At 38.3% G+C, this 72,089-nt stretch overlaps 2 protein-coding genes and 1 pseudogene across 2 annotated transcripts in view; 1 reads left to right on the top strand and 2 right to left on the bottom strand.

Moving 5' to 3' along the window:
- Positions 1-15,009: 15,009 nt before the first annotated feature.
- On the bottom strand, positions 15,010-17,966 carry LOC119810364 (olfactory receptor 18-like). The gene is made up of 2 exons (XM_038323808.1): positions 17,946-17,966; positions 15,010-15,951 (listed from the first exon to the last, which is right to left on the bottom strand). Exon 2 carries the CDS (start codon positions 15,892-15,894, stop codon positions 15,010-15,012), a length of 885 nt encoding a protein of 294 aa, XP_038179736.1. The 5' UTR covers positions 15,895-15,951; positions 17,946-17,966.
- Positions 17,967-43,126: 25,160 nt separating this feature from the next.
- Positions 43,127-44,066, top strand: LOC119810769 (annotated as a pseudogene).
- A 27,307-nt stretch (positions 44,067-71,373) lies between these two features.
- LOC119809283 (olfactory receptor 867-like) overlaps positions 71,374-72,089 on the bottom strand; it is a 969-nt gene continuing 253 nt past the window's right edge. Inside the window, exon 1 of the mRNA XM_038322139.1 lies at positions 71,374-72,089. This exon is cut by the window's right edge and continues 253 nt beyond it. Within this exon, the coding sequence (XP_038178067.1) occupies positions 71,374-72,089 (716 nt within the window).

Here is a 72,089-nt window from a genome sequence, read left to right as displayed (position 1 = left end):
CATTGCTAACAATGTCCCAAACCCATGTCTGCATAAGTTATAGAGTAGAAAACATACTAGTATTATTTGGTAAATAGATACAGTAATAAACCACTTCCTAAATTCTTTTATACTCACTGATTAGGGCATCTTTCACCTCTTATTATGTCAGCTTCTTTTCTAGAGGTTGACATTAACATGACTGGTCCACATACAGAGAATCAGATATTGTGGAGTGTTCAGCAATTAATGTGACAACCTTAACAAAAAAACTTCATCCCCTAGGTCCAGGAATGATTATTAAGAGGGACTAGAAAAATTGTAAGAAACAGCGATAGTAGATATGTAGTGTGGCAAGGTGGGCTGCATTCCCACACTGTTCCCAGCTGCCTGGCTAGCTTATGCCCCGAAATAACAACACACAAATTGTATACTTTTAAACACTGCCTGGCCCATTAGCTCCAGCCTCTTATTGTCTAAATCTCACATCTTACTTTAACCCATTTCTAATAATCTGTGTAGCACCACAAAGTGGTGTCTTACCGGGAAAGATTCAGCACGTCTGACCTGGTGGCTGGCTTCATGGCGACTGTCTCCCTGAGGAGAGGCACGGCGGTCTGACCAACTTCCCAGCATTCTTTTCTGTCTACTCTTCCCACCAATCAAATAAGCAAGGCAGTTTCTTCATTAACCAATGAAATCAACTCAAACAGAAGATCCTCCCACGTCATTTCCCCTTTTTCTGTTTAAACAAAAAAGAAGGCTTTAACTTTATCTTTTATCATAACTAAGGAAAACTATAATTATCTATTCTTCAACTCCATCAAAGAGAGGAGAGGCAGGGCAATTTGAATGAGCCATCTACCTCACTTCCTTCTTCCTGTTCTGTTTATTCCACCCACCTAAGGGCGGGCCTATTAAATGGGCCAAGGCAGTTTATTAACCAATGAAATCAACAGATAGATATAAGACACACCTACATCATAGATATTTGAAGTGAAACAGTATTTGATGTGTATTACATGAAAATGTTGTATATATGAACCCAGAGCAGGTGTGAATACATGTTCAAACATTTCATAAGATCAAATCAGGCCCCAACATGAAGGGAAGAAGGGCTCATGAAGTTTTATTTCTAGCTGAGAAGCAATTGGCAATTTTCTGTTGGCAGAATGCAAGTATATTTTCCTCAAGGAATTGATTACAGAAAGGATGCACAAGCCCCAATAAATGCCCCTGTATTTATGTACATACAGTGTACTAAGTAGACTCTGGATTTAAAAACAAGGCACATGAATTCAGAAGGGAAAGTTGATGGGAAGATAAGGGGGGAAATCAAGCAGAAGGATTGGAGCATGGATTTGATACCAATATAATATAGACATGTGAAACTCTTTTTTTTCTCATTCAAAGCACTTTTCATTTTTCCCTCATTTTTTATTAAAAATTTCTATCTCCTCCCCTCCTCCTCCCCTCCCTTCCACCTATACCCACACTCCCTCCCTCTCCAGGCCAAAGAGCCATCAGGGTTCCCTTCACTATGTTAAGACCAAGGTCCTCCCAGCTCCCCCTAAGTCCAGGAAGGTGAGCAACCAAACTGACAAGGCTCACAGTGAGCCCGTCCATGCTGTAGAGTCCAAGCCCATCGCCATTGTCCTTGGTTTCTCAGTCCTCCTCCACCATCAGCCACATTCAGAGAGTCCGGTTTGGTTCCCCTGTTCCCATCAGTTCCTCCATTCCCAACTGGACTTGGTGATCTCCCGTTAGTTCTGTCCCATCGTCTCAGTGGGTGACGCACCCCACGTGGTAACTGACTTCCTTGCTCATGATTCTCCCTTCCCTTTTGCTCCTCATCAGGACCTTGGGAGCTCAGTTCCAGTGCTCCAATGTGGGGCTGTGTCATTTTCTCCATCCAATGCAGTTGAGGTTCTAATGGTGATATTGCAAGATATTCATGAGCATGGCAATAGGATCTGGACATTTCTTTTCTGGCTCCCTCTCCTCAGCTGCCCAAGGAACTAGCTGGGGGCATCTTCCTGACACCTGGGAACCCCTCTAGAGTCAAGTCTCTGCCAACCCTAGAATGGCTCCCTTAATTAAGATATATAATTCCCTGTTCCCACATCCACCCTTACTATATCCCAACCATCCCATTCCCACAAGCTCTCCCCATTCTCCACTTCACACTTTTCTCTCCCCATCCTCCAATCACCCATCCCACCCCACCCTCAAGTTCCCAATTTTTTGGATGAAATATGCATTTTATTTTTTCCTCATTTTTTTATTAAAAATTTCTATCTCATCCCCTCCTCCTCTCCCTTCCACCCATACCCCCACTCCCTCCCTCTCCAGGCCAAAGACCCATCAGGGTTCCCTTCACTATGTTAAGACCAAGGTCCTCCCAACTCTTCCTACATCCAGGAAGGTGAGCAACCAAACTGACAGGACTCACAATGAGCCTGTCCATGCTGTAGAGTTCAAGCCCATCGCCATTGTCCTTGGTTTCTTAGTCCTCCTCTATCGTCAGCCACATTCAGAGAGTCTGGTTTGGTCCCCTGCTTCATCAGTCCCATTCCAACTGGACTTGGTGATCTCCCGTTAGTTCTGTCCCACCGTCTCAATGGGTGAACACACCCCTCACGGTCCTGACTTCCTTGCTCATGATCTCCATCTTTTTGCTCCTCATCAGGACCTTGGGAGCTCAATCCAGTGCTCCTATGTGGGGCTCTGTCATTTTCTCCATCCAATGCCAGGTGAAGGTTCTATGGTGATATCCAAAATATTCATGAGTATGGCAATAGGATCTGGACATATCTGCTCCCTCTCCTCAGCTGCCCAAGGAACTAGCTGGGGGCATCTTCCTGGACACCTGGGAACCCCTCTAGAGTCAAGTCTCTGCCAACCCTAGAATGGCTCCCTTAATTAAGAAATATAATTCCTTGTTCCCATATCCACCCTTCCTATATCCCAACCATCCTATTCCACCAAGCTCTCCCGATCCTCCACTTAACACTTTTCTCTCCCCATACCCGATGCCCCCATCCCACCTCACCCCCAAGTTCCCATTTTTTGTCTGGCAATCTTGTCTACTTCCAATATCAAGGAGGATAACTATATGTTTTTCTTTGGATTAACATTCTAACTTAGCTTCTCTAGGATCACGAATTATAGGCTCAATGTCCTTTATTTATGGCTAGAAACCGATTATGAGTGAGTACATCCCATGTTCATCTTTTTGGGCCTGGGTTACCTCACCCAGGATGGTGTTTTCTAGTTCCATTCATTTGCATGCAAAATTCAAGATGTCATTGTTTTTTACCGCTGAGTAGTACTCTAATGTGTATATATTCCACACTTTCTTCATCCATTCTTCCACTGAAGGGCATCTAGGTTGTTTCCAGGATCTGGCTATTACAAATAATGCTGCTATAAACATAGCTGAACAAATGCTTTTGTAATATGATTGGGCATCTCTTGGGTAAATTCCCAAAAGTGGGATTGATGGGTCCTGAGGTAGATTGATCCCGAATTCCCTGAGAAACTGCCACACTGCTTTCCAAAGTGGTTGCACAAGTTTGAATTCCCACCAGCAATGGATGAGTGTACCCCTTACTCCACAACCTCTCCAACAAAGGCTATCATTGGTGTTTTTGATTTTAGCCAATCTGACAGGTGTAAGATGGTATCTCAAAGTTGTTTTGATTTGCATTTCCCTGATAGCTAAGGAGGTTGAGCATGACCTTAAGTGCCTTTTGTCCATTTGAACTTCTTCTGTTGAGAATTCTCTGTTCAGTTTAGTGCCCCATTTATAATTGCGTTAATTAGCATTTTAAAGTCTAGTCTCTTGAGTTCCTTATATATTTTGGAGATCAGACCTTTGTCTGTTGCGGGGTTGGTGAAGATCTTTTCCCAGTCAGTAGGCTGTCTTTTTGTCTTAGTGACAGTGTCCTTTGCTTTACAGAAGCTTCTCAGCTTCAGGAGGTCCCATTAATGTCTGTGCTGCTGGGGCTATACATAGGAAGTGGTCTGCTGTGTACATTTGTTGTAGAGTACTTCCCACTTTTCCCTCTTACAGGTTCAGTGTGTTCAGGTTAATATTGAGGTCTTTAATCCATTTGGACTTGAGTTTTGTGCATGGTGATAGACATGGATCTACTTTCATTCTTCTACAGGTTGACATCCAGTTACGCCAGCACCATTTATTGAAGATGCTTTCTTTCTTCCATTGTGTACTTCTAGCCCCTTTATCAAAAATCAGGTGTTCATAGGCTTGTGGGTTAAGATCCAGGTCTTCTGTTCGATTCCATTGGTCGACTTCTCTATTTTTATTCCAGTACCACGCAGTTTTCAATACTGTAGCTCTGTAATAGAGTTTGAAGTCAGGGATGGTAATGCCTCCAGAAGTACCTTTATTGTATGAGATTGTTTTGGATATCCTGGGTTTCTTGTTCTTCCATATAAAGTTGATTACTGTCCTCTCAAGATCTGTGAAGAATTTTGATGGGATCTTTAAGGGGATTGCATTAAATCTATATATTGCCTTTGCTAGAATTGCCATTTTTACTACGTTGCGTCCCTCATTCCAAGATAAGGGACATCGTTACATTTTCTGGTATCCTCTTCAATTTCTTTCTTCAAAGAATTAAAGTTCTTGTCAAATAGATCCTTCACTTCCTTGGTTAGAGTTACTCCCAGATATTTTATGCTATTTGTGGCTATCGTGAAAGGTGATGCTTCTCTGATTTCCTTCTCTGCTTCCTTATCCTTTGTATTTAGGAGGGCAACTGATTTTTTGGAGTTGTTCTTGTATCCGGCCACATTACGAAAGGAGTTTATCAGCTGTAGGAGTTCTTTGGTGGAGTTTTTGGGGTGGCTTATGTACACTATCATATCATCTGCAAATAACTAAAGTTTAACTTCTTCCTTTCCAATTTGAGTCCCCTTGATCCCCTTATGTTGTCTTATTGCTATTGCTAGAACTTCGAGCACTATATTGAAGAGATAAGGAGAGAGTGAACAGCCTTGTCGTATCCCTGAATTTAGTGGGATGCCCTTGAGTTTCTCTCCGTTTAACTTGATGTTAGCTGTTGGCTTGCTGTAAATAGCTTTTATTATATTTAGGAATGATCCTTGTATCCCTAATCTCTCCAAGACCTTTATCATAAAGGGGTGTTGAATTTTGTCAAATACTTTTTCAGCATCTAATGAGATGATCATATGTTTTTTTCCTTCAGTTTATTTATATGATGGATTACATTGATAGATTTTAATATGTTGAACCAGCCCTGCATCTCTGGGATGAAGCCTACTTGATCATAGTGGATAATTTTTCTAATGTGTTCTTGGATTCTGTTTGCCAGTATTTTATTGAGAATTTTTGCGTCGATGTTCATGAGTGAGATTGGCCTGTAATTCTCTTTCTTGGTTGAGTCTTTGTGTGGTTTAGGTATCAGGGTAATTGTAGCTTCATAAAGGAATTTGGCAATGATTGTTCTGTTTCTATATGATGAAATACATTAAGGAGTATAGGTATTAGGTCTTCTTGGAAGTTCTGGTAGAATTCTGCATTGAAACCATTTGGTCCTGGGCTTTTCTTGATAGGGAGGTGTCTGATTACAGTTTCTATTTCTTTGTGACTAACAGGACTATTTAGATTGTTCACCTGGTCCTGGTTTAACTTTGGTATATGGTACTTATCTTAAAAAGTGTCCATTTCTTTTACATTTTCCAATTTTGTGGCATACAGGCTTTTGTATTAAGATCTAATGATTCTCTGAATTTCCTTTGTGTCTGTGGTTATGTCCCCCTTTTCATTTCTAATCTTATTAATTTGTTTGTTCTCTCACTGCCATTTGATTAGTTTGGCTAGGGGTTTGTCAATCTTGTTGATTTTCTCCAAGAACCAGCTTTTTGCTTCATTGATTCTTTGGATTGTTTTCTGTGTTTCTATTTTGTTGATTTCTGCCCTCAATTTGATTATTTCCAGTCTTCTACTCCTCCTAGGTGAGTCTGCTTCTTTCTTTTCTAGAGCTTTCAGGTGTGTTGTTAAGTCTCCAATGAGTGCTTTCTCTGTTTTCTTTAAGTGGGCACTTAGTGCTATGAACTTCCGTCTTAGCACTGCTTTCATAGTGTCCCATAGGTTTGAGTATGTTGTGTCTTTATTTTCATTAAATTTAAGGAAGACTTTAATTTCTTTCTTTATTTCTTCCTTGACCCAGGTGTGGTTCAGTAGTTGACTGCTCAGTTTCCATGAGTTTGTGGGCTTTCTGGGGGTAACATTGTTGTTGAATTCTATTTTGTTTTTTTTTTATTTTTTTATTTATTTATTTTTTTTCTCATGGTTTATTTTTTTATATTTAAAAATTTCCATCTCCTTCCCTCCTCCTCCCCCCTCCCTCCCCTCCTCCTCCCCCTTCCCTCCCCTCCTTCTCCCCCTTCCCTCCCCTCCCCTCCACGCATACCTCCCCTCCCTCCCTCTCAAGGCCAAGGAGCCATCAGGGTTCCCCACTCTATGCTAAGACCAAGGTCCTCCCAACTCCCCCCAGGTCCAGGAAGGTGATCCACCAAGCTGAGAAGGCTCCCACAGAGCCCGTCCATGAAGAACAATCAGAGCCCAGCGCCATTGTCCTTTGCTTCTCAGTCAGCCTCCGCTGTTGGCCACAGTCAGAGAGATGGGTTTGGTCGCATGATCCATCAGTCCCATTCCAACTGGAGTTGGTGATCTCCCATTAGTTCTGTCCCACCGTTTCCATGAGTGAATGCACCCCTCTCGTTCCTGACTTTCTCCCTCATGTTCTCGCACCTTCTGCTCCTCATTGGGACCTTGGGAGGTCAGTCCAGTGCTCCAATGTGGGGCTCAGTCACCTTCCCCATCTGTCGCCAGCTGGAGGTTCCCTCACGGTCCTGACTTTCTTTCTCATGTTCTCTCTCCTTCTGCTCCTCATCAGGACCTTGGGAGCTCAGTCCAGTGCTCCAAGGTGGGGCTCTGTCAGGGTTGGGCAAGACTGGGCCAAGGGAAGATGGGGAGAGAAAAGTGTGAAGGGGAGAGCGGGGGGAGCTCGGAGGAATGGGGTGCTTGGGATATAGGAAGGGTGGATATGAGAGCAGGGAAGCATATATCTTAATTTAAGGAGCTACCTGAGGGTTGTCAAGAGACTTGACCCTAGAGGGGGTTCCCAGGTTTTCCAGGGAGAACGCCCCCAGTTAGTTCCTTGGGGGCACGCTGAGGCGAGAGGGAGCCTGAAAAGGCCAGTTTCCTATAGCCATACTGAATGATTTCTTGCATATCACCATAGAACCTCCACCTGACGATAGATGTTGTTGAATTCTAGCTTTGATCCATGGTGATCTGATAAGATGCATGTAGTTACTAATATGTTTTTGTAACTGTTGAAGTTTTCTTTGTTACCGAGTATCTGGTCAATTTTTGAAAAGGTTCATGAGCCACAAAGAATAAGGTATATTCTTTCCTATTTGGGTGGAATGTTCTATAGATGTCTGTTAAGTCCATTTGGTTCATTACCTCCATTAAGTCTCTTAATTCTCTGTTATGTTTCTGTCTGATTGACCTGTCCATTGGTGAGAGAGGATTGTTGAAGTCTCCCACTATCAGAGTGTGTGGTTTGATTGCTGCCTTGAGTTCTAGTAATGTTTCTTTTACATAAGTGGGTGCTTTTATATTAGGGGCATAGATACTCAGGATTGAGATTTCATTCTGATGGATTTTTTCTGTAATGAGTATAAAGTGTCCCTTTCCATCTCTTCTGATTGATTTTAGTTTGAAATCAGCTTTGTTAGAAATTAGAATGGCCACACCCACTTGTTTCTTACATCCATTTGCTTGATAAACCTTTTCCCAACTTTTTACTCTGAGTAGATTCCTGTCTTTGTTGAGGTATGTTTCTTGTAAACAGCAGAATGTTGGATCCTGTTTTCGTATCCAATCTCTTAGCCTGTGCCTTTTTATAGGTGAATTTAGTCCATTGATATTAAGTGATATTAATGACCAGTGGTTGTTAACTCCAGTTGTCATTTCTTATTTGGTAGTAGAGATTGTGTGTTTCCTTTCTTTGCGATGTGCTGGTAAAGGGTCGCTAGATGTCTGAGTTATTTTGGGCAGTGCTGGACTCCTTTGTTTGTGATTTTCCTTCTATTACTTTTTGTAAGTCTAGATTTGTGGCTACGTATTGTTTAAATTTGTTTGTATATTAGAATATTTTGTTTTCTCCATTTATAGTGAATGAAAGCCTGGCTGGGTATAGTAATCTGGGCTTGTATCCATGGTCCCTTTGTTTCTGCAAAACATCTATCCAGGACCTTCTGGCTTTCATGGTTTCCATAGAGAAGTCAGGTGTTAGTCTGATAGGTTTACCTTTATAAGTTACTTGACCTTTTTCCTTTGCAGCTCTTAATATTCTTTCTTTATTCTGTATGTTTTGTGTTTTGATTATAATATGGCGAGGGGATGATTTTTTTTGATCCAGTCTATTTGGTGTTCTGTAAGCTTCTTGAACCTTAATAGGAATATCTTTCTTTAGGTTTGGGAAGTTTTCTTCTATAATTTTATTAAATATATTTTCTGGACCATTGAGCTGTATTTCTTCTCCTTCTTCTACGCCTATTATTCTTAGGTTTGGTCTTTTTATTGTGTCCCAGATTTCCTGAATGTTTTGTGATGAGAATTTGTTGGATCTGCTGTTTTCTTTGATCAGTGCGTTTATTCTCTCTATGGTATCTTCAGAATCTGAGATTCTTTCTTCTATCTCTTGTATTCTGTTGCTTATGCTTGTTTCTGTAGTCTCTGTTCGTTACATAGATTTTCCATATTCAGCTGGCCCTCGGTTTGTGTTTTCTTCCTTGCCTCCATTTCAGTTTTCAAGTCTTGCACTGTTTCCATTATCTGTTTGATTGTTTTTTTCTTGGTTTCCTAGAATATCGTTTACCGATTTTCTCAAATCTTTAAACTTTTTGTTATTCTTCTCGTCCATTTCTTTAAGGGAGTTTTCACCTCCTGTTTAAGGGACTCTATTACTTTTATAAAGTCAGTTTTTTCTACTTCTTCTTGATTAGTCTTCAAGTCCTCCTTTTGTAAGTTTGCTGGGTTCTGGTGCTTTCATGTTGTTTTTCAAATTGTTGGAGGAATTCTTACATTGGTGCCTGCCCATTTCTTCCTCTGAATAATCCCCTATGGGTCTTCTTTTAGAAGTTCAATTCTCCTTGCTGGCCAGGCATCTCACAGATTAAATGGCCTACCTTGCTGCAGGCAGGCTATTGAAATAGAGGACCTCCCACCCACCTGGGTGCACTCATTTCCCGGTCCTGGCACCCAAACAGGGTGAGCTGTGGGATTTTGTGGCCCGGAAGACTGGAGGATGAAGCGCGCGGGGGGGGGGGGGGGGGGGGGGGGGGTGTATGGGTGGTTCTGGTTGCAAACTGGGAAGGGACAGGAAGAGAGAGGCAGTATCAGGGGAGAATAACCCCTGCAGGAAGACCAGAAAGTGTAGGGGGCGGTTGGGGAATGTCCATGATCCCTCTCTGGGCGGCTGCTGTGGTTCAGGCACTCACACCCCCAATGAATGAAGGATCTTCTGGTAGACAGTCAGGTGTCCTTGGTGGCCAAGCAGCTAGCTGACAAAGGGCCTACCTTGCTGCAGGCAGGCTATTGAAACAGAGGACCTTCCACCCACCTGGGTGCACTCAATTCCCGGTCCTGGTGCCCAAACAGGCTGAGCTGTGGGATTTTGTCACCCTGAAGATGGGATGATGAAGAGGGGGAAGGGTTCTGGGTGCAAGGTGGGTAGGGACAGGAAGAAAGAGGCAGTATCCTGGGAGAATAACCCCTGCAGGAAGACCAGGAAGTGTGTGGGGGAGAATGGGGAAGGTCAGTGGTCCCTCTCTGGGTGGCTGCCACGCGGTTCAGGCACTCACTTACCCCAATGAATGATGGATCTTCTTGACATGTGAAATTCTTAAAAATGAATTTAAATCTTGAAACATTTCACTATTGTTTTTATTTAAATGCTTCTGTATATATCTTTAATTTTTTAATAATTGTAGGAAAATTTAAAGTTGAAGGTGGAAAGAAAAATGTTTTTTGATGTAAGCAAATGAATCACCAGACATAAAAATCCCAGGTATAGTCAGCCAAAGCAATGCTAAGAAATCAAATATGACGTGAAGTATTAACAGTCTTTAAATTTCAGATAATACTTCAGAGCTGTAGAATTAAGAGCAAGCCAACCATACTGAGACAAAACAGAAACACAGATATGTGAGGTAGAGTAGAGGACAGAATTACAGCTACCCTGTTTTCCTTCAAGATGCCAGAAAACACACATAGGAAGTTAAACAGCATTTCAAATAAATACTGCTGGGGAAACTGGATTTCAAGTGAAGATGAAAAAGGAAAATTAAACAAATCTTCCCAAATCCTCATCCCTTATTCTGTTCAAAGTACAATTCCAAATGGATTAAGGAATTACACATAAAACTGGAAACAATAAAACTACTGCAAGTACAAATTAGTCTTCAAATTATAGGCAGAGGTAGAGATTTTCTAAAGGACTCCAGTAGTGTAGGTATTCTGAAAAATTGACAAATGAAATCTCACAAAACTTCTGGGTACTGAAAACTGTCAAGTGGATTAGTCATCCTCCATAAAGGGAGAAATCTTTATAAGAGTTTCATCCATCAGAGGATTAGTGTTGATAATTTATACAGAGAGCCCAAAAAACAAAACAACAAGAACATAGAAAACAAAGAACTAAACATAAAGAAAATGAACATCTCAGTTAAAAAGCGACATTGAGTGGTGTTGGGTGAAGAGAGAACTCTGCAGTTAATAGCACTTTCTGCTTCTTCAGAGGTCCCAGGTCACTTAACCATTCATAACTCCAGATCAGGGAGTATCTGGTGTCATACTTTGCTGTATAAACACTGGGTATACACACGACACACACATAAACATGTACAAAGCACTCACACATATAAAATAAAATGAGTAAATCTTTTGTTTTTGTTTGTTTTGCTTTGCTTTGTTTTTTTTTTCACGACAGAGTTTCTCTGTAGCTTTGGAGCCTGTCCTGAAACTAGCTCTTATAGACCAGGCTGGCCTCAAACTCATAGAGATCTGCCTGCCTCTGCCTCCTGAGTGCTAGGATTAAAAGCGTGCGCCACCACCGCCCAGCTAAAATGAGTAAATCTTAAAAAGTTAGGAGATTAAAAATGGTTTGTATACTTAACTGAAAATTCTCCTAAGAAGAAATACAAATGATCAGTGAATAATTAATAAGTGCTTGCCACCATAAAATGTAGATTAATATGTTAACATTTTTTGAACCCTAGTCAGAATTATCTTCTTGGGCATACTAACAAAAAAAATTTCTTCTGTGTAGGGGTTATAAGAGGACTCTTAGCAGTTATAGGTCTACTTAATTTGCCTATCTGGTATTGATTTAATTTTAGTAAGTGATATTTATCCAGAAAGTTGTCCATTTCCTTTAAGTCTTTCAATTTTGTGGAGTATAGGTTTTGAAATATGACATAATGAGTCTCTGGATATTATCCATGTCTGTTGTTATTTCTCCCTTTTCATTTCTGATTTTCTTAATTTGGATATATTCTCTCTCTCTGCCTTTTGGTTACTTTGGATAAAGGTTTGGAGGGGACAGGAAGGGAGTGGAGCAGAGAAAATGTATAGCACAATAAAATCAATTAAAAATGTTTAAAAAGCACCCTTATTTCCTGTTGATAGAAATATAAACTACTAGCTGGGTGGCGGTGGCGCACACCTTTAATCCCAGCACTCAGGAGGCAGAGGCAGGCGGATCTCTGTGAGTTCGAGACCAGCCTGGTCTACAAGAGCTAGTTCCAGCACAGGCTCTAGAAACTACAGGGAAACCCTGTCTCGAAAAACAAAAAACAAAAAACAAAAAAGAAAAAAAAAAGAAATGTAAACTACTTGAAAACTGGTCTAGAGGTTTTTAATACAAAAATGGAAAGAAAGCTATTATTTTGCCTAGCTCTGAACTCCTGAATACACACCTTTTGTACCTTATCCTACTACAAAGATGCTTATACAACAATGTTCATTTCTCCTCCACTCACAATAGCTAGGACATGGAAAGGACTTAGAAGCCCACCAGTAGAATAGATTAAAATGTGGTATATATACACAATGGAATAGTAAGTAGTTGTAAAGATTGAAACAATAAAAATTATAGATAAGTGAAAGGGACTGGAAAAAACTGACCCAATCACCTAGGGCCCAGAAAGACAAATAGTGAATGTTCTCTCTCATGTGTAGACGTTAGCTTTTTATCTTTTGTTTTAGTCTGTTTCACATGAAGCATGAGTAGAATCAGGTAAAGTAAAAATGGGCCGTTGGTGAAAGAATGCATTATAGGAGTTTGAATAGGAGGTTATAGGTAAGACAAGAGTAAAAAGAAGGCATGTTTGATGTAATATAGCATGGAAAGTTCTCAGAAGTCAGGAAAGGTGCAAGATAAACCAATGTGGAAACTTACTATCTTGAAGTCCAATAATAATAAATTTATTATTTATGGCTATAGCATGAAACATGATATAAGACAGAGGTATATTAGTGCTTATAGCTATAAGCATGGAAGGTGGAAGGAGAAGATGGGAGTTCAGAGGTAGTGGGTAGAAAGTGTGATGTGGGAGGTCCTTCTGTATATGTGTTGCTTTTATTGATTAATGAATAAAGAAACTTCCTTGGCCTGTTATAGGGTAGAAGAGAGCTAGGTAGGGGAAACTAAACTGAATGCTGGGAGAAAGAAGGCATAGTTAAGAGAAACCATGTAGCTGCTGCTAGGAAGAGATGAGCCAGAACCTTGCTGATAAGCCACAGCTACATGGTTAATGTTGGTAGAACATGAGAGTCTTAATCTCAGGGTCATGGGTTCGAGCCCCACGTTGGGAGCCAAAATGAAGGGGCATGGTCGATCAGCAGTTATGATTAACCAGACTTGCTTTAATATATAATATTCTGCTTTAATAAAGGAAAGAAAAGGGAACTTACAAAAGCCAAGGTTCCAGCAAGGAGTGCAGGAAAACAAAGAGAAGGCGGGTCGAACACCCGCAAGATTTTATAAGTAAATATTAGCCTAAGGGGGACACGCCTTACAAACAAGGTGATTGACTGGGCTTCCCCTTCAACGTGGTGATACACAGATTAATAGAGATGGGTTAAATTAAGATGTAAGAGCTAGCCAATAAGAAGCTAGAGCTAATAGGCCAAGCAGGGATTTAAATAATATAGTCTCTGTGTAATTATCTCAGGAGTCTGGATGGCCAGGAAATGAATAAGCAGCCTCTCCCACTACAAAAGTGAGTTCACAAAGACTAAGGATATATGAAATTGCCCATGGAAACATTGATTAATAGATTAGTTTCAAAATACTTAACTAAAGAAAATTAAAAACAGAAGAACATCACGTGGGTACACAATACTGCTCCAGGAAGTCATGGGATATTAAACAAAAATAGCAGAAGTAGTTGAGAAAAACATCCCTATGAGTTTAATAAGAAATTTTTTATCTTTCTGAAACTTGTAAAACTTACTTAATGTGATTATTTCTAGATGGATTTACTCTTTCTGCAAATGAAACAATTTTGTTAATCATGGCCAAAGAACATTCCATTGTATAAAAAATAATCTCATATTTTCTTTATTTATTCCTCTATGTTTGGAGATGCAGGTGCCTTTGAAACTTAGCTATTGTGAATAAAGTTGAAATAAACATTTACAGGAAATTATTTCTTTGATTTGTTGACTTAGAGTTTTTGTACAAATAAATAGGACTAGAAAAGCTGAGGGTTATAAGGAAGAGCAATATTTAATTGTTCCATATGACTACAATATTACTGCACTAGTTTATATTCCATAAGTATAAATGTTCTCTTTTGTTCATATCTTGGGTATAATTTACTGCTATTTGTTTTCTTAATCACTGCCATTGTTTTTTATTTTTTATTTAAATTTATTTATTTTTAATTAAAAATTTCCACCTCCTCCCTTTCCCCTCCCCCTTCCCTCACTCCCCTCCCACTTCCTCTCCAGTCTGAAGAGCAGTCAAGGTTCCCTGCCCTGTGGGAAGTCCAAGGTCCTCCCCCATCCATCTAGGTCTAGGAAGGTGAGCATCCAAACATACTAGGCTCTCACAAAGCCAGTACCTGCAGTAGGACCAAAACCTAGTGCCATTGTCCTTGGCTTCTCAGTCAGTCCTCCTTGCCTGCCACATTCAGAGAGTCCCATTTGATCACATGCTATATCAGTCCCAGTTTAGCTGGCCTTGGTGAGCTCCCAGTAGATCAGCCCCACTATCTCAGTGGGTAAGCACACCCCTTGTGGTCCTGACTTCCTTGCTCATGTTCTCCCTCCTTCTGCTCCTCATTTGGACCTTGAGAGCTCAGTCCAGTGCTCCAATGTGGTTCTCTGTCTCTAGCTTCATCCATCACCTGATGAAGGTTCTATGGTGATATGCAACATATTCATCAGTATGGTTATAGGATCTGGCCATTTCAGGCTCCCTCTCCTCAGCTGCCCAACAATCTAGCTGGGGACATCTCTATGGACACCTGGGAACACCTCTAGAGTCAAGACTTTTGGCAACCCAGCTGAATATTATTTCTTAATTCATCAGTATTTTAAAACTTTAATATAGCCCTGGATATATTAATTTAAACATATATTTTAAAATATAGTTTACATGGACTTTATAGAGGGGTATATGTTGTGACAATATAATGTTACTTAACTATTTCACTTTAAACCTGGGGTCTTTACTCAGTTGTTGTGGGTCTTTCTGGATATAAATGATTTATTTATGCTTAAGAGAAAACAATTTCTAAGTAGTCTTATTGAATTCAATTAAGGACAAACTGAAAGAATATACATTTATGTATTAGTGGAGTGGAATGAAAGCCATATCACCAAAGAAGTTGTGTTTTTAGGTGTAAATAGTTGGAATAACAACTCATCCTTCAGAAATGATGGAAGGGTTTGTACAATTATATTCTTTTCTGAAACCTCCAGAGGGCACTTTTAATGTCCCTGTTCCTCAGGCTGTAGATGAAAGGATTCAGCATAGGTGTGACCACTGTGTACATCAGTGAAGCCACTGCACAGTTTTTCGGAGAATTTGATACAGTTGAACCAACATATACTCCAACGGATGTTCCATAAAATAAGCAAACAACTGAAAGGTGAGACCCACAGGTGGAGAAGGCTTTATATTTTCCATTTTTTGATGGAACTCTCTGGATGGAAGAAATAATTTTATAGTAAGAGAAAAGAATAACTGAGGTTGGAAATATACCAAAAAAGGCACCAATAAAATGTGTGACTATGATTTTGCTGAACATTTCATAACAGTCAAGATTTAGGAGTTGTGAAGGATCACAAAAATAGTTAGAGATTTGAATATCCTTGAAGTATGTAATTTGTAGCACAACCAAATTGTGCACCTGAGAGTCTAAAAGGCTGGCCAAAACAGATAGCAAAACTAAGAATGTACAGAGGTGAGGGTTCATAATGGTTGTATAATGCAGGGGGTGACAGATAGCCACAAACCTGTCATAGGCCATTGCAGTCAGAAGCATACTATCCATACATGCAAAAATTATGAACATAGACATCTGTGTTAGGCAGCCCACATAGGAGATGGCTCTGCTTTGAGTTTGAATATCCCAAATCATCTTTGGGACTGTGGTGGAGATGAAACAGATGTCAGACCAGGAGAGGTTGGAGAGAAAGAAATACATCGGGTTATGGAGGTGGGAGTCAGATGTGACAGCCAGGATGATGAGGAGGTTCCCAAGCACTGTAACTACATACATTAATAAGAACAATCCAAAGAGGATGGGTTGCAGTTCTGGATCCTCTGAGAGGCTCATGAGATGAAATTGTGAGACAACTGGTGAGTTTTGTGATTCTGTATTGTTTGGACACCTTTGGGTAAACAAAAGTAATTGGAAAACTTACATAAAATAAGGCATGATTACATTATAATCTCAAATATAAAAGAAATAATTTAAAAAGGGGAAAACCCATATATTTTAAATTCAAGTTATTACAAGTAAAATTTTCTCTTGAGGGCCGCCACCTATATCATCCAGACAAGCCCAATAATCTACAACTTTCTGTTTGGGTTTCCAATTTACAAATCTCCTTTCATAAAAATCTATTTTTGAAGAACTAAACTCAACAGGCTTTTAAAACCAAGGAAATTAGAAATCACATGGTAGGTCATGGTAAAATACATCTATCCTTTTTGTTGACACAGAGAAGAAAATAATATTCTTTCAATTTAAAAATTATTCCTATTACAGCAAAATTAATAACAGAATATATCATATATTTTCTAAAAAGCCAAAATTTTCCTTAAGTTAAATTCTTATGAAGACACCAATTACTTAAACTGTATTATTTTGTACATTAACTTTACATGGTCTTTTTAGACAGACAAAGAAATTGTTATAAGGGAATATTTTAAAATCCTGTACTACCTTTAGGAAGAAAACCTAAAAGAAATGAATGTGTAAGTGGAGAGGTCACTTGTTCATTCCAGCCACTCAGAACCAAGATAACCACTGCTTGGCCCATTACCTCTAACTTCTTATTGGCTGACTCTTACATCTTAATTTAACCCATTTCTATTAATCTGTGTATCACCATGAGTTTGTGGCCTATCAGCAAAGTTTCAGCACATCTACCTCTGGCTACAGATCCATGGTGTCTCCCCAGCTCTGCCTTTCTTTCTCCCAGTATTCAGTCCAGTCTTCTCCCTACCTAAGTTCTGCCCTATCATTAGGCCAAGCCAGTTTCTTTATTCATTAACCAAGAAAAGCAACACATAGACAGAAGAACCTCCCACACCATGAACGAATTTCTAGAATCACTGAACTACCAAACTAAACCCAGAATTCAACAAACTAAACATAAACATTGTAAATGAGGAAGAGGAAAGTAGATTTCTTACTAAAAGTGTTCAGGGACAGATCAGTTTACAGCTGAATTCTACCAGAATTTTACAGAAGAGAGAGAAACTTTGTAAATCACTTTCAAAAACAGAGAAAGAAAAACACATCTTAAGTCCTTTAATGAATCAAAGAACATTACAAAATCAAAACAAGGTACAGACAAATCAAAAATGATAACTTCATGTTAACATCCCTGGTCAAGACAGACTCAAAAATGTTCAATGAAGTACTTTCAAATAGAATACAGATATACATAAAAAGAGTTATTTACCATGATATACTTGGTTTTATCCCGAAGATGTAGAAAATTTCAACATATGAATGCAATAAACCACAAAAATTGGCTTAAAAACAAAAATTCCACAATCATCTCAAGTGATGAAGACAAAACCTGTGGCAAAAATCCAACATGCCTTCATCAAAAAAGTCCTAGAGAATGTAGGTCTAGAGGGAACATATGAAAACATAATAGAAATCTATATATGAAAATATGCAGTCTAAATATATATTCATTCAATCATTCTAAATATATAAAAGCATGAAACAATCCCATTGAAGTAAAGAATCAGAAAGGACTGCCAACTAACCCCACTTCTTTTTGATATTGTACTTGAAGTTCTGACTGATACAAAAAGGATACTAAATGGATACAAATAGGAAAACTCAATCTACCCCTATTTGCAGATAATATGATTTTATGTATTAAAAGTCCCAACACCGCTAGCAGAAAACTGCTAGAAAAAAACAAATTCAGTCGTTTGGCAGAATATAAGACAAATTTCCATAAGTCAGTAGCTATTCTATATGCTACACAACTGCCCTTAACTGCTGAGCCATCTCTCCAGCCCCTTACCTCACCTCTAAAGTGGGCATAATAAATCACCTACCTAAAGGACTTTCCACCCTGGAAAACCAGTGCTTCCAAGACCACTCTGTCCATCATGCACTCCACTCAGCACTTAAATGTTTAAGTTGATTCTTTGCTGGGTCAAGATCAAGATCCAAAGTCACTCCTTTGTTTTGTGCCCATGAAAGGCTCAGGTTTATTTCTCAATATATGATGAAATAACCCCCTGATACTGTCAGCCACCAGAGGAGAATACACATCACTGTCCCCCTGTACTTTCAATTTGCAATTTTGATGGCTGGGAGTAATTAGTGACTCTTTTACAACCTTGGAGACAGAATGCCCAGAACTCATAATTACACAAATTGTTACACAATATCACAGCTCCTTAGAGATTCTTAATATTATAAATGAAAAAGAAAGAAAGAAAATATATCTTTAAAATCTTTTAGCTCTTTCTTTACTTAAGGGAAACTCTAGTTACCATTCAATGTATTTATATATTTTTATATATTATTTAAAATATCTATATGTTAGATACCAATAATTCAGATGAGATCAAGTCTTTTCAACATTTGGTATATGGGAGGGTTTGAAGGGAAGAAATAGAAAGGGGAGATGATGTAGTGATTTTCTTCAAAAATAAAAGAAATAGTCCAAAATTTCTGTATGTTTAAAAATAGTTTTATTATTTTCTTTAAGTTGGTATTCAAAGTAAAAAAATTACTATGATGTTTTTCTTTTTTAGATTTTAGATGTTTACTTGATCACAGGAGTGTAAGTTTATTTGGTCACATGAGTGTAAATGTTTATTTGAACACATGAAGCTTTAGAAAGTCCTGGCTGGGGTACTTTCTCTTTTTCCAGTATAAAAGGTCAGTTAATATGAATTGGCAAAACTTTGGTCTAGGCTTTCTTTTATAAATGGTTCTGTATATGTGCTTAGAGTATAGGTCAATCTGAAGAGGCCTTTCAAGGACATTTCCCAATGTTTTCTAAACAGATTAGTAAAGGGAAGAATGAAAACGAATGTGGCTTATATGTTCATTTACTTAATTCTTAATTCTTTATAGATCTAGTTTTCTTCTCCCAAGTATATAAACTATGACTTTCATCTAGGTCTTATGATAGACTCTAGTTTATTGTTTATGCTCTAAGCCATATATTTTTCATCCTGATATAAATATGTCCAAAGTAATCAGCTTGAAATCCCAAATTGTTCTTGGGGTAGGAAATAACTGTGGTCTGCATTTAAAGTTTTCATGAATTTTTTTTGTTTTTTTTCTGTTTTTTGTTTCTAGAAAGGGTTTCTCTTTGTAACAGCCCTAGCTGTCCTGGAACTAGCTCTATAGACCAGGTTGACCTCAAACTTCCAGAGATCCACCCATCTTGCCTTTTGAGTTCTGTGATTAAAGCCATGTGCCACCACTACCTGGAAAATACTTTTTTATTTTTATTTTTAAATTAATTAATTTATTAAAAATCTCTACATCTTCCCCTCCTCCCATTTTCCTCCCTGTCCCCCCTCTCCCCTCCCCCTCCCTCTCCACTCCTAAGAGAAGACAGGGTGCCCTGCCCTGTGGGAAGTCCAAGGCCCTCCCCCATCCATCCAGGTCTAGGAAGGTGTGCATCCAAACAGACTAGGCTCCCAAAAAGCCAGTCCATGCAGTAGAATCAAAACCATGTGCCATTATCATTGACTTCTCAGTCATGCCCATCATTGTCAGCCACATTCAGAGATTCCAGTTTGATCACATGCTCATTTAGTCCCAGTCCAGCTGGCCTTGGTGAGCTCCCATTTGGGTGGCATACGGCATTTGTAGTAAGAATCTAATAGTCTCCCGAATTTCCTATGTGTCCTGGTGTTTATGTCCCTCTTTTTCATTTCTGATCTTGTTTAATTTGCATGTTCTCATCGCTGCTGTTTGATTAATTTGGATAGGGTTTTTTTTCACCTCTTGTTGATTTTCTCCAAGAAACCAAGCTTTTTGTTTCATTGATTCTTGGATTGCTTTCTGTGTTTCTATTTTGTTGATTTCCTTATTTCTGCCCTCAGTTTGATTATTCCAGTCTTCTATTCATCCTGGGTGAGTCTGATCCTTTTTTTTTCTAGAACTTCAGGTATGCTGTTAAGTCTCTAATGTGAACTTTCTTTCTCCATTTTCTTTATGTGGACACTTAACTGCTATAAACTTTCCTCTTAGCACCGCTTTCATTGTGTCCCATAGGTTTGGGTATGATGTCTTTATTTTTGTTGAATTCAAGGAAGACTTTAATTTCTTTCTTTATTCTTCCTTGATACAGGGGGTGTTCAGTAGTTGACTGTTAAGTTTCCATGAAGTTTTGGTAGGCTTTCTGGTTGGGGTGGTATTGTTGAATTCTAAATTTATTCAATGGTGATCTGATAGTATACACATGGTTACTACAATTTATTTGTATCTGTGGATGCTTGCTTTGGTAACCAATTATGTAATCAATTTTTGAGAAGGTTGCCATGAGATGCTGAGAAGGTATATTCTTTCTATTTGGGTGGAATGTTCTATAGATGTCTGTTTAAGTCCATTTGATTCATTCATCTGTTAGTTTCTCTTATTTCTCTGTTAATTTCTGTCTGATTGACCTGTCCATTGGTGAGAGAGGAGTGTTGAGAAATCTCCTACCTTTAGAGTTTGGGGTTGATATATGCTTTTGAGTTCTAGTAATGTTTCTTTTACTTATGTGGGTGCTTTTATATTAAGGGTGTAGATATTTCAGGATTGAGACTTCCTCCTGATGAACTGTTCCTATTATGAATATAAAGTGTTCTCCATCTCTTCTGACTGATTTTAGTTGGAAATAGTTTTGTTATATATTAGTATAGAGGCCACACCCTGTTGTTTTCTTAGGTCCATTTGATTGGGAAAACCTTTCCCCAACCCTTTACACTCCAAGGTAGTTCTCTCTTTGAGGTTGAGGCGTGTTTCTTGTAAACAGCAGAATGTTGGATCCTGTTTTCATATCCATTCTCTTAACTTGTGCCTTTTATAGGTGAATTGGAGTCCAGTGGATATTAAGTGATATTAATGACCAGTGGTTGTTAACTCTGGGTTTTTTTTTTTTGGTGGTAGTGTTTGTTTGTTTCTTTCCCTTCTTTGAGTTGTGCTGGTGGAGGGTTGTCAGATGCTTACGTTATTATTGGTGTTGTTGGCTTCCTTGGTTTGTGGTTGTCCTTCTAGTACTTTTTTTAAGGCTGGGTTTATAGCTACATATTATTTAAATCTGTCTTTGTCCTGGAATATATTGTTTTCTCCATCAATGGGGAATACATGCTTTGGTGGTTATAGTAGTCTGGGCTTGTATCCATGGTCTCTTAGTGTCTGCAGCACATCTATCCAAGACCTTCTCGCTTTCATGGTTTCCACTGAGAAGTCAGGTGTAATTCTAATAGGTTTACCTTCATATGTTACTTGACTTTTTTCCTTTGCAGCTCTTAATATTCTTTCTTTCTTCTGTATGTTTTGTGTTTTGATTATTATATGGCGTGGGGATGCTTTCTTTGATCCAGTCTATTTGGTGTTCTGTAGGCTTCTTGTAGCTTCATAGGAATATCCTTCTTTACGTTGGGAAAGTTTTTCATTCTATAATTTTGTTGAATATATTTCTGGGCCTTTGAGTTGTAACTCTTCTCCTTCTTCTACCCCTATTATTCTTAGGTTGATCTTTTCATGGTGTCCCAGATTTCCTGGATATTTTGTGCTAAGAATTTGTTTGATTTGTTGTTTTCTTTAATCAATGAGTTTATTTCCTCTACAGTATCTTCAGTGTCGGAGATTCTTTCTTCTATCTCTTGTATTCTGTTGGAAATACTTGTCTCTGCAGTTCCTGTTTGTTTACCCAGATTTTCCATATCCAGCTTTCCCTTGGTTTGTGTTTTCTTCATTACCTCCATTTTATTTTTCAAGTCTTGAACTATTTCCCTTACCTGTTTGATTGCTTTTTCTTGGTTTTCTTAGGTATCTTTGAGAGATTTTTTTCATTTCTTCTACCTGTTTGTTTGTCTTCTCCATTTCTTTTAAGGAGTTTTCCCACAACCTGTTCAATGTCCTCTATTATTTTCATAATGTTATGTTTAAAGTCGATTTCTTCTACTTCTGGAATAGGGTGTTCAAGTCTTCTTGTTGTGTGATCCCTGGATTCTGGTGTTGTCATGTTGCTTTTCAGGTTGTTGGAGGAATTCTTGCATTGGCACCTGCCTATCTCTTCCTTCAAATGCAGCCAGGAGAATCTTGGCGTTTTGGTCCAATCTTTCCTGTGACTGACTGTGTACTTGGGGAATTTTCTTGGTCTGGCCTTTCTTTGTGCCCCTTGGCACTGGTAGTGCTGGTGGATATAAGGACCCAACAGATGGAAAGTAGTGCCCTCTGGCTGGATCTCCTTAGTGCAGGAGCAGGATCTGTTCCTGGGCCTAGGACCTCACAGAAAATAGGGCAGGCTTGGGGGAAGTAGGGTCGTGTGGAACAAAGAAGCCCCTGAAGCAGGAGCTGGAAGGGCCCTGTGCTCCCTTCTGGACTGTCCACCCTGAGGGGGAGGCACACACTCACCCCTCTGGATGGATCTCCTCAGCACAGGAACTGGGACTCCTGGTGGGCCAAGGACCCAGCAGACAAGTGGGCAAACTTGTAGGGGGCAGGGTCTTGTGGAACAAAGAAAACCCTGCAGCAGGAGCTGGAGGGGCCCTGCACTCCCTTCGCAGGATCTTCCGGCTGGGCAGGCACACACTCACCGCTCTGGGTGGATTGCCTCAGTGCAGGAGCAGGAACTGTTCCTGGGCCAAGGACCTCGTAGACAATAGGGCAGGCTTGGAGGAGGCAGGATCATGTGAATCAAAGAAGCCCCTGCAGCAGGAGCTGGAGGGGCCCTATGCTCCGTTCCCAAACTCTCTGCCCCAGGCAGGCAGACACTCACCCGTCTGGATGGATCCCCTTAGCACAGGAACAGGGGGACTCCTGGTAGTTCAAGGACTCCGCCCCAGACAAAAGGGCGAACTTGTGGGGGGGCAAGGACCTGTGGAACAAAGAAGCCCCTGCAGCAGGAGCTGGAGGGGCTCTGTGCTCCATTTACAGACCGTCCACCCCTGGTGGGCACACACTCACCCATCTGGATGGATCTCTGGCAATTCCTTTTAAAATGCCACAGTTGACCACATAAGTAACATTTCCAAATGTTTGCTTTTGTTGTCCAGCCACCAGGGCTTGAGTAATAGAAGAGGCCAAAGTTTTGGTCTGGATGGTAAGTGAATAGGTTTTGACATTTTATGATGCCACAGCCATTGACTCACGGACCCTTCCCTATATCTAGCACAAGCCATCCTAGTATCTTGGATCATACCATCCCAGACTGGGAGCTTAGTAAATTGGTCTCTAAGCCCATGGGGTGGGGGGGCAATTTCCTCTCAAGACTGGTCTGCACGTGGATAATAAACTCTGGAAGTGGCTCCCCTGGTTTTTGCATTGTGCCAGCTATAGGTGATTCAGTGGGTTCCTCCTCTAGCTTGGCCTAGACCTCCAGGCCTGCTTGTCTAACTTGGTCCTAATACGGAGCTACAACTGTGGCTTGTTGGACCCCAGTGGAAAAGCCTTCCCCATACCAGATAGCATTGCATAAGTAATGGAAATTGGGGGGGGGGGAAGGTCAGCCACTTTATTGAACTCTGCCCTAATGGGACAGACCTCCTTAAAGAAGGCCATCCATTTAACATAATGGGATCTCCCAGGGGTAGCCTTAGCCAGATCATACCTGTCCTTGGGGACACATGGATGGTAGGCTGTCTTCTGAAGGAGGGTTATGGTCCAAGGGGAGTTGGGGCCATCCTCGGCCACTCCTTCCTCAATTCCTTCAGATCCTTAGCTTCCCAAGGATACTGGATTGGGGGCAAATAGGGCTGGGGGCAACATTGAACAGAGAGGCTTGGGGTCTGTAAACCTATAGGTCCCTATAGGCCTTGGCATAAGTATCCCCAGGAGGCCCCACCCCTACGTTCCTCTGTGTGAGAGTCCCAATTTTTCAGTTTCTCCTGGAGACTGGTATATTCGTTTCCTCCTGGCAAGGATGGAGCCCCCTTATTTGTCCTCTTCTCTTCTCCCACTTGATCCTTTCCAGTGCGGCTAGGGACATAAGGAGGTGGACACTCCTTGTCTTTGCCTTATTCCTTGCCCCTGGACCACTCTTCAGTAAATTGTAACCATTTTTGGTTTTCCCTTTCACCTGTCTCTGTTTCTCCCGTTCTTTTGGTTAATTGATTACTTTTGGGTTCTTCAGACGTCTCCTGATCTTTGGCCTTTTCCTGATCCTCGCCTATCTCCTCCCCTGCCCTCCTAGGCAGTTAGTTATTTTCAGATTCTTTTTTTCACTGTTTTACTTCAGAATATGTTTTTTCCTCATTTTTTATTAAAAATTTCCATCTCATCCCCTGCTCCTCCCCCTTCCCTCCCCTCTCTTCCACCCATACCCCAACTCCCTCCCTCTCCAGGCCAAAGAGCTATCACGGTACCCTTCACTATGTTAAGTCCAAGGTCCTCCCAACTCCCCCTAAGTCCAGGAAGGTGAGCAAACAAACTGACAAGGCTCACAGTGAGCCTGTCCATGCTGTAGAGTTCAAGCTCATTGCCGTTGTCCTTGGTTTCTCAGTCCTCCTCCACCGTAAGCCACATTCAGAGAGTTCGGTTTGGTCACCTGTTCCATCAGTCCCATTACAACTGGACTTGGTGATCTCCTGTTAGTTCTGTCCCACTGTCTCAGTGGGTGAATGCACCCCTCACAGTCCTGACTTCCTTGCTCATGATCTCCCTCCTTTTGCTCCTCATCAGGACCATGGGAGCTCAATCCAGTGCTCCTATGTGGGGCTCTGTCATTTTCTCCATCCAATGACAGATGAAGGTTCTATGGTGATATGCATGATATTCATGAGTATGGCAATAGGATCTGAACATTTCTGGCTCCCTCTCCTCAGCTGCCCAAGGAACTAGCTGGGGGCATCTTTCTGAACACCTGGGAACCCCTCTAGAGTCAAGTCTCTGCCAACCCTAGAATGGCTCTGTTTTTTTTATTGTCATAATATTTTTTCTCATTTTTTGTTAAAAATTTCCATCTCCTCCCCTCCTTCTCCCCCTTCCCTCCTCTCCCTTCCACCCATACCTCCACTCCCTCCCTCTCCAAGCCAAGAGCCATCAGGGTTCCCTTCACTATGTTTAAGTCCAGGTCCTCCCAACTCCCCCTAAGTCCAGGAAGGTGAGCAACCAAACTGACAAGGCTCACAGTGAGCCCGTCCATGCTGTAGAGTTCAAGCTCATCGCCGTTGTCCTTGGTTTCTCAGTCCTCCTCCACCGTCAGCCACATTCAGAGATTTCGGTTTGGTCCCCTGTTCCATCCTTGGGCAGCTGAGGAGAGGGTGCCAGAAATTGTCCAGATCCTATTGACATACTCATGAATATCTGCATATCACAATAGAACCTTCACCTGGCGTTGGATAGAATGGCTCTCTTAATTAAGATATATAATTCCTTGTTCCCATATCCACCCTTCCTATATCCCAAACATCCTATTCCCCCAAGCTCTTCCCATCCTCCACTTCACACTTTTCTCTCCCCATACCCCATGCCCCCATCCCAACCCCACCCCCAAGTTCCCAGTTTTTGTCCGGCAATCTTGTCTACTTCCAATATCCAAGAGGATAACTGTATGTTTTTCTTTGTATTCACCTTCATATTTAGCTTCTTTAGGATCACGAATTATAGGCTCGATGTCTTTTATTTATGGCTAGAAACCAATTATGAGTGAGTACATCCCATGTTCATCTTTTTGGGCCTGGGATATCTCACTCAGGATGGTGTTTTCTATTTCCATTCATTTGTATGCAAAATTCAAGATGTCATTGTTTTTTACCGTCGAGTACTACTCTAATATGTATATATTCCACACTTTCTTCATCCATTCTTCCACTGAAGGGCATCTAGGTTGTTTCCAGGTTCTGGCTATTACAAATAATGCTGCTATAAACATAGTTGAACAAATGCTTTTGTAATATGATTGGGCATCTCTTGGGTAAATTCCCAAGAGTGGGATTGCTGGGTCCTGGGGTAGGTTGATCCCGAATTTCCTGAGAAACCGCCACACTGCTTTCCAAAGCTGTTGCACAAGTGTGCATTCCCACCAGCAATGGATGAGTGTTCCCCTTACTCCACATCCTCTCCAGCAAAGGCTATCATTGGTGTTTTTGATTTTAGCCAATCTGACAGGTGTAAGATGAAATCTCAACATTGTTTTGATTTGCATTTCCCTGATTGCTAAGGAGGTTGAGCATGACCTTAAGTGTCTTTTGGCCATTTGAACTTCTTCTGTTGAGAATTCTCTGTTCAGTTCAGTGCCCCAGTTTTTAATTGGGTTAAATAGCATTTTAAAATCTAGTCTCTTGAGTTCCTTATATATCTTAGAGATCAGACCTTTGTCAGTTGCAGGGTTGGTGAAGATCTTTTCCCAGTCAGTAGGCTGCCTTTGCGTCTTAGTGACAGTGTCCTTTGCTTTACAAAAGCTGCTCAGCTTCACGAGGTCCCATTTATTCAATGTTGCCCTTAATGTCTGTGCTGCTGGGGCTATACATAGGAAGCAGACTCCTGTGCCCATGTGTTTTAGAGTACTTCCCACTTTCTCCTCTAACAGGTTCAGTGTGTTCAGATTGATATTGAGGTCTTTAATCCATTTGGACTTGAGTTTGGTGCATGGTGATAGGTATGGATCTACTTTCATTCTTCTACAGGTTGACATCCAGTTATGCCAGCACCATTTGTTGAAGATGCTTTCTTTCTTCCATTGTGTACTTTTAGCTCCTTTATCAAAAATCAGGTGTTCATAGGTTTGTGGTTTAAGATCCAGGTCTTCTATACTATTCCATTGGTCGACTTCTCTGTTTTTATGCCAGTACCACGCTGTTTTCAATAGTGTAGCTCTGTAATAGAGTTTGAAGTCAGGGATGGTAATGCCTCCAGAAGTTCCTTTATTGTATAAGATTGTTTTTGGCTATCCTGGGTTTCTTGTTGTTCCTATAAAAGTTGATTATTGTCCCTCTCAGATCTGTGAAGATTTTGATGGGATCTTTAAGGGGATTGCATTAAATCTATAGATTGCCTTTGGTAGAATTGCCATTTTTACTATGTTGATCCTCCCAATCCAAGATCAAGGGAGATCTTTACATTTTCTGGTATCCTCTTCAATTTCTTTCTTCAAAGACTTAAAGTTCTTGTCTTTTAGATCTTTCACTTCCTTGGTTAGAGTTACTCCCAGATATTTTATGCTATTTGTGGCTATCGTGAAAGGTGATGCTTCTCTGATTTCCTTCTCTGCTTCCTTATCCTTTGTTTATAGGAGTTCAACTGATTTTTTTGGAGTTGATCTCCTTCTCCCTTCTCTCCCCTCATCTCCCCTTATGCCCACCTCAGCCCCACCCCTGTGCTCCCACCCCTGCCCAGCAATTTTGTCCATTTCCAATATGCAGGATGATAACAATATGTTTTTCTTTGAGTTCACCTTCTTATTTAGCTTCTCTAGGATCACGAATTATAGGCTCTTTGTCCTTTATTTATAGCTAGAATCCACTTATGAGTTAGTACATGCCATATTCCTTTTTTTGGGTCTGGGTTACCACACTTAGTAAAGTGTTTTCTATTTCTATCCATTTGCATGCAAAATTCAAGATGTCATTGTTTTTTACCACTGAGTAGAACTCTAAAGTGTAATGTGCCACACCTTCTTTATCCATTCTTCTATTGAGGGGCACCTAGGTTGTTTCCAGGTGGAAGAAAGAAAGCATCTTTAACAAATAGTGCTGGAATAAATGGATTTCAACCTGTAGAAGAATGAAAGTAGATCCATTTCTTTCACCATGCACAAAACTCAAGTCCAAATGGATTAATGACCTCAATATTATTCTGACTACACTGACTCTGATAGAAGAGAAAGTGGGAAGTAGTCTACAGCACATGGGCACAGGAGACCACTTCCTACATAGAACCCCAGTAGCACAGACAATAAGAGCAACAATGAATAAATGGGACCTCCTGAAACTGAGAAGCTTCTGTTAAGCAAAGGACACTCTCATTAAGACAAAAAGGCAACCTCCTGACTGGGAGAAGATCTTCACCAACCCCCCATCAGACAAAGGTCTGATCTCCAAAATATATAAAGAACTCAAGAAACTAGACTTAAAAATGCTATTAACCCATTAAAAAAAATGGGTCCTTGAGCTGAACAGAGAATTCTCACAGAAGAAGTTCGAATGACCAAAAGCCACTTAAAGGTCATGCTCAATTCCCTTAGTGATCAGGGAAATGCAAATCAAAACACTCTATGATAGCCATCTTACACCTGTCAGAATGGCTAAAATCAAAAACACCAATGATAGCCTAAGTCTGGATGAGGATGTGGAGTAAGGGGACACTCATCCATTGCTGGTGGGAATGCACACTTGTGCAAACCACTTTGAAAATCAGTGTGGTGGTTTCTCAGAAAACTGGGAGTCAACCTACCCCAGGACCCAGCAATTCCACTCTTGGGAACATACCCAAGAGATGCCCAATCATACTACAAAAGCATTTGTTCAACTATGTTCATAGCAGCATTATTTGTTGAACCATTCTTTAATCACTGGATAGTCAATGATATTTTTATGTGTTGTCTTGGGATCCCCTTTGCAGATTTTATTGAAAACTTTTCAATTATGTTGATAAAAAAAATTGTCTAATATTTCTTTTTGGGTTTTTAGTTACTTGTGTATTAGAGTAACTGGTGGTCTCAATAAAAACATGTTGAAGTTTTTAGAACTTATAGTTTTTCAGTAAGGTGGATATAATTGAGAATTTAACAACTGATTAATAATATTGACTAAGCAATTATATTAATAAAAAGCGGGAAATATAAATATCCAGTAATGATGTAATCACAGGTCAAATCATATATAAAAACATGTATTTGGTCTCAGAACTACTGACTTTACATGATGAAATGAAGGTTCAGATAAACTAAAGTGGGTGTGCCCTCCTACATGTGATTTATTCTTTTTTCTCATTTTTATTAAAATTTCCATCTCCTCCCCTCCTCCTCCCCCTTCCCTCCTCTCCCTTCCACCCATAACCCCACTCCACCCCTCTCCAAGACAAAGAGCCATCAGGGTTCCCCCCACCACTAACGGGAGACCACCAAGTCCAGTTGGAATGGGACTGATGGAACAGGGGACCAGGCCGGACTCTCTGAATGTGGCTGATTGTGGAGGAGGACTGAGAAACCAAGGACAACGGCGATGAGCATGAACTTCTACAGCCTGGATGTGCTCACTGTGAGCCTTGTCAGTTTGGATTTATTCTTTTGTATTAGAATAAGGACGACTTCCTAAGCTCCTTCAATTTTCTGTGTGTAAATAATGAAGGACATTTTTTTCTTGAAATGATCAGTCATACCTAATGAGAGTTTAAATTTGATTATACTACATGATTAACTGTTAACCTGAATTTACTTTATTTCTCAAAACAGTTGGTATAATAATTTTCAAGAACTAGAAATTTTCATTACTTTGTTAAATTAATTATATAGATACAGTACCATGCACAAGGGTAGAAACATATGTACAGTATGTTCTAACAAAATTAACCTCAAAATATAAAATTTATATACAATATACCAAAACCTAATACCATGCAAAACATTTAAATCTAGTAGTTACTTTTAAAAAGTAGATTCAATAATCTACCTTTTTATCCTATACAAAACAAGGACCTTGAATTGAATTTCCTTTGTTTAACATTTTCCTAGCCAATAATAACTTGTAACCAACACCTATAATCAATGACAAATATCTATAATCCATTGAATGAGCAAAAAACCACTCACTTTACCTCTTGGGTATATGGGTGCTATATTCTTAAATTTACTTTGTGTTGTCTTGGCTGATAGTATCTTTAGGAGATCCTAAAGAGAAAAATTTGGGTTAATTTTCAAGTCCTGGAAGAGATAGCTCTATCAATTTTTTTTGTCCAGTATATGAAAAATGGGAAGGGTAGGGCTTGTCTCAGGTTAGAGTAATCTGTTAGACTGAATCATCTCAGCTAGCCAACTCTAAATTATTCTGAGCAGTTTTTAGTTCAAAGTCAATCCATTGGTGGTATTTTTTAGCTTAGTGGTGTTAGCATAGTAGTGGAGGAGTCATTGTTGTAGTGCCCCATCCTTCTTATGGAGATTTGAAAGGTTCCTGTTAGATGTGCTCATGGTTCACTGCAGAAAACTCATAGAGACTCAAACCCAAAATCATGCACAGGTAGGTATATGAAACCTTTTTCTAAAAGTAGTTAGGACTCTATATTACCATTAATATCATGCCCAAAGTGTAATATTATGTATATTTAATATATATTAATTTTTGTACATGATATTAGTGTATCATAAATATATTATATCTTACAAATCTTATCCTTTAAGAAAATCTGTTACAGGGTTAATAATTTAAAAACAAAGGATTATGAGATTAGGAGCCACAAAATAGTCATTAAATTTTTGCTTTCCTTCTGTCTAATATCATGGCTTTTCTGACAAGAGATAGAGATTTTGGATTTCACTTTAATAAGCATGCTCAAGTTTAGAGGAGAGAGAGTCACACTCCAACTCTAAAAGCTAGGTTTTAATCTTTAGTTGGACTGGACTACATAAAAAGCTATTTGCATTATATGTCTGTAGAGAACAACAAAAACAAACTGGGAGGATTTATGAAATTTTACCCTATTGGAAATATGATATACCAGTAGGCCAATTTACTCTTTTTCTTGAGACTTTTTTTTTCTGGATGGCTTGTTTTTTATCCAGATGTCTCATTTTTCTAGGAGTCTTCAGATTCCTTAGCTGAATACCTTTATTCTCCTAAATATACAGAAAGGGGAGATTCTCTTTTGGCAAATTATATCTGATTAAATGAGAAGAATTTCTTTAGTTTTATAGGTTAGTTTATATTAAAAAAGCCATGATGTTTTAATGAATTATCATTTCTTCTAATTAAGGGGTGTCTCTGATCCAAATTGAATTTTCATCAAATTTGATGGTATCCACAACTTTTCTCCTGTAGAAACAAAAGCAAAACCCCTTCCCCAACATAACACATATACTGGTTTCCATTCTGAGGTTTTCACATCTTTAAAATACATTGACTGATTTAATTCCATAGTTTTTTTTTACACTATATCTCTCCTCAGCTGTTGTTTTTTTCTCATTAGCATTTAGGAAATGCAAAGTTAATAAAGAAGTATGCAAATCTACTTCTGGAGGTATTTATCATACCTATCTATTTAGCATTTTCTCTAGAGTTCGACTTGAGTTTTCTATAATTGCCTGTCGTGTAAGATTGTGTGGTATACCTGTAATATGCTTTATATCATAATAAGCAAAACACTGTTTCATTTTCTTAGAGACATGTACTGGAGCATTGTCTGTCTTTATTTGTGCAGGATAACCCATGATATCTATAAGTTCTAGCAAATGTGTGATTACTGAATAAGCCTTTTCCAAAATCAAGGCATTTTGCCATTGAAGACCTGAATAGGTATCAGTGGTGTGGTGTAAATATTTTAATTTTCCAAATTCTATGAAATATAACATAGTCATCTGACAGATTTCATTCCTTTTCATACATGTTTGGTTACTTTCTGCAGGTAGGTTTTTTGTTGTTGTTGTTGCATAAAAAACAATAGAACATTTCCTTATAATCTCCTTGGTTTGTTGCTCTGTAATGGAAAAGTCCTTTAAATCTTTGCTATTGACACAATGTTTTTATTTTTTAAAGTTCCAAGGCCTTCAGCATACTTCCAATCAATAATAAATCAATTTCTCCATTTTCTTTATGTACACACTTGATGGTATGAACATCCCTCTTAGCACTGCTTTTATAGTGTCCCATAGGTGTGGGTATGTTATGATACACTTTCCTTGAATTCCAGGAAGTCTTTAATTCTTTATTTCTTCATTTATCCAGAGGTGATTTATTTGAGCATTGTTCAATTTCTATGAGTTTGAGGACTTTCTGTAATTGTTGCTGTTGCTGAAGTCTAACTTCAAGCCATGGTGGTCTGATAAGAAACAGGGGGTTACACAAATTTTTTGAATCTTTTGATGTCTGCTATGTTACTGACTATGTAGTCAATTTTTTGAGAAGGCTCCAGGAAATGCTGAAGAGAAGATATATTCTTTTGTGTTTGCATGAAATGTTCTATAGGTGTCTGTTAGTTCTCTCATTTCTCTGTTATTTTTCTGTCTACCAGACCTGTCCTTTGGTGATAGTGGAATATTTAAGTCTCCTACTGTTAGGGTGTGTGGTTTCATACACAATTTAAGGTCTAGTAATGTTTCTTTTATATATGTTGGTGTCCTTTTATTTGGGATGTTTATTTGGGACTTCATTGATGAATTTTCCTTGTGATGAGTATGAAGTATCCCACTCCATCTCTTTTAATTGATTTTAGTTTGAAGTCTATCTTGTTAGATATTAGAATACACACACACACACACACACACACACACACACACACACCTCCTTGTTTCTCTTTTTTTATTTTGGTTTTTTTGAGACAAGATTTCTCTCTAGCTTTGGAGCCTGTTTTGGAACTAGCACTTGTAGACCAGACTGGCCTTGAACTCACAGAGATCTTCCTGCCTCTGCCTCCTGAGTGCAGGGATTAAAAGAGTACAACACCACTGTTGACTAGTTTTCTGTCCCGCCCAGTTCCCGCAATTGTTAAGTCCCAAAGAAATCACACAGACGTCTACATTAGTTATAAACTGATTGGGCCATTAGCCAGGCTTCTTATTAACTCCTATAACATATATTATCCCATTATTCTTTTCTATGCTAGCTACATGGCTCAGTACCTTTTTCAGCGAGGCAGTCACACACCACCACCCAGCAACCTGCTTGTTTATTAGGTATATTTGATTGAAAAGGCTTTTTCAAATCCTTTACTCGAGGTATATTCTTTATTTGAGGTTGAGGTATGTTTCATGTATGCAGTAGAATGATGGATACTGTGTACTCACATTCTGTGATCCATTATGTTGACCAGTGTCATTTTATAGGTAAGTTGAGTTTATTGATATTAAGAAATATTATGAACAGTGATTGTTAATTGTTATTTTTGGTGGTAAAAAATAATTTGTGAAGAGGTATAGTATTAAAACAGTTTTGTCATGGAATATCTTATTTGTGGTGACTGAAATCTCTGCTGGGTATAGGAGTCTTGCTTGTATCCATGGTCTCTTAGTGCTTACAATATATCTGTCTAGGATTATCTGGTTTTCAGAGTTTCCATTGAGAAGTCTGGTGTAATTCTGAAAGGTTTACCTTTATATGTTAGTAGGCTTTTTTTTTACTATGCAGCTCTTAATATTCTTTCATTATTCTGTATGTTTAGTGTTTTGATTATTATATGGTGAGGGGACTTTTTTTTGGTCCAGTCTGTTTGGTGTTCTGTAAACTTCTTGCATGTTCATAGGCACATTTTTTAGGTTTGGAAAGTTTATTCTATGATATTCTTGAATATAATTTTCTATACCTTAAGCTGGACTTCTTCCTTCTCCTATATCCCTATTATTCTTGTGTTTGGTCTTTTCATGGTATCCCAGATTTCCTGATAGTTTCTTTTTTTCCTTTTTTGTTTTTTAATTGATTTTTATTGAGCTTTGCATTTTCTCTGCTCCCTTCTCTGCCTCTCCCTGCCTCCTTCAGCCCTCTGTAGTGGTGGAGCTACGGGCCGGCTTCCTGCCGCCCTGCTCCTGGCCACCGGCTAGCTTATGCCCCCGAAATAACAACACACAAATTGTCTTCTTTTAAATACTGCCTGGCCCATTATTTTCAGCCTCTTACTCACATCTTGACTAACCCATATCTATAATCTTTGTAACACACCACGAATGGTGTCTTACTGGGAAAGATTCAGCACATCTGACCTGGTGGCTGGCTTCATCGCATCTGGCTGTAGAGGCAGGGCAATTGTCTGAGCCATCTACCTCACTTTCTTCTTCCTGTTCTGTCTACTCCACCCCACCTATTTCTAACCTATTAGGCCAAGCAGTTTTCTTTATTAATTAACCAATGAATCAACAGATTGATAGAAGACCCATCTCCATCATTTCCCCTTTTTTCTGTTTAAACAAAAAGGAAAGGCTTTAACTTTAACATAGTAAAATTACATATAACAAAACAGTTATCAAGTAAGAATTACAGTTACAATATTTATATTTACTTTATCTTTTATCATAACTAAGGAAAACTATAACTATCTATCTATTCTTCAACTCCATCAAAGACTCCAGAAGGATATAATATTACCTAAGTAAACAAGAAATAAGCAACTTCCAAACTCTAGAAATGACAGAGACATCTCGCTGCCTGGACAGTCACCCAAAGTTCTTTTGTACTGTTGGGGCATCCATCTTCAGCCTACAGGCCCATAGTTTCTAGGAGACATTTCCATGATGCAGGAAATTTCACAGGCAGTTCAGTCAGTATCTGCTGTGTCCTGCAGAATGTCTTGGAGACTTTTTCATGAATCAGGAACACCAAAAGATCTTCTCATCTATAGGCAAGTTCAGCAGTCCCTCTCTCTTAGGGTTCTCTGTGTCCAGTCTATGCATCAGTCCAGGCAAGAGCAGTTTCTTGCCCAAATGGCTATCAAACTCCATAAGGAGCCTCTTCGATGCCCATTTCCTCTGAAGTAGCTAGTGCTTGCCAGGAGCAGATATGTTTCATTGTCATGAAAAGCCTTAAGTTATTAAAACATTTAAGTGGAATATTCTGTAGTCTTTGAAAGATATTAGAAATGCCTATCTAACTAATATATATCTCTATATATCTAAGAAAATCTAACTAACATAAACTATAGGCTTTACTGTTATCAATGATTATCCATTAACAACCTATATTTCCTAATTATACATTACATTTTTAAAAAGAACTACACAATCACAATACCTTAATCAAGATCAGAAATACATATAACAAGATTGACCTTAATATCATGAACCAAGATTCACAACAATCCCAACTTATTTATATCTATATCATCTCCCCCTTTAAATGTAAAAGAACATTTATAAACAATATTTGGGAATATAGGCGCAGTTATTTCTCTCCAAACTGCTTCCTGCTGAATGGGGACGCTGTTCATCAGATCTTTCATGTTGTAAACCTGTGTGCTAGGTACAGCTCAGTCGGCAGTTGAGTGAAGTAATTTCTGAGGGTGTTCACAGCAAACCTTTCAGGAGGGCGTGGTCTATCATACCATATTGGTATAGAAGCAATCCATAGGGTCTCATTTTCTGTAAAACAAAGTATCATATCCTTAGATCCAAATTCTGAAGTCAAGGTATTTTCAAGATATCTTTCTTGGATTAGTTCAGCAGCATTTATAAACAAGTATCTTTTAGCAGCTGTTTGCTTCTTCCTCAGCATTCAAACAATTCAAAGAGAGCATAATAGTACACAGTATCAAGGTCTCTGTGTATTTTCCATCTTTGTGCAGTTTTGTTTAATACCCTCTATTTCTTTTATTTTACTTTTACTTTTTGAGACACGTTCTCTATATACTTTGTCCTGGAATAACTCTGTAGAGCAGGCTGTCCTTGAACTCAGAGATCCTCTGTCTCTGCTTCCCAAGTGCTGGGATTAAAGGTGTATGCTACCACACCTTGAACTCACAGAAATCTGCCTGTCTCTTCCTCCAGGCATTTGGATTAAAGTGTGTGGCTACCACACCTTGAAGTCACAGAGGCCAATCTACCTCTGCCTCCCAAGTGTTGGGATTAAAGGTGTGTACTACCACAACAAAACTACTTCCTTTTTTTCTTTCTTTCTCTCTCTTTTTTACCTTAAGAACTTTAACTTTTAGCCGCATATATTTTTAACACACTGTAAATCATTTAGAAGTTTTCTTTGTTTTTGAATCTCTCTTACTGTATCTCTCTCTCTCTCTTTCTGACCACATGAGCCTTTAAATTACCAAACAAAATTGGTAGGACTAAAGCCGTGACTTTGGTGGCTGGATCCAGCCCATTCCCTAGCTTTCCAGGCTCATGGCAGAGGTACCAGCTGTAGCCATGTTTATCACCACAACTCTGTGGCGGTTCAAGGTCCCTGCCAGCAAGCAAGCTGCAACAGTGTTAAGCAACAATAATCAGAAGCTCCATAGTCAAGGACCATGTGCTTGAAAGAGTCAGAGTTTTGCCCTGGCAGGATGGCCCAGAAAGCTGGCATTTTAAAACAGCACAGCTTTTTTCCTGCTATGGCTGAAAAACCGAAAAGCACATGTTCAGACCTGAGAAACTGCTGTTACCAAGAAGCCATGCTTTACTCTATTCTTTTCCCAAGCTTTCTCAAGCTTTCTGTGGATCAGCCATCAACGTTGAGTGCCATTCTGTAGTGAGGAGCTGCGTGCCGCATTCCCGCTGCCCGGCTCCTGGCCGCCAGGCTAGCCTTTACCCCGAAAATAATTGCACAGAAACTGTATTCTTTTAAATATTGCCTGGCACCATTATTTTCAGCCTCTTACTCACATCTTGACTAACCCATATCTAATAATCTTTGTAACACACCACGAATGGTGTCTTACCGGGAAAGATTCAGCACATCTGACCTGGTGGCTGGTTTCATCGCATCTGGCTGTAGAGGCAGGGCAATTGTTCTGAGCCATCTACCTCACTTTCTTTCTTCTTCCTGTTCTGTCTACTCCACCCACCTATTTTCTAACCTATTAGGCCAAGCAGTTTTTCTTTATTAATTAACCAATGAATTAACAGATTGATAGAAGACCCCGCCTCCATCAGCCCTCCCCCAAGGTCCCCATACTCAGGATATCTTGGCTTTTTATACTTCCCATGTAGATTAGATTTATATAGTCTCTCTTGGTGTCCTCATAGTTGTCTAAATTCTCTGGGATTGTGGTTTGTAGTCTGGTTTGACTTTGCTTTGGTGTTTAAAAACAACCTATGAGTGAGCAGATGGTGATAATTGTCTTTCTGTGTTTGGATTACCTCACTCAAAATAATGTTTTCTAGCCCCATTCATTTTCCTGCAAAATTCAAGATGTCATTAGTTCTTCTGCTGTGTATTACTCCATTATGTAAATGTATCAAACTTTTCTTATCCATTCTTCAGTCGATGGGGCATTTAGATTGTTTCCAGGTTCTGGCTATGAACAAACAATGCTGCTATGACATAGTTGAGCACACATCCATGTGGCACAATTGGGCATCCTTTGCATATATAGTCAAAAAGTGGTATTACTACTGGGTCTGAGGAAGGTTGTTTCCTAATTTTCTGAGAAATTGCCACATTGACATCCAAGGGGCTGAACCAGCTTGCATTCCCCACCAACAATGTAGAAGTGTTCCCTTTCCCCACAGCCTCTCCAGCATAAGTTGTCATCAGTGTTTTTGATCTTGGCCATGCCTTACAGGTGTAAGATGGAATCTCAGAGTTGTTTTGATTTGCATTTCTCTGATGACTAAGGATGTTGAACATTTCCTTGAGTGTCTTTCAGCCATTTTAGATTCCTCTGTTGAGAGTTCTCTGTTTAGGTCTGTATTCCATTTTTTTATGTGATTATGTGATCTCTTGGTGTCCAATTTCTTGAGTTCTTTGTATATTTTGGAGATCAGACCTCTGTCTGATGTGGGGTTAGTGAGATCTTTTCCCACTCTGTAGGCTGTTGTTTTGTCTTGCTGATCATGTCCTTTGCTTTACAGAAGCTTTTCAGTATCAGGAGGTTCCATTTATTAATTGTTTCTCTCAGTGTCTTTGCTGATGGGATTATATTTAGTGTTATGGATTTTGTCTCTTTAAGAGACAAGCCACACCCACTCCCAGCAACCCCTGCCCTCCTCTCACCATCTTAGATTCTCACTGTTCTCTCTTGGCACATGTGCTTTCTCTTCTGTCTCTCTCCTCTAAGTAATAAATATCCAGTTCTATTCTGTATGATGTGTTTGCCCATGTGCCTTCTACCCATCGCCTCCTCACACTCCCAGGCTCTCTGGGACCAGCCCAGGGCTGGTGGCTCTCGGGAATCGTAAATTGGTGCCACATGACTCGGATAGGTGCTCATGCCTGAAACTCCTTTCCCAGGTTCAGGAACCTGAACCAGGTTTTTTTTTTTTTCCACTCCCACCACAGGCTTTCAGGCTTCAATCAGTGAGTCTCCCCCTGTTCTGCTATGGTTGATTCCCTTTACCAAAATCGTGTTTGGACTGACCCCCGGGGTGGTCAGTCAACCCGCACATTAGCACTGCTTACTACCCATACAGTGCATTCGACTGGGGGACCCGGCTCCCCCAGTTTCTTTATCTTTTTTCCATTTCTTCTCCTCCTGTCGTAAATGCTGGTCAGAGGCAGCCCCAGCCTCTCTGGTTTCTGGGTCACCCGACCAGATCCAGCTAGGCCATAATACCCCACTCGCGGTCCTCATCCACGAGTCCTGGGTGTTTGTGCTGATTTCCACCCCACCTATGCTTCCTGAAGAGATATTCCCTTATAGGCCTGGGTGCCACTGTTTCGCGGGTTTCACGATTTTTGATTCTGGATAGCAACCAGTTCCCCAGCTTTTTGAAATTCCAGCTGGTTTTTTTTCAATTCCAGCCGTGGCATGGTGCAGTTTTTTGGTTCCAGCCTTTTGCTTTCCCTCTGAGGCTTATGTTATGGCATGGTGGCTCAGCGACAGGGCAGATGATGCCTTTAGATCCCTCTCATTAAGCTTAAATTCTTACAGCTCAAAAAATTGTGACTTTTCATAAAGCACATGGCTGTCCACCATTTTGACTGGGGTCGTGCTTTCGCCACCGTCTTGGCTGAAAGCCAGGTCACAATACCAAGCTCTCCATTTTTTACTTAAGTATACCCTGCCTTCCCCCAGTTTTCACTAACATCCTCTTCTTAACTCTGTACATGTGCTTTGCGCAGTGGCATGCCTTTGATAGGGCCCATCAAAAGCATCCATGTTGCCCAATTTCTGTTCATATTTCTGTTCTTTCTGTGTATAATAATTGTTCATTACATCTCATTTCAGACTACAAAATCATAAGTCTTATGTTTTTAAAACTGATATGTACCTTTAAGTCTTTACAAAAATGCCTTATATTTAAATCCAACCCTCATTTAAAATATATTAAGCTGTTCTCTACTATTGTCAGTTCTGCCATTAACCTTCTGTGTGCAAGCAGTTTCTTCTTTCTGCCTTTTTATGAGTGTAACATCTTACCTGTTAATAGCCAGTATAGTCCAGGTTCAGACCCAGCCTTCCAGAAAGATTCTATACTTCAGCTATACCTAATAAACAGCCCTCAACTGCTCAGAGATCTGGGGAATGTGATATTTAAATACTTAATTATTTAAAAAGAGGCAGGTTGGCTCCTAGCAGCAGCAGCACTCTTATTTCCTCCAACAAAGACAGAAGACAAATGGGCATAGAACAACACCCATCTGCAGTTCGCTTCAACTGCTTTTTATCTAAACTAAAGATCTCCAGATGTGTACAGAATCGCTGGAATCGACAGCCTAGCTGCGCAGGTTAAGGTAGGCTTTCTTCCTACAGATTTCTTAGCCCACAGGTCTTCTGGAGCCTGAAAGGCCCTGCACTAAACAGCAAAGGTCAAGTGCAACCTTCAGCAAACCATGGAGGACCCAAAAAAGAGTAGCTCTGAGTGCCAACCAAGCAAGTTCTCTCTGTCATTTTTTAATCAGTAACTAAAATAAAATCTTATCCTTCTCAAAGATCTCTGATACAGTCTGATAGCTGAGAGGTTTTGCCAGATTACCTCACCAAACAAATTTCAAATCAACTTTCTCTCTTATGCTGCCTTCCATAGTCTTAAAAAATACTTTTCATTGTACAAAAATATGCCACAGTCATTATATGTTGATAGCTGAGAGCTTCAGATTAAATTTCCCTATTATTCTGCCTTCCATAGTTTTAAAAATACTTTTCATTGTACAAAAATATGCCACAGTCATAATGTGTCTAAAACTTCTGTTTTCACAAACCCAAGGAATTCTTGTGAGTTCCAGGGAGCCAAATTAAAGGATCCACCATAAGTAGGTCAGATACCCCATCAATTCCCTGATCCAAAAATATTTTTCCTTAATTTAACTTTGTTCTTTGTTCTGCCAATACCTTAAACGGGATATGAGACACCAGACATTTCCATGCCACAGACAACCGGTTGGGAGCAAAGAGACCAGCTATGCCAGGATGTGGGCCAGCACCCAGCCTTCTCAGGTTCCCCCCCCCCCCCAAAGATGATGCCCACAAATAAGCCAGAAGCAGTTTTGAGAATCCGCTGCCCCCCAATCCCGTCAAACTGTGGTGTCTAATGATCATCAAAATTGCCCTGAATAGACTATGTTCTAGCACAGTGATACCTCAAAACACAAGACATGTTTTCTAATGTAGTTGGGGAAAAAAGGGAATGGTGGCATAACTGCAAGCTTATAAATCTTTCATTTTGATACATTAGGTTTATAACTTTAAATTTAATAGTTGATGGTCATTTATAGGTTGTAACAACTTCATTGAATAATGATGTCAGTATTATTTCCTATGTGGAAAAATGAAAAGTTTCATAGGTACCATGTTTGATACATTCACAAAAATGTGAATCCATTTTATACCATGGAAGTGTGTACATATGGTTATAATTATATGAGGTTTGGGTACCTTGTCCCCCACATGTAATCTCCATTTCTTCTGGGCCTAGAAATTAGTAAATCTCATTTTTTGCAGAATAAATTGATGGGTCACAAATGTTCATCAAGTTCTTATGCAATATGGAAAAATGTATAGAATTTCAATGTACATAGGATGACATACAGGGTTTCATACATAATAGTTTAACTAAGTACAGAGAGCTCAAAGTCATACTGTGGATATTTACTTTCTCTTGTTCTTCCACAGTTAATGTCATGAATTCCAGAGAAGACTGGTACAAACCTAATCCCATTTGTGAAGTTATTAGCTCCTCATTAAACCTCTAAGGCCATGGAATGGTCAATAATTAGCCTGTGGAAGCTTTTGACTTCCATTTATATCTATCCAGGAAACAAAGAGTGGACCTTAATAAGACACTAGGACTGATGTGTTCAGATCTGCATTGCCTCTTCGTGACCCAGAAAGAAGAAACACTTCACTAAACGAATGATGATGATATGGTTGATATGGGGAGGATTATTAAAAGTCTTCCAAACCTGCCAATTTGAGGAGGCATCAGGGAGAATACTGATATAATCTATTCTATTCAGAGGACTATGGCATTTGAAGTGAGGTTTCATACATGTTATTCAATTTGGTTTCCAACAAGTTTGATTCTACTTTACATAGTTTATGACAAAATATCCAGCCTGTGAAGGGGTATGTAGATATAAAATTCTTTTATTAAAATCCCAATCAAAGTGGAATTTTTCTTGCATAATTTCTTACAATTTAGAAAATTTTCAATAATATTGCTTGTTATTTACTATCAGCCAATGGTAGCACCACTGTATCTACTAAACATTCAAGCACCCAGTGATGTGTGCCATCTAAACTAAACATGTTTCAAAGGCCTGAAATACTGACATTCTGGAATTTAAATTATTGATATTACTAGTCTGGATATCTCGGATGTGTAAAAATTTCCAGTAAATATATTGATTAATAACACCGAATACTGCTTGTCATTTTCCTGAGGTATTTTAAAAACTACATTCAGCAACAACCATTCACAGTAGGTGTTAATTATGTGTGTCTTGTACATGAGGAGAATGACATTGTTCACAAGGAAGTTTAAATTACTTTTTTGATCCTTTTATCTTTTGCATATGTGCTTTAATGTTGGGTTAAATTAGTTCATTTGTGGTGTTTATTTTCCCCCATTTGTATAACTGTGATATGACAAATAATCAGTTCTATTTCCTTATAAAATAGATAAAGATGAAGTTAACAACCATCCACACAGCAGTAAGGTGTGTTTTTAATATGCTAATATAGAAATAAAAAAGACCTAGACTTGAATTTGTTGGCTTTCCTTGCTTCTAAGGATTTCAAATATGTTACAGGTATTGTCATGAAATATAACAATGTTAATATTTAACATGGAATTCACCAGAAAAGCAGCACACAACTAAAACCCCCAAGATGATATGTTATTTGTTTAGTACAAGTAAACATGTACATTTTAAAGTTTCAAATGAGCTTTATATGATTTATTGTCTTTTAATTATCCAGGAGCACTGAATGTCCAATGACTCAGATATCATATAATTATCTTCAACCAGCTGAACACTTTTATAAAAAATTTAGCATTATCAAGCCCAAAATATGACTTATATGTTCAATTTTTAAAAAAAAAAATCCACCTAAAAAGGTAAGTTAGAATGATGATTAATTTCTGGAAATAAATGCTACACTGCAGTGCTATAAGAGTCTAAATTATCAGCTTTATTTTGAGAAAGAGTCACTTTCTGTATAGCCCAGGCTGCCTTAAAAATGTTTCTGTTTATTCTGAGAAATAGATACTAATTTAAAATCTTATTATTGTCTATTTGCTGCACACAATGTTGAATTTATAATACTTATGTTTTTAAGGAAAGTATGGACTTTGAGAGTGTTTATGCTCTAACAAATCTTCTGCTTATCCTCCTCCCAATGTTTTCCTCTTCTTTTTCTATAATAGTGGAACTCCTAGATTTTTCTTCTACTTCAATCTCCATATATTGGGTTTACAATCATACTCTGATATGATTGTGTCAACTAATTTGCTGTGCATATAGTATTTGCAGCTCCCAAATAGCATATATGTATTCTATGGTAGAGGGAATGATACCATCTCTAGTAGAATGAACTGTGGTTGAGTAGTGTACTTCTTAATCTTCTGCTGAATTTGAATGATGTTTTTCTTTAGAGGGAGGTAGTATAACTTCTACTGATTGTCAAAATAGAGTGTGTTCTATTTCCTATCACTATATACCTCTTTTATCTACTGGCTATGGTTTTCTAACTTGGCTTAAGTGAATGTAGATAAATTATTTGTGCACATAAGGAAGTGAATAATGCATTAAGCAATAAAGAAAGGCTGCCTTTGTGGGATGCAAAAATACTTCTGTAAGAATATGGGACAACATAAATGAGATTATTAGCATTCAAATTATGTAGAATTTGGAGTGAATTTCTATTTCACTTTCTTTTTACAATCATTTCTGTCCTTTTTAAAAAGGTAATGATGAAAATAAAGATGCAAAATATCACACATGTTTCAGAATTCTATCTTCTGAGAGTCTCTGATGATCCAGAACTGCAGCCCATTCTCTGTGGATTGTTCCTGTGCATGTACCTGATATCAGTCCTTGGGAACCTGCTCATCATCCTGACTGTCAGCTCTGACTTCCACCTCCACACTCCCATGTATTTCTTCCTCTCCGTTCTGTCCTTGGCTGACATAGGCTTCATTTCTAGCACAGTCCCCAACATGGTTGCAGACCTTCAAATCCACAGTTCAGTCATATCCTATGTGGGCTGCCTGACACAGATGTCTCTTTTTGTCACTTTTGCATGTATGGATAGTATGCTTCTGACTGTGATGGCGTATGACAGATTTGTTGCCATCTGCCACCCCCTGTATTATACAGTAATTATGAGCCCTTGTCGCTGTGGCATCCTAGTTTTAGTGTCATTTTTAGCGAGCCTTTTTGAATCTTTGCTTTACAATTTCGTTGCCTTAAGACTTAAATGTTTCAAAGATGTGGAAATCACTAATTTCTTCTGTCACCCTTCTCAACTTCTAAATTTAGCCTGCAACAACACATTTAATAATAGCATTCTCATTTATGTTATTGGTATCATACTTGGTGTTTTTTCCCTTATCAGGGATCCTTGTCTCATACTTCAAAATAATTTCTTCTATCCTGAGAATCACCTCTTCAGGTGGAAGGTATAAAGCCTTCTCCCACCTCTGGGTCTCACCTAGCGGTGGTATGCTTATTTTTATGGAACAGGGCTTGGGGAGTATTTTGGTTCAATTTTGTCTCACTCTTCTGGAAACAATGTGGTGGCCTCATTAATGTACACTGTGGTCACTCCATGCTGAATCCTTCATCTACAGTCTGAGGAATCAGGACATTAGCAGTTCCCTAAAAAGGTTCCACTTGTGTGTTATTTAATAACAGGTACCATACATTTAATATAAGATGCAAGTTGGAAAACTTAGAAAAATTAAGCACCTAGAACTGTGGAGTCTGCCTCACTGGATCCATATTGCTTCTAAAGATTGATGACTAATTTATTCTCATTTATCCACAACAAAAGGATATTTTACTAGAGTGACAATAGAGTAACTCAGTTATTTTTACTTACTTACTTATTTATTTATTAATTTGAGACAAGGTCTCTCTTGTGTTTGCCACGTGAGCCTGAAAACTCTGTAACTGCCTTTCTCTCTTTTGAGTGTCAGAATTAAGATGTATGCTACCACACTCAACTGAATTTAATTGTTTTATATTTCCCAAAAAGTTCAGTTTGGAAGAGGAAGTAAACTTATGGGTTATATGATAATGGTAGTTGCTGAAAATTGTGAATGCAAACAAACTGAGATCCTGAAAATTATTACAGTCGTCTTTCCATGAAAAAACCTTATACTATAAAAATTGGGAAGAAACAGTAACCACACCGTGTGAAATTGATCTAAATAAACATTATAGAATCATTTCAAAGACTTGAAATATTTTATATCTTAATATCCCTGTCATTGATTTATAATGACAACACATTTGTGGTCTGATAGCAAATGTTAATGTGTGAGCTGTCTAGTTTTATTTTATCTTGACACAAGCTATAGTTATCTGAAAGGAGGGTATCTCAATTTTAAAAACTAATTCCATAATATCTGGATGTAGGATATTTTATTAATTAGTGATCAATGTGGAAGCACCCAATTCAAAGCAGTTTTTTTGCCTCCCTGGGCTGGTGATACTGTTCACTATGAGAATTCAGGCGATCAATCCATGAGAAGCAAACCAGTAAGAATATCGCCTTGAGGGACTCACATCAGCTTCTACCCTCAGGTACCTGCACCTTTTCAATTCCTATACAGCTTGCTTCAATAATGAACAGTGCTGTGGGAAGTATAAGCAATTAGCCTCCAACTTGTCTAATGGTAACTGTATTCATTACCACAATAGCAGCCCTAAGAAAATGTGTTTCTGAACAAAAATGGTTGTTAACATTGATGTTCACAAATAGATATAGAGGAATTGTATATTAGTTTTCAACAAAATAATGACTATTTCCTGATTTTATGTGTGAAATATTTTTATCACATCAATAGAAACAAATGTTCTATATGTTGAAACTAAACCAACTCCTCTTACTCCTTTCCAGTAAACAAAAATAAGTATTGACTGACTTAATATTGACATATAACTTGATGAGAATAAAAACTGAATATTCCTTACCCTAGACAAGATAATAAAACAATTATAAGCTTTATAGATCTTTGAGTTGACTGACATGCACAAAAATAACAGATACACTCTTGTCATATGCCTGCATACAGCACTGACAGGTAAGAGGCCATCAGACCTTTTGCTTCTGTTGTACACTTCTTCTGCACCTCTAGCACTGGCCCAGACAAAGAAAATTTCCACAAACCATCTACTTACAATATTTATTGAATCAAATTATATTAGGAAACTGGACAAATTTTAAATCTGAATTCTAGAAGAATCAGTGACCAGGTGCTTAAGATGTAAACATGTTTCTGTTTGTGACATTCCTTTACCAACAGGGATCCAAATGAAAATGAAAACACAACATATACCAAAACTTATGGTATTCAATGAACTCAGAGGAAAGTTTACAACTACAATTCAAAGCATTAGTATTTCAAATCAAAAATATAATAAATAAATAGCTGAATTATTCCCTTAAGATTTAGAAAAACAACTGATTTTTTTTGGAGTTGATCTTGTATCCTGCCACAATACTAAAGGAGTTTATCAGCTGTAGGAGTTCTTTGGTGGAGTTTTTGGGGTCACTTATGTACACTATCATATCATCTGCAAATAACGAAAGTTTAACTTCTTCCTTTCCAATATGAATCACCTTGATCCCCTTGTGTTGTCTTATTGCTATTGCTAGAACTTCAAGCACTATATTGAAGAGATAAGGAGAGAGTGGACAGCCTTGTCATGTTCCTGAATTTAGTGGGATGCCCTTGAGTTTCTCTCCATTTAATTTGATGTTAGCTGTTGGCTTGCTGTAAATAGCCTTTATTATATTTAGGAATGAGCCCTGTATCCCTAATCTCTCCAAGACCTTTATCATAAAGGGGTGTTGAATTTTGTCAAATGCTTTTTCTGCATCTAATGAGATGATCATATGGTTTTTATCATTCAGTTTATTTATATGATGGATTACATTGATAGATTTTCATATGTTGAACCAGCCCTGCATCTCTGGGATGAAGCCTACTTGATCGTAGTGGTTAATTTTTCTAATGTGTTCTTGGATTCTGTTTGCCAGTATTTTATTGAGAAATTTTGCATCGATGTTCATGAGTGAGATTGGCCTGTAATTCTCTTTCTTGGTTGAGTCTTTGTGTGGTTTAGGTATCAGGGTAATTGTAGCTTCATAAAAGGAATTTGGCAATGACTGTTCTATATTATGAAATTCCTTAAGGAGTATAGGTATTAGATCTTCTTGGAAGTTCTGGTAGAATTCTGCATTGAATCCATCTGGTCCTGGGCTTTTTTTGGTTGTGAGGTTTTTGATAATAGTTTCCAATTCTTCGTGACTAACAGGAATATTTAGAGCATTTACCTGGTCCTGGTTTAACTTTGGTATATGGTACTTACCTAAAAAAGTGTCCATTTCTTTACATTTTCCAATTTTGTGGCATACAGGCATTTGTAGTAAGATCTAATGATTCCTGAATTTCCTATGTGTCTGTGTTATGTCCCCTTTTTCATTTCTGATCTTATTAATTTGTGTGTTCTCTCTCTGCTGTTTGATTAGTTGGCTAGGGGTTTGTCAATCTTGTTGATTTTCTCCAAGAACCAATTTTGTTTCATTGATTCTTTGGATTGTTTTCTGTGTTTCTATTTTGTTGATTTCTGCCCTCAGTTTGATAATTTCCAGTCTTCTACTCCTCCTAGGTGAGTCTGCTTCTTTCTTTTCTAGAGCTTTCAGGTGTGCTGTTAAGTCTCCAATGAGTGCTTTCTCTGTTTTCTTTAAGTGTGCAATTAGTGCTATGAACTTTCCACTTAGCACTGCTTTCATTGTGTCCCATAGGTTTGAGTATGTTGTGTCTTTGTTTTAATTGAGTTCAAGGAAAACTTTAATTTCTTTCTTTATTTCCTCCTTGACCCAGGTGTGGTTCAGTAGTTGACTGTTCAGTTTCCATGAGTTTGTAGGCTTTCTGGGGTAGCATTGTTGTTTATTCTAATTTTAATCCATGGTGATCCAATAAGACACAGGTGGTTACTAATATGTTTTTGTAACTGTGGAAGTTTGCTTTGTTACCGAGTATATGGTCAATTTTCGAAAAGGTTCCATGAGCTGCAGAGAAGAAGGTATATTCTTTCCTATTTGGGTGGAATGTTCTATAGATGTCTGTTAAGTCCATTTGGTTCATTACCTCCATTAAGTCTTTTAATTCTCTGTTAGGTTTCTGTCTGATTGGACCTGTCCATTGGTGAGAGAGGTGTGTTGAACTCTCCTAGTATTATAGTGTGTGGTTTGATGGCTGATTTTAGTTCTTGTAATGTTTCTTTTACATTTGTGGGTGCTTTTACATTAGCGCCGTAGATATTCAGGATTGAGACTTCATTCTGATGGATTTTTCCTGTAATGAGTATAAAGTGTCCCTTTCCATCTCTTCTGATTGATTTTAGTTTGAAGTCAACTTTGTTAGAAATTAGTATGGCCACACTGGCTTGTTTCTTAGGTACATTTGCTTGATAAACCTTTTCCCATCCCTTTACTCTGAGTAGATGTCTGTCTTTGTGGTTGAGGTGTGTTTCTTGTAAACAACAGAATGTTGGATCCTGTTTTCATATCCAATCTCTTAGCCTGTGCCTTTTTATAGGTGAATTGAGTCCATTGATATTAAGTGATATTAATGACCAGTGGTTGTTAACACTGGTAATTTTTTTTTGTATTAGAGTTTGTGTGTTTCCCTTCTTCTAGTTGTGCTGGTAAAGTGTCGCTAGATATCTGAGTTATTGTGGGCCTTGTTGGACTCCTTTGTTTGTGATTTTCCTTCTATTACTTTCTGCAAGGCTGGATTTGTGGCTATGTATTGTTTAATCTGTTTTTGTCCTGGAATATCTTGTTTTCTCCATCGATGGTGAATGCAAGCTTTGCTGGGTATAGTAGTCTGGGCTTGCATCCATGTTTCCTTAGTGTCTGTAGCACATCTCTCCAAGACCTTCTGGCTTTCATGGTTTCCATTGAGAAGTCAGGTGTAATTCCGAAAGGTTTTCCTTTATATGTTACTTGACCATTTTCCTTTGCAGCTCTTAATATCTGTTCTTTATTCTGTATATTTTGTGTTTTGATTATTATATGGCATGGGGATGCTTTCTTTTGATCCAGTCTATTTGGTGTTCTGTAGGCTTCTTGTACCTTCATAGGAATATCCTTCTTTAGGTTGGGGAAATTTTCTTCTATAATTTTGTTGAATATATTTTCTGGGCCTTTGAGTTGTAATTCTTCTCCTTCTTCTACCCCAATTATTCTTAGGTTTCATCTTTTCATGGTGTCCCTGATTTCCTGGATGTTTTGTGTTAAGAATTTGTTGGATTTTTCTTGTTCTTTAATCTGTGAGTTTATTTCCTCTATAGTGTCTTCAGAGTCTGAGATTCTTTCTTCCATCTCTTGTATTCTGTTGGTAATACTTGTCTCTGTAGTTTCTGTTCATTTACTGAGAATTTCCATTTCTAGTTTTCCCTCGGATTGTGTTTCCTTCATTACCTCCATTTCATTTTTCAGGTCTTGTACTGTTTCCCTTACCTGTTTGATTGCTTTTTATTGCTTTTCTTTTTTTTCTTGGGTATGTTTGAGAGATTTATTCATTTTGTCTACCTTTTTGTTTGTCATTTCCATTTCTTTATGGCAGTTTTTAACCTCCTGTTTAAGGTACTCTATTATTTTCATAATGTACTGTTTAAGGTCAATTTCTTCTATTTCTTCTGGAGTAGGGTGTTCAATTCTTGTTTTGGGATATCTGGATTCTCGTGATATCATGTTGCATTTCATGTTGTTGGAGGAGTTCTTGCATTTGTGCCTGCCCATCTCTTCCTTCAAATGGAGCCAGGAGAGACTTGGTGTTTTAGTCCAATCTTTGCTGTAACTGAATCTGGTTGAATCTCCTCAGTGCAGGAGCAGGAGCTATTCCTTGCAGCATAATCTGATGGAGCCCACACTCCCTTACCAGAATCCTCAGACCTGCGTGGAGGGTAGCCTCTCACCCCTTTGGCTGGATGGCCTTGGTACAGGAGCAGGACACTTGAATACACTAGAGAAGGCTTGGGTGAGGCAGGGATGTGAGTACCAAAGACACTCCTGTACCAGCAGCTGGGGGAGGGGGTCTGTGCTCTCTTTCAGGGCAGGTTGCCCCAGGATAGCACACACTCACCCATCCAGATGGAACTCCACAGCACTGAATCAGGGATTCCTGGTAGCCCAGGGATGCCGCAGGGACAAAAGGGCAAAGGTGGGGGCAGGTTGGGGTGGAGTATCACACAGGGAACCTTGCAGCACAATCTGAAGGAGCCCGTACTCCCTTCCCAGAATCCTCAGACCTGTCTGGAGGGCAGCCTCTCACCCCTTTGGGTGGATGGCCTTGGTACAAGAGCAGGACACTAGAATCAGCATATTACAAGATTAACTAAAAAAATCAGTAACCCTTTTGTACACAAATGATAAAAGAACTGGGAGAAAACAGAGAAACAACACCTTTCACAATAGCCACAAATAGCATAAAATGTCTCAGAGCAACTCTAACCAAACAAGTGGAAGACTTGTATGACAAGAACTTTAAATCATTGTAGAAAGAAATTGAAGAAGACACCAGAAAGTGGAAAAATCTCCCATGCTCTTGAGTAGGCAGAATTAACATAGTAAAAATGGCAATCTTACCAAAAGCAATCTATGGATTCGATGTAATGCCCATCAAAATCCTAGCAAAATTTTTCAAAGACCTCGAAAGAACAGTAATCAACTTCATATGGAAAAGCAAAAAACACGGGACAGCCAAAATAATCCTATACAATAAAAGAACTTCTGGACGCATCACACTCTCTGACTTAAAACTCTACCACAGAGGTACAGTACTGAAAACAGCCAGGTATTGATACAAGAACTGACAGGAGGACAAATGGAATCAAATCGAAGGCCTCCATATTAATCCACATTCCTTCGAACACTTGATTTTTGACAAAGAAGGAAAAAAATCAAATAGAAAAAAGAAAGCCTATTTAACAAATGGTGCTATCATAACTGGATATCAACATGTAGAAAAATGAAAATAGAACCATATCTCTCACCATGCTCAAAACTCAAGTTTAAATGGATCAAAGACTTCAACATAATGCTAGCCACACTGAACCTTATAGAAGAGAAAGTAGGAAGCACACTTGAACGCTTTGGCACAAGAGACAAGTTCCTAAATATAACCCCAGCAGCATAGACACTGAGAGAAACAATTAATAAATGGGACCTCCTGAAACTGAAAAGCTTCTGTAAAGCAAAGGACAGTCAACAAGAAAAAACAACAGCCTACATAATGGGAAAAGATCTTCATTTACTTCACATAAGACAGAAGTCTGATCTCCAAAATATACAAAGAACTCAAGAAATTGGTCAACAGAAGAACACATAATCCAATAAAAAAAATGGAATATAGACCTAAGCAGAGAACTCTCAACAGAGGAATCTAAAATGATTGAAAGACACTTAAGGAAGTGTTCAACATCCTTAGTCATCAGAGAAATGCAAATCAAAACAACTCTGAGATTCCATCTTACACTTGGAAGAATGGCCAAGATAAAAAACACCGATGACAACTTATGCTGGAGAGGTTGTGGGGAAAAGGTAATACTTCTACATTGCTGGTGGGAATGCAAGCTGGTACAGCCCCTTTGGATGTCAGTGTGGCAATTTCTCAGAAAATTTAGCAAACAACCTTCCTCAAGACCCAGTAATGACACTTTTGGGTATATATGCAAAGGATGCTCAATCGTGCCACAAGGACATGTGCTCAACTATGTTCACAGCAGCATTGTTTGTCATAGCCAGAACCTGAAAACAACCTAAATGCCCCTCGATCGAAGAATGGATAAGGAAAATGTGGTACATTTACACAATGTAATACTATACAGCGGGACAAAATAACAACATCTTGAATTCTGCAGGAAAATGGATGGAGCTAGAAAACATTTTTTAGTGTGGTAACCCAGACACAGTAAGAAAATCATCACATTTACTCACTCATAAGTGGTTTTTAAACATAAAACAAAGAAAACCAGCCTACAAACCACAATCCCAGAGAAGTTAGACAACAATGAGGATACTACGAGAGACCTACATAGATCTAATCTCCATGGGAAGTAGAAAAAGACAAGATCTCCTGAGTAAATTGGGAGCATGGGAACATTGGGGGAGCGCTGAAAGGGAGAGGGGAGAAGCAGGGAGGGGAGTAGAAAAAATGTAGAGCTCAATAAAAAATCAGTTAAATAAACAACCTAAAAATCAACATGGTAACACCAAAACCCAGTGGTCATACAGCAGGAAGACTTGATCATCCTAACCCAGAAATATCAGGAGAAAATAGTTTTAAATATGATTTTGTGAGGGTGATAGAGACCATTAAAGAGGAAATTAAAAATTCCCTTAAAAATTGAGAAAAAGACAAGTAAAAAATTGAAGCAATCAATAACCCTCTTTAAAAAGAAAACCAAGATAAAACAAACTGGTGAAGCAAACAGTTCAAACAGTTTAAGACTTGAAAACTAAAATAGAGGCAAAAAGAAAACACAAAAGAAGGAAATTCTGGAAATGGAAAATCTGGGTAAATAAATGGGAACTACAGATACAAGCACAATAGAATACAGGAGATGAAAGAAAGAAACTCAGGTGAATATACTATAGGGATAATATAATCATCAGTCAAATAAAATATTAAAACTAACAAATTCTTAACACAAAACATCCAGGAAATCTTGTATGCTATGTAAAGACCAAATCTAAGAATAATAGGGGTAGAAGTAAGAAAATAACTGCACCTCAAAGGCACAGAGAATGCATTCAATAAAATCATAGAAGAATGATTTACCAACTTAAAAAATGATATGCCTATGAATGTACAAGATGTTTACAGAACACAGAATAGACTGGACCAAAAAAAGGCCCCTCACCATATAATAATCAAAACACAAAACATCCAGAATAAAAGAAATATTAAAAGCTGCGATGGAATAAGTCAAGTAACATATAAAGGCAGACCTATCGGAATCACACCCAATTTATCAATGGAAAACCTGAAAGCCCAGAAGGTCCTGGAAATGTGTGAGCACACACTGAGAACACAGATGCAAGGCCAGACTTATATATTCAGAAATTTTTCAAATACCATGGATGGAGAAAACAAGATATTCCATGACAAAACCAGATTTAAACAATACTTATCCACAAATCCAGCCCTACAGAAAGTACTAGAAGGAAAACTCCAACCCAAGGAAGCTAACTGCACCCACAAAAACACAGGCAAAAGATAACCTCACACCAGCAAACCCCAAAGAAGGGAAACACATAAACATTACCACCAAAAAATAACAGGAATTAACAGTCACTGGTCATTAATATCTCCTAATATCAATAGACTCAATACACCTATAGAAAGACACAGGCTAAGAGAATGATTTTGAAAGCAGGATCCATACTTCTGCTGTATATAAGAAATACACCTCAACCTATAAGACAGATATTACCTCAGTGTAAAGCATTGGGAAAAGATTTTCCAATCAAATGAACCTGAGAAACAAACAGGTGTAGCTCTCCTAATAGCTAACGAAATAGACTTCAAACTCAAATCAAACAGAAGATCTGAAGAAGGACACTTTATGTTCATCACAGGAAAAAATCAAATGAGTTGAAGTGTCAGTCCTGGACATCTATGCCCCAAATACAAGAGCACCCACATATGTAAAAGAAACATTACTAAAGCTTAAACAACACATCAAATATATCTTAACCATTCATGATTCTTCTGTTTAGAATTCTCTGTTTAGATCTATGCACCAATTTTTTAAATTGGATTATTTGGTATTTTGATGTCTACTTTCTTAAGTTATTTATATATTTTGGGGATCAGTCCTCTGTCTGATGTGGGGTTGGTGAAGATCTTCTCCCAGTCAGTAGGTTGCCTTTTTGTTTTATTGACTGTGTCCTTTGCTTTACAGAAGCTTCTCAGTTTCAGGAGGTCCCATTTATTCATTGTTGCTCTTATTGTCTGTGCTACAGGGGTTATACGTAGGAAGTGGTCTCCTGTGCCCATGTGTTGTAGAGCACTTCCCACTTTCTCTTCTATCAGATTCAGTGTGGTCAGATTAATATTGTGGTCTTTAATCCATTTGGACTTGAGTTTTGTTCATGGTGATCTATATGGATCTATTTTCATTCTTCTACAGGTTGACAACCAGTTATGCCAGCACCATTTGTTGAAGATGCTTTCTTTCTTCCATTGTATAAATTTAGCTTCTTTGTCAAAAATCAGGTGTTCATAGGTTTGTGGGTTAATATTCTGGTCTTCTATACGATTCCATTGGTCAACTTCTCTGTTTTTATGCCAATACCAAGCTGTTTTCATTACTGTACCTCTGTAATAAAGTTTGATGTCAGGGATGGTAATGCCTCCGGAAGTTCCTTTATTGTATGGAATTGTTTTGGCTATCCTGGGTTTTTTGTTTTTCCATATAAGGTTGATTATTTTTCTCTCAAGGTCTGTGAAGAATTGTGTTGTGATTTTGATGGGGATTGCATTGAATCTATAGATTGTCTTTGGTTATAAAACGGTCCAAGAATTACCAAGTGTTTATATTGGAATGCTGAAGGAAACAGAAAGTTTTAATGACTTGTATAGAAAGGAATAATACTAAATATTTGACATATCTCTTATAATGCTTGAAACGGTATGTAGTGACAATTGCACTACACAGTATGCACAGAGACAAAAATTGTAAATTTGTATTTTTCTCTTTAATTCTACCACTTTTTCTGACCAAGGATTGGTTTTATTTGGCTTAATTACTAAAGAAATTTATATTTTTCCCTGGGTAGACAAAAATTCCTGTGAATTAAGAAATCAAGATATCTATGTGAACATTAAATATTGTTATGTTTTAAGTATATTGATAGTATCTGCATGTTGAATAAGTTTATTAGCTTATGGTCTCATAATGTGAAAGGGTGGATAAAGCAACTCACCACCGAGTCTGATGACCTCAAGTATATCCTGTGACCCAGACTGCTGAACTGTTGAAGGAGAGAACCAACTACCACAAGTTTTCCTCTGGCTTCCACATACATTCTTGCACACACACACACACACACACACACACACACACACACACACACACCAGTATACAAACAAACAAACAAACAAACAAACAAATAAATGTTAAAACAAAAATTAAAAAAATCTTAATGGTTTAATCTATCTTCTGAAGCCGTCTTGACTTTGGCAAGCTAATCTAATAAAATCTCAGTCTTCAATAAAGAAACACTGCCTATACAGACATCATTCTGTCTATTGTAGCATGGAGAACCATTAAGGAAAGAGCTCTTCCTTGGACATTTTCTTTTTTTTTTTTTTTTTTTATTTATTTATTTATTTATTTATTTTTTTTTTTTTTCCTCATGGTTTATTTTTTTTTATATTTAAAAATTTCCATCTCCTTCCCTCCTCCTCCCCCCTCCCTCCCCTCCTTCTCCCCTTTCTCTCCCCTCCTTCTCCCCCTTCCCTCCCCTCCCCTCCACCCATACCTCCCCTCCCTCCCTCTCAAGGCCAAGGAGCCATCAGGGTTCCCCACTCTATGCTAAGACCAAGGTCCTCCCAACTCCCCCCAGGTCCAGGAAGGTGATTGACCAAGCTGAGAAGGCTCCCACAGAGCCCGTCCATGAAGAAGAATCAGAGCCCAGCGCCATTGTCCTTTGCTTCTCAGTCAGCCCCCGCTGTTGGCCACACTCAGAGAGACGGGTTTGGTCGCATGATCCATCAGTCCCATTCCAACTGGAGTTGGTGATCTCCCATTAGTTCTGTCCCACCGTCTCCATGAGTGAACGCACCCCTCTCGTTCCTGACTTTCTCCCTCATGTTCTCGCTCCTTCTGCTCCTCATCGGGACCTTGGGAGCTCAGTCCAGTGCTCCAATGTGGGGCTCAGTCACCTTCCCCATCTGTCGCCAGCTGGAGGTTCCCTCACGGTCCTGACTTTCTTTCTCATGTTCTCTCTCCTTCTGCTCCTCATCAGGACCTTGGGAGCTCACTCCGGTGCTCCAAGGTGGGGCTCTGTCATTTTCTTCATCTATCGTCAGGTGGAGGTTCTATGGTGATATGCAAGAAATTCATCAGTATGGCTATAGGAACTGGCCTTTTCAGGCTCCCTCTCCTCAGCTGCCCAAGGAACTAACTGGGGGCGTCTCCCTGGAAACCTGGGAACCCCTCTAGGGTCAAGTCTCTTGACAACCCTCAGGTAGCTCCTTAAATTCAGATATATGCTTCACTGCTCTCATATCCACCCTTCCTATATCCCAAGCACCCCATTCCTCCGAGCTCCCCCCGCTCTCCCCTTCACACTTTTCTCTCCCCATCTTCCCTTGGCCCAGTCTTGCCCAACCCTCAAGTTCCCAATTTTGCCTGGCGATCGTGTCTACTTCCAATATCCAGGAGGATTACTATATCTTTTTTGGGAGTTCACCTTCTTATTATCTTCTCAAGGATCCCAAACTTATAGGCTCGATGTCCTATAATCATGGCTAGAAACCGAATATGAGTGAGTACATCCCATGTTCATCTTTATGGGTCTGGGTTAACCTCACTCAGAATAGTGTTTTCTATTTCCATCCATTTGCCTGCAAAATTCAAGATGTCATTGTTTTTTACCGCTGAGTAGTATTCTAGCATGTATATATTCCACAGTTTCTTCATCCATTCTTCCACTGAAGGGCATCTAGGCTGTCTCCAGGATCTGGCTATTACAAATAATGCTGCTATGAACATAGATGAGCATATGCTTTTGTTGTATGATTGGGCATCTCTTGGGTAGATTCCCAATAGTGGAATTGCTGGGTCCTGGGGTAGGTTGATCCCGAATTTCCTGAGAAACCGCCACACTGCTTTCCAAAGTGGTTGCACAAGTTTGCATTCCCACCAGCAATGGATGAGAGTGCCCCTTACCCCACAACCTCTCCAGCAAAGGTTATTATTGGTGTTTTGGATTTTAGCCAATCTGACAGGTGTGAGATGATATCTCAAAGTTGTTTTGATTTGCATTTCCCTGATAGCTAGGGAGGTTGAGCATGACCTTAAGTGTCTTTTGGCCATTCGAACTTCTTCTGTTGAGAATTCTCTGTTCAGTTCATCGCCCCATTTTTTAATTGGGTTAATTGGCATTTTACCGTCTAGTCTCTTGAGTTCCTTATATATTTTAGAGATCAGACCTTTGTCAGTTGCAGGGTTGGTGAAGATCTTTTCCCAGTCAGTAGGCTGCCTTTGTGTCTTAGTGACAATGTCCTTTGCTTTACAGAAGCTGCTCAACTTCAGGAGGTCCCATTTATTCAATGTTGCCCTTAAAGTCTGTGCAGCTGGGGTTATGCATAGGAAACGGTTCCCTGTGCCCATTTGTTGTAGAGTACTTCCCACTTTCTCCTCTATCAATCTCAGTGTGTTCAAATTAATATTGAGGTCTTTAATCCATTTGGACTTGAGTTTTGTGCATGGTGATAGATATGGATCTACTTTCATTCTTCTACAGGTTGACATCCAGTTATGCCAGCACCATTTGTTGAAGATGCCCTCTTTTTTCCATTGTGTACTTTTGGCTCCTTTATCAAAAATCAGGTGTTCATAGGTTTGTGGTTTAAGATCCGGGTCTTCTATACGATTCCATTGGTCAACTTCTCTGTTCTTATGCCAATACCAAGCCGTTTTCAATACTGTAGCTCCCAAAGAACGATGGATCCTCCTGCAGATTTTCAGGTCCCCTTGCAGGCCAAGCAGCTCTCAGACAAAGGCCTACCTTGCTCCGGGCAGTCAAATGCCCTTGGACATTTTCTGACAGCAGTTATAGCTGAAGAGTTCTGGAGTTTGTAGACAGTTACTCTCATATCCTTGTTTTGTGCCAGAGACTGAGCAATCAATTAGGCCATTTTGCTCAAGTTCTCTGGGCCTTGTTTCTAAAGTTCATTGTGTCTTCACCAATACAGATTAACTGTCTGCTTCTTGGGAGTAAACACAGGCAGCAGTAATAGGCTGTATGCTTTATGCTTTAGAAATCTCTTGGCCATCCCTGGCCAGTAACTCAAAAGGAGGCTTTCCTTTTCTGGTATTGAGGGTTTTGTTAGGATGTTTTAGCTCTTGGAGGAAGTACTAGCATCCAAGAAAACTATATGTATATAATTTTCCAAGGAGTTATGTATTCTATAGATTTGGTTTTAGGTAAATAATATTATTATTCTATATAACCTTTTTAGAATCCTTATTTTTATTATACTCTCCTCCTACATTCTTTGTATTTAGCTTCCCCCTCCCTAAAGAGCCTCACGTTCTCATTTCCCTGGTAAGGACACTTGTACCCTGCCATATCCTTCTTTATTACTCTCAGCACTTCATCAAATCGTCCTTTTCACATTCCTGGTTTATAAAATTGCTATAGGCTATGTGTGCAGATTTGAGAATACCTTTTTCATTAAATATCCTGTGCAATACTGTAATGATCCTTCGCTGTCCTTTGAAATTTTTATATTTTAATTTTGAAAGATATGACTTTTATTATAATATCATAATTTGATGGCTGGTTAGTGATATTCTTGGAATTTCTAGATAGTTTTGTTTCTATATGTTTAGAAATATATCCACTTCTTTCAGATTTTCTAATTTACTAGGATCATTTTTTTTCAAAACATGATGTGATCATGTGGGTTTGGTGGTATCTATTCCAATCTTCTACTTTCCCTTCAAATTTAATTTACTAAGTCTTATCAGTCTTTCTTTTTGTTAGTTTATACTTAAATTTTTTATTTTTCATCTTTATGTGTATGTGTGTGTGTTTGAGTTTGTGTGTGTGTGTGTGTTAGTGTGCACATGTGTGCAAGTACCTACAGAAGCCAAAACAGGTATTGACTAGCCCAGAGCTGATGTTACACGAAACTGTGAACACAGGGTGTGCTGGGGATTGAAATTTAATCCTCTGAAAGAGTATGAGTTACATTTAGCCTTTGAGCCAGTTTAATTATTTCATCTAAATATTAGAATTTAATTTATTTTTTATTCTTTTTTTACATTTGAAATATTGGTATTTTTAAATAAAATAAATGTTAATGTATTTTCAATGGGATAATTGAGCAGATAAATGAAGTGGAATAGAATATTATGCTGTAGCCATCTTTATTCAGAGCATTAAATAATTTATACCCTGTGGGTTAAGAAGAGTCATATAGTTATAATATACAATCACAAGGACAGGACAAGCCATGTACATGGCAGACAAACCCTTTGCACATGGCAGACAAGATGGACAGGATGGGCAAGTCTTTGCACATGGTGAATAAGCCACACATGGCAAAAAACATCTTTTTTTTCCATAGAGGCATATAAACAAATAACAATAGCCAGTTGTAATGAATAATCTTAATGACAAATAACAATAGCCAGTTGTAACGGATAATCTTAATGACACGCACTCCTATCCACTACACTTGGGAGGGCATGAAAAGATATTCCAAGAACAATTCCTCTTTTTCTTTTTTGAAGAAAAAATGGAGGTTGTTTTCTTGAGGTTTAGCATAATATATTTGTTTGTTTGTTTGTTTTTGTTTTGTTTTGTTTTTTCAAGACAGGGTTTCTCTATATAACAGCCCTGGTTGTCCTGGAACTAGCTCTTATAGACCAGGCTGGCCTCAAACTCACAAAGATCCACATGTCTTTGCCTCCCAAATACTGGGATTTAAGGTGTATGCCACCACCTCCTGGCTCATAATAGATACTTTATATTTTAATTTAGGTGTTGATCTCTGAGGGGAGATGAAACATTGCTCACAGTGACCAACTGTATATTTGATTAAGCAGCCATAAATAAAGTCAAGGACACTACAGACACAAACAAACTGATCTTTAAATGCAGTGACAGGAATAGAGCTCCAGGATACTGAGAATGTAAACATACCATTGTCTTAGAGTTAAAACATATTCAGGAATAACTTAGAAAATATATAAAAATAACTCACCTCAGTTTGCCTGTGGTAATTTTATTTTATTTTATTTTAATTAAAAATTTCCATCTCCTCCCCTTTCCCTCCCCCCTCCCTCCCCTCCCCCTCCACCCACATCCCCACTCCCTCCCTCTCCAGGCCAAAGAACAGTCAGGGTTCCCTACAATATGGGAAGTCCAAGGTCCTCCCAACTCCACTCAGGTCCAGGAAGGTGAGCATCCAAACTGACAAGGCTTCTACAGATCCCGTCCATGCAATAGAATCAAAGCCCAGCACCATTGTCCTTGGCTTCTCAGTCAGCCTCCTCCACAATCAGCCACATTCAAAGAGTCCAGTTTGATCACATGTTCCATCAGTCACATTCCAACTGGCCTTGGTGATCTCCCATTAGATCTGTCTCACTGTCTCAGTGGGTGAACGCACCCCTTGCGGTCCTGACTTCCTTGCTCATGTTCTCCCTCCTTCTGCTCCTCATTAGGGCCTTGGGAGTTCAGTCCGGTGCTCCAATGTGGGTCTCTGTCTCTATCTCCATCCATCACCAGATGAAGGTTCTATGGTAATATGCAAGATAATCATCAGCGTGGCTATAGTATAGGGGCAGTTCAGGCACCCTTTCCTCTGCTGCCAAAGGAATAAGCTGGGGATATCTCCTTGGACACCTGGGAACCCCTCTAGAGTCAAGTCTCTTGCCAACTCTAAAATGGCTCCAGTAATTAAGATATATACTTCCCTGCTCCCACTTCCACCCCTCCTCCATCCCAACCATCCCATTCCCTCAAGCTCTCCCCATCCTCTCATTCTCCCTTCTCTCCCCCATCTCCCCTTATCCCCACCTCACCCCACCCCCGTGCTTCCAACCGCTGCCCAGCAATTTTGTCAATTTCCAATATCCAGGAAGATAACAATATGTTTTTCTTTGGGTTCACCTTATTTAGCTTCTCTAGGATCACAAATTATAGGCTCTATGTCCTTTATTTATGGCTAGAATCCACTTATGAGTGAGTACATACCATATTCCACTTTTTGGGTCTGGGTTACCTCACTCAGTAAAGTGTTTTCTATTTCCATTCATTTGCATGCAAAATTCAAGATGTCATTGTTTTGTTTTTACCGCTGAGTAGAACTCTAAAGTATATATGTGTCACACCTTCTTTACCCATTCTTCTATTGAGGGGCACCTAGGTTGTTTCCAGGTTCTGGCTATTACAAATAGTGCTGCTATAAACATAGTTGAACAAATGCTTTTGTAGTATGATTGGGCATCTCTTGGGTATATTCCCAAGAGTGGAATTGCTTGGTCCTGAGGTAGGTTGACTCCCAGTTTCCACACTGATTTCCAAAGTGGTTGCATAAGTTTGCATTCCCACCAACAATGGATGAGTGTTCCCCTTACTCCACATCCTCTCCAGCATAGGCTATCATTGGTGTTTTTGATTTTAGCCATTCTGACAGGTGTAAGATGGTATCTCAAAATTGTTTTGATTTGCATTTCCCTGATCACTAAGGAGGTTGAGCATGACCTTAAGTGTCTTTTGGCCATTTGAACTTCTTCTGTTGAGAATTCTCTGTTCAGTTCAGTGCCCCCATTTTTTAATTGGGTTCATTAGCATTTTAAAGTCTAGTTTCTTGAGTTCTTTATATATTTTGGAGATCAGATCTTTGTCTGATGTGGGGTTAGTAAAGATTTTCTCCCAGTCAGTAGCTTGCCTTTTTGTCTTAATGACAGTGTCCTTTGCTTTACAGAAGCTTCTCAGTTTCAGGAGGTCCCATTTATTCATTGTTGCTCTTATTGTCTGTGCTACTGGGGTTCTATGTAGGAAGTGGTCTCCTGTGCCCATGTGTTGTAGAGCACTTCCCACTTTCTCTTCTATCAGATTCAGTGTGGTCAGATTAATATTGAGGTCTTTAATCCATTTGGACTTGAGTTTTGTGCATGGTAATAGAAATGGATCTACTTTCATTCTTCTACAGGTTGACATCCACCTATGCCAGCACCATTTGTTAAAGATGCTTTTTTTTCTTCCATTTTATACTTTTAGCTCCTTTGTCGAAAATCAGGTATTCATTGGTTTGTGGATTAATATCTGGGTGTTTGTTTCGATTCCATTGGTCAACATTCCTGTTTTTGTCCTAATACCAAGCAGTTTTCATTACTGTAGCTCTGTTTGAAGTCAGTGATAGTAATGTCCCCGGAAGTACTTTTATTGTATAGGATTGTTTTGGCTATCCTGACTTTTTGTATTTCCATATGAAGTTGATTACTGTTCTCTCAAGGTCTGTGAAGAATTTTGTTGGGATTTTGATGGGAATTGCATTGAATCTATAGATTGCTTTTGGTAGAATTGCCATTTTTACTATATTGATCCTCCCTATCCAAGAGCAAGGGAGATCCTTCCATTTTCTGGTATCCTCTTCAATTACTTTCTTCAAAGACTTAAAGTTCTTGTCAAATAGATCTTTCACTTCCTTGGTTAGAGTTACATCAAGATACTTTATACTATTTGTGGCTATCGTGAAAGGTGATGTTTCTCTGATTTCTCTCTCTGCTACTTTATCCTTTGTGTACAGGAGGGCAACTGATTTTTTGGAGTTGATCTTGTATCCTGGCACATTGCTAAAGGTGTTTATTAGCTGTGGGAATTCTATGGTAGAGTTTTTGGGGTTGCTTATGTACACTATCATGTCATCTGCAAATAATGAAAGTTGTCTTCTTCCTTTCCAATTCGAATCCCCTTGATCCCCTTATGCTGTCTTATTGCTATTGCTAGAACTTCAAGCACTATATTGAAGAGGTATGGAGAGAGTGGACAGTTTTGTCTTGTTCCTAATTTTAGTGGGATGGCTTTGAGTTTCTCTCCATTTAATTTAATGTTAGCTGTCGGCTTGCTGTATATTGCTTTTATTGTATTTAAGAATGAACCTTGTATCCCTAATTTCTCCAAGACCTTTATCATAAAGGGGTGTTGAATTTTGTCAAATGCTTTTTCAGCATCTATTGAGATGATAATATGCTTTTTCCTTCAGTTTATTTATATTATGGGATGGATTACATTGATAGATTTTTGTATGTTGGACCAGCCCTGCCTTTCTGGGATGAAGCCTACTTCATCATAATGTAAGATTTTTTGGATGTGTTCTTGGATTCAGTTTGCCAGTATTTTATTGAGAATTTTTGCATCGATGTTCATGAGTGAGATTTCTCTGTAATTCTCTTTCTTGGTTAGGTCTTTGTGTGGTTTTGGTATCAGGTGACTGTAGCTTCATAAAAGGAATTTGGCAATGACTCTTCTGTTTCTATTTTGTGAAACACATTAAGGAGTATAGGTAATAGTGCCCCTTGGAAGTTCTGGTAGAATTCTGCATTGAAACCATCTGGTCTAGGGCATTTTTTGGTTGGGAGGTTTCTGATGACAGCTTCTAATTCCTCATGACTTACAGGTCTATTTAAACTGTTCACCTGGTCTTGATTTAATTTTGGTATATTGTACTTATCTAAAAATGTGTCCATTTCTTTCACATTTTCCAATTTTGTAGCATACCAACTTTTGTAGTAAGATCTAATGATTCTCTGAATTTCCTCTGTGTCTGTGGTTCTGTCCCCCTTTTCATTTCTGATCTTGTTAATTTGCGTGTTTTCTCTCTGCTGTTTGATTAATTTGGCTAGGGGTTTGTCAATCTTGTTGATTTTCTCCAGGAACCAGCTTTTTGTTTCATTGATTCTTTGGATTGTTTTCTGTGCTTCTATTTTGTTGATTTCAGCCCCTAGTTTGATTATTTCCAGTCCTCTACTCTTCATGGGTGAATCTGCTTCTTCTTTTTCTAGAGCTTTCAGGTGTGCTGTTAAGTCTCTAATGGTGAATGCAAGCTTTGCTGGATATAGTAGTCTGGGCTTGCATCCATGTCTGTTAGTGTCTGCAGTACATCTATTCAAGACCTTCTGGCTTTCATGGTTTCCATTCAGAAGTCAGGTGTAATTTTGATAGGTTTCCCTTTATATGTTACTTGACCTTTTTCCTTTGCAGCTCTTAATATTTGTTCTTTATTCTGTATGTTTTGTGTTTTGATTATTATATGGTGAGGGGGTGCTTTTTTGATTCAGTCTTATGGTGTTCTGTAGTCTTCTTGTACCTTCATAGGAATATCTTTCTTTAGGTTGGGAAAGTTTTCTTCTATAATTTTGTTGAATATATTTTCTGGGCCTTTGAGTTGTAATTATTCTCCTTCTTCTATCCCTATTATTCTTAGGTTTGGTCTTTTCAAAGTATCCCAGATTTTCTGGATGTTTTGTGTTAAGAATTTGTTGGATTTGTTTTGTTCTTTAATCAGCAAGTTTATTTCCTCTGTAGTATCTTCAGTGTCTGAGATTCTTTCTTCTATCTCTTGTATTCTGTTGGAAATACTTGTCTCTGCAGTTCCTGTTCATTTACCCAGATTTTCCATATTCAGCTTTCCCTTGGTTTGTGTTTTCTTCATTACCTCCATTTTATTTTTCAGGTCTTGAACTATTTCCCTTACCTGTTTGATTGCTTTTTCTTCTTTTTCTTGTTTTTCTTGGGTATCTTTGAGAGATTTATCCATTTCCTCAACCTTTTTTTGTCATCTCTATTTTTTTATGGCAGTTTTCACCTCCTGTTTAAGGTCCTCTAATATTTTCATAATGTTCCTTTTAAAGTCCATTTCTTCTATTTCTTCTGGCTTAGGGTGTTCAATTCTTCTTGTTTCGTGATCCCTTGTTTCTGGTGATGTCATGTTGCCTTTCAGGTTGTTGGAGGAATTCTTGCATTGGCGCCTGCCCATCTCTTCCTTCAAATGGAGCCAGGAGAGTATTGGTGTCTTGGTCCAGTCTGCTGTGACTGACTCTCTGGGTGGATCTCCTCAGTGCAGGAGCAGGAACTGTTCCTGTCCATCTGGATGAAACCCCTCAGCACTGAAACAGGGTTACCTGGTATTCCAAGGCCTCCTCAGACTCAAGGGCAGACGTGGGGGCAGGGCAGGGCAGGGTCAAGTGGAACACAGAAACCCCGCATGAGCTGGGGTGGGGGGCTGTGTTCTCTTCCAGGACAGTCTGCCCAAGGATAGCACAAACTCACCAGTTTGGATGAAACTCCTCAGCCTATTTTTTATTCTTATTTTACAAAGACAATGAAGTATATATTAGGTTATTCATTTGAAGTCTTTCTGATTTTGTAATGAAGTGACTCATTTATGAACTTGTGTTATAAACGTGCCTCCGTGTTTTATACAAATTTTGGCTATTTATACTTTCATTTTCTCCTAATTCTTATACTTGTTAAAAAATCACTCCAAATTTCTTCAGCCTACCCTTTAATATAAAAATGTGTATTATTTGACCTTGTTATTTTTGGATATTATATCTGCTTTTTAATTTATTGCCAATTTTTTCAATTATGATTTCATTACATCTCATAAATCATTTATTTTTACAAGTTAATACTAGTTTTATATCATAAATTAAGAAGTATTCTAGAGGAAGTTCCATGGCTGCTCTGAGTTTTTGATAGTCCAGTTTTTGATGGACTATTTTGTTTATGACTATCAAGTCCCCCTGCTCTATGAAGTAACTTAACTCTGGAGGTAAATCTATATATTTTGACCTGGATGACCTATTCAATCCAAAACTAATAATCCTAAGTTGGATATAAAATTGACCTAATATATTTGTGCTGCTGCTTATCTGTCTGTTTATGCCTTTAAGCTGATGTTTTATGTAATTGGGGCAAATTAAATTATCATGTGTTTAAAATAAGAAAATGTATCTTATAGATGTGTTGGTGTATTACTAATATGCAGTTCATTTAACCTTTTCTGACTTCTATTTGTCAGATATGTTATGCAATTTTTGTCATATTTAATTGTAATATCTAATTTCCATCATCTGATTTCATCCTGTATGTGTCTGTGCTGGTGAGACACTTTTCTTTCAGGCAATACATTAGTAGATATTCCTTCATTCCATTCAGTTAGTCTCATTATTGTGACTAGAGAATTAAGCTCATTAACTTGCATGACCATTGTATACTGGACTTATGATTCTTGAATACATGATGCTCTCTGACTTGTGTGTGTGTGTGTGTGTGTGTGTGTGTGTGTGTGTGTGTATGCTGGTATATGTAGTCACAAAATATATAATTATATAATGTTATAATATAAACATCATAACTTTTATAACATTGATATATCAACTATAACAAAGCAATGTCTGCCTTTGGTGGTTCTATAACCTACCCTGTAAAGTCTTTTAACAGATCAACAAACTAATTCATTTTCTTTCTCCCACAATTTTAACAATTGATTTTAAGTGGAAGTTCATTTTACTTCTAGACACATAAATCCTGCTTCTAACTCCATATATTATTCTCAGAAACTTCTACCTGAGTCACAGTTTTGATATACTGGTTTTTCTGTATAGTTGGAGGTTCCTTGCTCATACAGTTAAGAGAAGAAATGAATGAATACTCAGTAAATAGAAATTCAGAGGTTTTAACTACCACTAAAATATTTATGCTGGTTAGGACCCTCCTTAGATTCTTCTGAATAGAGAATATAAGAAAAACTCTGAAGTACCTGCCTCTTTCATACAACCTTACTGTTTAGATCAGAGACTTAAGCTACATTTTTTTTGTAAAGTAGAAAATTACACATATGTGTGACTCATTAAAAGTTTCATTTCCCTTTTTTGTTTGGATTGGGTGGGGCTCTGACATTGGAAGCTTCTCTGTGTCTCTGTCTTTGTCTTTGTAACTTGAAGATACTTTTAAAATGTCTGCACTTGTGTTAAAAGTTTGACATAAGAAATTTCTTACATGGATCTGATTGAATCTAAAATCAGCAAGCTGGAAAACACAGGAGTTGCTTGTAGGTAATTTGCTTTTTATTCAGATTGCATAACTCACATGTTGAAGTACAGTGCTGCAATGGCCAAATTTACAAACAAAAGTTGAAAGGAGTCTAGAATGAGGGGTACAAACAAGAGGAAATACTAAGGAAGTGAGAGTGATCTTAATCTAATCAAAGTACATTATATATATGTAATCATTAAATATTCTGTACAATTAATAAATATCAGTTTTAAGACTAGGTTGATGCTTCATGTTTTTTAGAATTTCTACTATGCGGTACATATAAATTTAAAAATATTGGAAGGGCATGGTCTCTTACAGAACCTGGAATTAGTTATTTTGGATAGACTGGCTGGTCAGCAAGGTCTTGTTTCAGAAACTGAGATATACAGAGAGGAAAACACTCAACACTGACCACTGCAAGCATATGAACACAGCACAGAAAGAAAGAGAGGGAAAGAAACAGAGATTGACCTCTTGCCACACACACTGAGGAAATAAGAATGTACCATATAGACTTGGAAAATAATTTTTCAATAAACAATATAATGAAGAGAATATCCAGGATAATGAATCTTACACACTGAAGAAAGAATCTTAATAAATATTGTTAGTAAAGAAAATAATAGGAAACTAACTTTCTCTGTCTCTCTGTCTCTTTCTCTTTCTCTGTCTCTGTCTCTCTCTCTCACACACACAGACACACACACACAAATAGAGAGAGATAAAAACTCAAGATAAAACTTCTCTAGGAACCATATATAGCATTTCTGGCTATGTATCTGAAAGAGATGAAGTCAGCAGACAAAGAGATATGTATAACTATGTTTATTCTAACACTTCAAAACAGACAATATATAAAATCACCCTAGATTACCATTAGCATGTTAACAGAAGGAGAATTGTGCCATTTATTTGCATAGTGGAAGATAATTAGACATAAAAAGAAATGGAAAGGTGGAACGTAAACATAGATATAATTGGAGATAATTATTTTAAGTTAAAATAAGGAAGACACACGGACAAGAATAACATCTGTGCTCTTGACAGAAAATTGCAAAATTAAATCACTTCAAAGCAGGGTTATGAGTGAAGGGGAAGACTGCTCAGGGAACAAATTAAAAAGACAAGTAAGAAAAGATTGAAAGGAAGAGGGACATGACACGTTCATTATATATGTAATTACAAATTACTAAATATGTAAGTTAGATATACATGCATAGAAATGTCAAAATTCATTTATGTAAGTATACACGTTAATAATTATTTAACGTGACAAATACCACTGGTTGTATATCCAGAGTATATCCAGAAATATACTCATAAATTAATTTGACTGTTTGATAGCTTTTTGACAAAGATACCAGGGACATGTAGGGAAAGGAAGACCTAACTACTAAATGTGATAGGTAACTAGGAAATCCACATGCAGAAGAATCAGATTAGATTTACCCACACCATGAAAAACAATATGGAAAGAATAAATTACAGACTTAAGTGTAAAAGTAATAAAAGCACAAAAACGAGAATAGTCTATGATGTTGGTTCAGGCAACTACTGAGTGGTTGTTGGTTTGGGAAATGAGTGGGAAGATAAGTGATAGAAGTGATCAATTTGTATGTATATGAATATGGACCAAAAGTGTAGACAATAAAAGCACTCACAAACTGAGAGTGAAGAAAAGTAACATCTTCCTCACGTTCTACTCACAAACGAACAATTTGCAGAGGGAGGAAACAGCCTACACCATGTTTCTGACAGTTAATGTGTCTCTGAAGTTTCATCTGACCACTTCCAAACAGATACTTCTCTCACCATAGATAACATATGCATAATTCTATGGGCATCAAGTTAGTCAATTAGAAGATGGTTTGTCAGGCACAGAATGTTCATTTAGGGAAAAAATAAGAGCAGTAGCTTCCCCACTTAGTACTGACTTTTCCAGCCATGGATTTCTCCTTCCCTCCCTCTCTCTTTCCTTCTTTCCGTTTTTCTTCTTTTCTTTCTCTTCCTTTCGTCAAGGTTTATCATATTAGGGTTGGACATCTGCCCATAAGTGGAACATCCATAATATCTACCCCCAAACTATACCCCAGAAAACATTATAAAAGAAGATATAAAAAATGTAAAAGCTAGAGAAAACTGAGAATGGTGATGTGGAATGCTGGCTTCCAGACATGACATCCATATTGCATTCTTGAACTCAGAGCAGGTGTGACTAATGGCATGAAGACCTGTCAAACCTTGAAATAGACCCTAGAGAGGCTCAGAGGGACCCAACCCTCTCTGAAACTACAGCTGAAGGAGGAGAGAAATATAGTTATTTTCAGTAAGATACTCATTTGTGAGGTACAAATGCTCTTGTAAACAATTTAATGAAACTTACCAGGTTACAAAAATGACATAAAAGAAGGAAGATTGTTGGGAAGAAGAAAGAAATTAACAGGAGTAGATAAAAAGGGTTATGGGGGAAAAACAATTGAAATACATTTTGTACATCCATAAAATTTTAATAATAAAACCCACTTTACCTATTATTAACATATAATAAAACCATTAAAGTAAAATTTTAAATATTATAGGTAACTTCATCAAAAAAGAAGAGAAAAGTAAATGAGAGATAATATTTAAAATCAATTATTAGTAAAGAATTCCATATAAAAATATTTAAAAATCACATAACCCAACTGTTAGAAAATAAATAATCTACTTAAAATCAACAAAGGTTTGATCAGAAAATTCTCTAAAGAAGATAACCAAAGAGAAGATATATAAAATGTAGTGATCAGCATCACTAATTCACTAATTATAAAAGCGCAATAGAATATCAGTGTATGCTTTAAAATTATCAAAAATATAGTAGAAAACAAATATTTTTCAAATATAGCAATTTTTGAATGTTGTTGACAACAAAAATTAATAAAATAATTATATGAAACAGCATATGTTTTTCTCAAAAATGAGAAAAACTGTAAGATTTGGTAGTCTCATTTAAACGTGACTATCTATTGAATATTAAATGAATACATCAATATATCTGTATAATCTCATTATCTTGACAGAATTATTTTAACTGTGTGTGGATTTATATGTTTATTATAAGATGAGTAGTAGATAAACGTGACATGGCTAAGGCAACAATATGCAGGTACATGAATCAAATAATACATTTGAAACAACATGGAAGAACCACTGCATCATCAGGTCTTGTGAAATGAGAAACAGATAATATAATCAGTATGATATCCACTATTTTATATGTGGATCTTAAGTAGTAGACCTCATGCAGAGTAAAGTGACTCTCATGGTATATGGGAAGGGTGTTAGTTAAAAAGGAAAAGGTTTAAGTTTAACAGTAATAATTCTCCTACAGTACATGTATACTTATCAATAAACAGCCCTTTAAAAACAGAAAACACTTGCAAAGACATATAATCACCACATATTAAGATTACATAAGGAATAGCTCATGACAAGGAAAAGCACAACCTGTATAATTGGTAAAACTTCTAGCAAAAAGTGAGTTGGCCATTGGATAACAGTGCAGGGAGTAGAGTACTGTAGTGACACAATCAGTCTTCTGTGATGGTGCAAGTTTCTAAGGAGGATATTAACAAACTATACACAAAATTTTCAAAGAGAATTACAGGAATGAAACTTCTTACAAAACAACTTTATGAAGATTTCCTGTTTAAACCCCAATCATCATTGCATAAAAGAGCACAGTAAATATAAGATTCATTGTACAGCTTAAATTACAGACTGTCACAATCTCAGATTATTCTCTGATCACACTAGTTCTACAGAGTTAGATAGATTTCCAGTACTAGGCATAGTTTCCCTCTTGTTGGCCAGGTGTTAGGTCCAAAGAGTGAACTCTATTACAAAGAAACATGCACAACTTTTATACTCTTAAGGTCATCATGACATGCTGGTCATCAATGTGGTTAATAGAAGTCATAACTGTGTAGGTTGCTCACCAGCTATGTTGGTTGCTTGAATAAAATATTTCACTACCATGGTATTGGAGAAGAATCTACAAGTACTAATTTACTAAACCAGCAAAATCCCTAACAGCAATCTCGAGACATTTGTCCTTATACTGACAAATAAGTAAAGTCTTCACTCCAATCAAGGAAACTTCTCTCTGTAACCAACAAACACTTCTACAGAAAGCCACAATCAATAAAATTGCAGATGTGGAGTCCAGACCCAATGGATATAGCTATAAAAATTGTGGAAGAGGGAAAGGAAAGATTATGAGAGTCAAAGTATCAGGAACAATGAGAATGTGTCTTCTTGAAATAGCAGAAGCTATACCCATAGAGTCTCACAAGCATGACTGCCCAAATATGAGCTGAACAAATATGACACCACAAATATGCTCAACTACACAAAGTTTTCTGTAACTGTAGACAACTGATAAAACCTGGACAGAGAAGAGGTGGTTTTCTCCAGGAAAGAGAACACTAGTGTCAAAATAATTACCCCTGAATACATACATACATACATACATACATACATACATGTAACATACAAGTAACATTATTTAGGCTGAAATCATTATAATAAGGAATACACATGTATATACATATATGTATATGCCTGCAGTAATAATATTAGTTAATAAGGAGACCACGAATTTGAAGGATAAAGGGAGGTATATGGGAGATTTTGGAGGGAAGAAAAGAAAATAAAGAATTTTATTAAACTATAATCTCAAAAATAAAAAAAATGGAAAATGAAAAATCAATACAACAATGTTTTCAGGATGAAATCACATATGTTGAATGATAGTAACAGAACTCATATGATAACAGCATTGATGTGAGCATTTTCATATTTCCTTTAGGGAAAACAAGAATACTATCAAATTAAGGTAAAGAAAAATAACCATCCAAAAATGATTTAGGATGAACTCATATGAACTCATGAGTCATAATTCACAACAATTTAAATATCAAAAAATTCCAAAAGCACAGATACAATCTTTAAACAGTATGCATAGGGAATTAAAATAATTTCTGTTAAAAATACAAAAATGAAAAGTTAAAAATAATTTCTAAATAGTGTAAATTAAGCATGTGGTGTATGATAGAAAAAGACCACCCAGGATAGGTATGTTCATAAATTTTGTCTTAGAGTTCTCATTAGGGATGGACAAGAGGCAACTCTGTTGACAATTTCTCCAAGAGCATCCTTTACATCCTTGTTTCTCAGGCAATATATGAATGGGTTCAGCATGGGACTGATCACAGTATACATCAATGAGGCAATCATTCTTCTCAGAGAAGGATGAGAAACAGAGGAGCTGAAGTAAACTGCAAGTCCTGACCCATAGAACAAGGAGACCACAGAGAGGTGAGACCCACAGGTGGAAAAGGCTTTGCACTTACTCACAGTAGAGGACATCCTTAATAAGGCTGAGATAATTTGTGAATAAGACATAAAGATTCCTATCATAGGAATCACACCTAGTAGGGAAGTCAGCACATACAGAACAACATTATTGACGTAAGTATCAGAGTTGGCTACCTTGAGAACTTGTGCCAGTTCACAGAAGAAATGTTGGATTTCAGTTCCTCTGGAGAAGTTCAATTCGTTCATCAATAGAATAAGAATCAGGGAGACCCAGAACATGATGATCCAAAGTATCAAGACCAGAAGGGTACATACCCAAGGACTCATGATAACAGTGTAGTTGAGGGGATGACAGATAGCTACAAAGCGATCATAGGCCATCAAAGTAAGTAAAAAATTATCCATTCCAACTAAAGTAGTAAAAAAATATACTTGTGTAAGGCATTCTCTGTAGGAGATGCCTTTTCTCTGTGAGTGCA

The sequence above is a fragment of the Arvicola amphibius genome, chromosome 3 (genome assembly GCF_903992535.2).
Source record: "Arvicola amphibius chromosome 3, mArvAmp1.2, whole genome shotgun sequence".
NCBI lineage: Eukaryota > Metazoa > Chordata > Mammalia > Rodentia > Cricetidae > Arvicola > Arvicola amphibius.
This window is presented reverse-complemented; position numbering and strand designations above follow the sequence as displayed.

Excerpts from the sequence above, each read along its gene's own strand:
- LOC119810364 (XM_038323808.1), bottom strand. The coding sequence starts at position 15,894 with ATGAGCCTCTCAGAGGATCCAGAACTGCAACCCATCCTCTTTGGATTG.